This window comes from Muntiacus reevesi, chromosome 19 (genome assembly GCF_963930625.1).
Source record: "Muntiacus reevesi chromosome 19, mMunRee1.1, whole genome shotgun sequence".
Lineage (NCBI taxonomy): Eukaryota > Metazoa > Chordata > Mammalia > Artiodactyla > Cervidae > Muntiacus > Muntiacus reevesi.
In genome coordinates, this window is record NC_089267.1 from 222,006 (window position 1) to 282,953 (window position 60,948).

At 41.1% G+C, this 60,948-nt stretch overlaps 1 protein-coding gene and 1 non-coding gene across 2 annotated transcripts; both read right to left on the bottom strand.

Moving 5' to 3' along the window:
- Positions 1–11,126: 11,126 nt before the first annotated feature.
- Positions 11,127–60,239, bottom strand: LOC136150802 (exocyst complex component 1-like). The gene is given in 16 exon segments (XM_065911574.1): positions 11,127–12,385; positions 14,843–15,037; positions 17,451–17,534; positions 17,536–17,651; positions 19,885–20,068; positions 23,616–23,844; positions 24,363–24,439; positions 33,630–33,737; positions 34,307–34,470; positions 40,561–40,666; positions 47,225–47,374; positions 52,092–52,219; positions 52,802–52,934; positions 53,148–53,375; positions 55,433–55,470; positions 58,627–60,239. Coding segments are annotated over 14 exon segments (2,037 nt in total). The 5' UTR covers positions 53,358–53,375; positions 55,433–55,470; positions 58,627–60,239; the 3' UTR covers positions 11,127–12,232.
- Positions 19,626–19,698, bottom strand: TRNAG-CCC (transfer RNA glycine (anticodon CCC)). Its single transcript has one exon. It is a non-coding gene; the product is annotated as a tRNA-Gly (tRNA).
- Positions 60,240–60,948: the final 709 nt, after the last annotated feature.

Genomic DNA, 60,948 nt, shown 5'->3' on the forward strand with positions numbered 1-60,948 from the left:
CCGTGGGGTCCGCAGCACCTGAGCCCGCGCCTGGGAGCCTGGGAGCCTGGTGCCATCAGCTCCCGAGCAAACGCCCGGGAGCCCAGAGACTGGTTTACAGCAGCTCTCGTGTCTTCGCCTGGGAGCCTGGGAGCCTGGGGACCCAGCTCCCGAGCAAACGCACGGAGCCCGGAGACTGGTTTACAGCAGCTCTCGTGTCTTCGCCTGGGAGCCTGGGAGTCTGGGGCCCCAGCTCCCGAGCCCGCGCCTGGTAGCCTGTGAGCATGGGGACCCCAGCTTCCGAGCCCGCTCCAGGTAGCCTGTGAGCCTTGGGGTCCTAGCTCCCGAGCCCGCGCCTGGGAGCCTGGAAGCCTGGGAGTCTGGGGCCCACAGCACCCGAGCCCGCGCCTGGGAGCCTCTGAGCCTTAGGGTCCCAGCTCCCAAGCCCGCGCCTGATAACCTGTGAGCCTTGGGTCCCAGCTCACGAGCCCGCGCTTGGGAGCCTTGTGTCCGCATCACCCAAGCCGGCGCCTGTGTGCCTAGGAGACGGGGAGCCTGGAACCTGGTAGCCTGGGAGCCTGGGGCCCGCAGCTCCCGAGCCCGCGCCCGGGAGCCTGGAAGCATGGGGCCCCAGCTCCCGAGCCCGCGCCTGGGAGCCTGTGAGCCTGGGAGACCCAGCTCACGAGCCCGCGCCTGGGAGCCTGTGAGGCCCAGCTCCCGAGCCCGCGCCTGGTAGCCTGTGAGCCTTGGGGTCCCAGCTCACGAGCCCGCGCCTGGGAGCCTGGTGTGCGCAACACACGAGCACGCCCCTGGGAGCCTGTGAGCCTGGGGGCACAATCTCCCGAGAACGCACCTGTTACCCTATGAGCCTTGGGGTTCCCAGCTCACGAGCACGGGCTTGGGAGCCTGGGGCACGCATCTGCCGAGCAAACACCCAGGAGGCCGGATACTGGTTTTCAGCTGCTTTGTATCTTCGCCAAGGAGCCTGGGGCCCCCATCTCCCGAGGAAACGCACGGAGCCCGGAGACTGGTTTACAGCAGCTCTCGTGTCTTCGCCTGGGAGCCCGGGAGTCTGGGGCCCCAGCTCCCGAGCCCGCGCCTGGTAGCCTGTGAGCATGGGGACCCCAGCTTCCGAGCCCGCTCCAGGTAGCCTGTGAGCCTTGGGGTCCTAGCTCCCGAGCCCGCGCCTGGGAGCCTGGGAGCCTGGGGCCCTCAGCTCACGAGCCCGTGCCTGTGAGCCTGGGAGTCTGGGGCCCCAGCTCCCGGGCCCGCGACCGGGAGCCTGTGAGCCTGGGGGCCCCAGGTCCCGAGCCCGCGCCTGGAAGCCTCTGAGCCTTAGGGTCCCAGCTCCCAAGCCCGCGCCTGATAACCTGTGAGCCTTGGGTCCCAGCTCACGAGCCCACGCTTGGGAGCCTTGTGTCCGCATCACCCAAGCCCGCGCCTGTGTGCCTAGGAGACGGGGAGCCTGGAACCTGGTAGCCTGGGAGCCTGGGGCCCGCAGCTCCCGAGCCCGCGCCCGGGAGCCTGGAAGCATGGGGCCCCAGCTCCCGAGCAAACGCCCGGGAGCCCGGAGACTGGTTTACAGCAGCTCTCGTGTCTTCGCCTGGGAGCCCGGGAGTCTGGGGCCCCAGCTCCCGAGCCCGTGCTTGGTAGCCTGTGAGCATGGGGACCCCAGCTTCCGAGCCCGCTCCAGGTAGCCTGTGAGCCTTGGGATCCTAGCTCCCGAGCCCGCGCCTGGGAGCCTGGGGCCCCAGCTCCCGGGCCCGCGACCGGGAGCCTGTGAGCCTGGGGGCCCCAGGTCCCGAGCCCGCGCCTGGTCGCCTGTGGGCCTTCGGGTCCCAGCTTACGAGCCCACGCCTGGGAGCCTGCTGTCCGCAGCACCTGAGCCCGCGCCTGTGAACCTGGGAGCATGGGAGCCTGGGTCCCTCAGCTCCCGAGCAAACGCCCGGGAGCCTGGAGATGGTTTACAGCAGGTCTCGTGTCTGCGCCTGGGAGCCTGGGGGTCTGGGGTCCCAGCTCCCGAGCCCGCGCCTAGTAGCCAGTGATCCTGGTGGCCCCAGCTCCCGAACCCGCGCCTGGTTGCCTTTTAACCTGGGGGAGGCAGCTCCCGAGCCTGCCCCTTGGAGCCTGGGAGAAGCAGCTCACGAGGCCGTGCCTGGAGCCTGGGGTCCGCAGCACCCGAGCCCACGCCTGGGAGCCTGGGGCGTCAGCTCCCGAGAAAACGCCCGGGAGCCCGGAGACTGGTTTACAGCAGCTCTCGTGTCTTCGCCAGGGAGCCTGAGAGCCTGGGGCCCTGAACTCCCGAGCAAACGCCCGGGAGCCCGGAGACTGGTTTACAGCAGCTCTCGTGTCTTCGACTGGGAGCCTGGTAGCCTGGGAGTCTGGGGTCCGCAGCACCCGAGCCTGCGCCTAGAAGCTTGGGAGACTGGGAACTTGGGAGCCTGGGGCCCTCAGCTCCCGAGCAAACGCCCGGGAGCCCGGAGACTGGTTTACAGCAGCTCTCGTGTCTTTGCCTGGAAGCATGGGAGTCTGGGGCCCCAGCTCCCTAGCCCGCGCCTGGGAGCCTGTGAGCCTGGGGGCCCCAGCTCCCGAACCCGCGCCTGGTTGCCTTTGAACCTGGGGGTGGAAGCTCCCGAGCCTGCACCTCGGAGCCTGGGAGATGCAGCTCACGTGCCCGCGCCTTCGAGCCTGAGGTCCCCAGCACCCGAGCCCGCGCCTGGGAGCCTGGGAGCCTGGGAGCCTGGGGCCCGCAGCTCCCGAGCAAACGCCCGGGAGCCCGGAGACTGGTTTACAGCAGCTCTCGTGTCTTCGCCTGGGAGCCTGGGAGTCTGGGGCCCCAGCTCCCGAGCCCGCCCCTGGTAGCCTGTGATCCTGGTGGCCCCAGCTCCCGAACCCGCGCCTGGTTGCCTTTGAACCTGGGGAAGGCAGCTCCCGAGCCTGCCCCTCGGAGCCTGGGAGATGCCGCTCACGAGCCCGCACCTGGGAGCCTGGGAGCCTGGGAGCCTGGGAGCCTGGGGCCCTCAGCTCCCGAGCAAACGCCCGGGAGCCCGGAGACTGGTTTACAGCAGCTCTCGTGTCTTCGCCTGGGAGCCTGGGAGTCTGGGGCCCCAGCTCCCGAGCCCGCGCCCGGGAGCCTGGGAACCGCCACTCCCGAGCCTGCGCCCGGGAGCCCGGGGGTCGCAGCTCACGAGCCCGCGCCTGGGATCCTGGGGGCCGCAGCTCCCGAGCTCGCGCCGGGGAGCACGGAATGAGAAGTTTGGATGATAAGGCAATTCATCAAGGCTTTTGTGTTTTTACGTGACTATCTGATCTCATAGCAGTAACGCCCAGAATTTTCACGGCTTACTTTACTTTCGATATGTTATAAAGCATAGTCAATACATACTCTGCTATCTAATGTGCTCAAGTGAAATGAACTGCGCTGATTGGTCATTTGGATTTGTCAATGTTTTAAAAATTAGTAACATAATTCTAAATTAAAAAAGACATAACGTTGGCAGTCTGATTAAAATGAAGGATGAGACAAACCAACCTAGTGAATAGATTACTGGTGTTATGAGTAAGAAACAGGACCCAGTTCATATCTAGTTTTCAGGTTCAGTGAATGAGGTTCTTTCCCAGGTCATTTAGCAGAATTTGTTGAAGATGTCTAAGATATTAACCTTATTAACATTTCTCAGAAGGCTGGTTGAGGCTTGAAGCCTTCTTCTCTGCTTTGCCTCACAGGATTTGGAAAGGCTGATGAAACAACATTAGCAAGTTTCTAAGGACTTTGTGGGTAATGGCTTCGCACACAAAGGCCTGGAGAGACTTCCTCTGTCCTGGGAAGACGCAGGTGCGCCTGCCCGGTGGGTGACTGGGTCAGGGTGAGGAACGGACCCCAGTGAGGTGTTGTCATCTTTCGGCCCAAGGATGTTGCTCCATTTCATCCACTCACCCTGGAGAGCAGAGTCTGATTGCTCAACCGTTGCTCAGAAATGCGTCGTTGATCCATTTCTTCTTAAAATTGAATGCTTATTAGCACCGTGCTAAACATTTTACAAACACCATCTGATTTAATCCTTACAATGAACCTATGAGAGAAGCACTACTCTTTCCCTTTTACAAATTAGGATCCTGAGGCCCAGAACTAACTTACCTGCACAAGATCAGACAGCCCGAGAGAGGCAGGGTGTGAGGCCTGTGCTAACTTCAGAGTCTGAACTCTCAGCTCAGGTTACACTGTTAACTGATCTTCACGGGTGCTGCCCAGTGGGTGGGTGGCAGCAACTCAATGATGCATGTCTCAATTCCTTGACTTTATCAGACTACAGATACATCTAACTCCTCTGAGCTATTACAACACTGTCTGTATCATTCATTTGGCAAATACCATTTATTGTCTTATACAGTTTATTTGATTCTGTGTATAAACATATTTTAGTTTGCATTAATTGGGGATCTTCGGTTGCAAGCTACAGAAACTAACTTCAACTAACTTAAGGGCTCCCTACTACTCCCCGACTGCAATATGGGAAGAATATCGGGTGATTCACAAAATCAGTAGAAAAAAGAACCACTTCATCTTGGGAAGATCACAAACAAGGGCAACTTTGGAGATCTTTATAGAAGACATTTATGGGTGTTCTCTTTTGGTGTGAAACGGGGAGGATTTAACTCTAAGTACCTTCATTCAAGCAGTGTCGCCTGCCCAAGATTCACACTCCCGGCAGAGATGGAGAGCCTGATTGGCCCAGTTAGACCAATCATCTGCCTAGTCTTTGCAGAGCATGGGGACTGTGATGGATAATCTTTCAGGATCCAAATGATCCTACTGTGATATGGGAAGAGACACAATCCATGTCTAGATTATTGTGATTAATTTTATATCCCCTGATGCAATACTATAATTTTTCAGGCAGAAAAGACAATCTATGGTACAAAGACAAGGCTAAGAGGCAGGAAATTATTAAGACAAAGGACCCAGAGAATAAGCAGAGAAATCACAATTCTTAGAATGATGATGCCCTAGGAAGAGGCACATAATTTCAGCCTCCATCAGTAAAAGTTAAAGTATTCATCTATTATACTCTTAGCTGTACCTCTGCTCTCTTCTACTTTCAGAACTGTTCCCTGTGATAAATTTTATGGTTTGAGCAATCTTACAGGAGATTATTCCTCCTGAATAAACAAATATGGAAATGAATTTTTATGAACACAAGTTAGATGTAGTTCATTTCATTTATAGCTGTAGCTAAATAAACTTGGCTTTAAAAAAGCTAAGTAAAATTATAATGAGTGAATTTTAATACAAACCACTTCAAGATATTTTTTTTTTTTCAAATTTAAATTTTGGTTGGGCCTACAAACTGCCTTAGGAAAGCAGGTGGTGTTTTGGATTAAATTTTGTATTATTCCACTACGTAGAAATCCTTTTAGAAAGTTCTATTTTCCCTAAGTGCTACAGTATTGACTGGTCAACCTGACTTCAAAGTAGTTGCAGAGGATCAATGTTGGCTTAGCTACAGCTTGGCAAAGACTGGGAGGTAAGATAAGAGCTGTTGGTCCAGAAAAACAACCCATGATAAAGCGTTCTTTTAAACTATAGCAAATGCATATATTCTAACAAAACAATACAAAATTTCTTCCAAACAACTCTCAGATCTCTCTGCACGTATTTTAAAATCATCTGCAAAACCATAAGGATCATGGTTGTGTGATGAAAATTCAATAGAAACCTCTAAAGATTAATAGTAACATATGGATAATCATTAAAGAAATTACATTCAATACCCTAAATTTTCAAACACTTGCACCTACTCTGTTTATATACATATTTTTTTGACATGCTTGCATGTTTTAATACACATATATCATTGCATGCTTTACCTTTTTCTTTGATGGCTCTGGTAATCCTACTTCATGATCACAGCAGCCATGGCTCTCATCTCCTATCACAACATACCAAGAAGGAAGAAGATATAGAGGCTAAAGACCCTGTATGTCTTATGAACTTTCTTTTTTTTTCAGGATGGACAATCTCTTTCGAGATCTCTTAGCAGACTTCCTCCTAGATCTCACTGACTAGAGCTGGGTTTACACAAATATGTACTCCTCAATCAAACCTAGGCAAAGGAGAGCTGGACTGTCATGGCCTGCTGAGAACAGGCCAAGCATGCTGCCCATTATGGTTTGGGAGGCTTGTAAGAACCTGGGCCTCATCTTCAGAGATTCATATTTATTTGGCTAGAGTAGGGTGCAGATATCAGGAGTTTTAAACATTTCCACAACTCTAATATGCAGCAGGTCGGGATCCAAGAGTCTATGCCAGCTTTGGTGTTTCACTTTTGTCTGGCCTGTTCCTACTCTGTAAAAAGCAGAGCTCTGTTAGCAGGAGGAGCAGGCAGACCCCACAGCTCACAGTGTCTACCAGAGGAGCTGACAGTAGATCAGGTACACGGCCTCCCTAAGAGAGCATATCTGAAATCTACAGAAGACATTGTTCATTTAGGCCCTTCATGAATTTAATTCGTCAGTCTTTATAGAATGTATACCACTGTGGAGACCCTGTATATGTATAAGGTAAAAACTGGGAGTAGAGTATACTTTATCTTGTAAGTCCAATTTCCTTGTAACAACCTTCACTCAGCACCTAGAATGAGATCCACATTCTAGTTACATTAGGTGCTAGGTTCAAGCAGAGAACAGAGATTCTGCCCTAATGCAACTTACTTTCAAGAATACAGTTGTGCTCTAAACATTGAAGAGAATTGTAAAGAAATTCATGCAATGGTTTCCTCCTTCCATGAGTTAACAATTCAAGGCTGCCTGTTCACTTTCTACTGTTTAAACTCAATATTTAAGTACGTACATGTTCTAGACAGATACTGTTACACAAAATAATCCTAGTCATAAAGACTGCAGGCTTAGATATAGGGGAGATATACTAAAGACGTAGTATATTATAGTTAAGTGCCATGAAGGAAAAGAATAGGCTCTTATGAGAGAGTTACAGGGCAACATAATTGAAATGAAAGGAGATCCAGAAAGGCTAACTGTTTAAAGTGAGATGGAGACAAATTTAAATTCAGATTAAAGCACATTCCTTCCATTTCTTAATTTCTGTTTTACTACCTTCTCTTCTAGCTGACTACCTGGAACTTCTTGAAAGACTCACCATCTTGCCAGTGAAATTGATCGAGATGTTATCTCAGAGAAGCTGCTTTCTCAAGATTTTTTGGGCAAGACATGTGCTCATAGACTCATGTTTGTCTTGCTTGCTATATTCTCCATTGTTTCTTATCACCTGATTTCCCTTTTTTTCATATATTCCTCTCCCCCCTTTCATCCGCCCCACTGTCTTTTTTCTTCCTCTTTTCAAAATATGAATTGCTCCTAAATGCACTTAGTACTCGGAGAAGGCAATGGCACCCCACTCCAGTACTCTTGCCTGGAAAATCCCATGGACAGAGGAGCCTGGTAGGCTGCAGTCCATGGGGTCGCTGAGCCGGACACGACTGAGCAACTTCACTTTCACTTTTCACTTTCACGCACCGGAGAAGGAAATGGCAACCCACTCCAGTATTCTTGCCTGGAAAATCCCTTGGACAGAGAAGCCTGGTAGGCTACAGCCCATGGGGTTGCAAAGAGATGGACACAACTCAGGACCTATGCATACCAGCATACCATATCATGGTGCTGCCAAATATTAAAAGCTGAGAACTCTTAAAGCCACAAGCACACATGTGAGCTGTCTTCCAAAAGACAAAACAACAACAACAAGAAACCCCAAATTATGTTAATTTGTTCAGAGGTATGAATGATGTAGCCTACACCATTGTAATTGACTATGCCAAAGCCTTTGACTGTGTGGATAACAATAAACTGTGGAAAATTCTGAAAGAGATGGGAATACCAGACCACCTGACCTGCCTCTTGAAAAATCTGTATGCAGATCAGGAAGCGACAGTTAGAACTGCACATGGAACAACAGACTGGTTCCAAATAGGGAAAGGACTACGTCAAGGCTGTATTTTGTCACTGTGCTTATTAACTTATATGCAGAGTACATCATGAGAATTGCTGGGGTGGATGAAGCACAAGCTGGAATCAAGATTGCTGGGAGAAATATCAATAACCTCAGATATGCAGATGACACCACCCTTATGGCAGAAAGCAGGGAGGAACTAAAAGGCCTCTTGATATAGAAACGAATGAAAATGAAAACACAACAACCCAAAACTTATGGGACACTGTAAAAGCAGTGCTATGGGGAAGGTTCATAGCATTACAAGCTTACCTCAAGAAACAAGAAAAAAGTCAAATAACTAACCTAACTCTACACCTAAAGCAACTAGAGAAGGAAGAAATGAAGAACCCCAGGGTTAGTAGAAGGAAAGAAATCTTAAAACTTAGGGCAGAAATAAATGCAAAAGAAACAAAAGAGACCATAGAAAAAATCAACAAAGCTAAAAGCTGGTTTTTTGAAAAGGTAAACAAAATTGACAAACCGTTAGCCAGACTCATCAAGAAACAAAGGGAGAAGAATCAAATCAACAAAATTAGAAATGAAAATGGAGAGATAAAAAAAAAAAGAAAGAAAATGGAGAGATCACAACAGACAACACTGAAATACAAAGGATCATAAGAGACTAGTACCAGCAGCTCTATGCCAATAAAATGGACAACTTGGAAGAAATGGACAAATTCTTAGAAAAGTATAACTTTCCAAAACTGAACCAGGAAGAAAGAGAAGATCTTAACAGACCAATCACAAGCACGGAAATCGAAACTGTAATCAGAAATCTTCCAGCAAAGAAAAGCCCAGGACCAGATGGCTTCACAGCTGAATTCTACCAAAAATTTAGAGAAGAGCTAACACCCATCTTACTCAAACTCTTCCAGAAAATTGCAGAAGAAGGTAAACTTCCAAACTCATTCTATGAGGCCACCATTACCCTAATTCCAAAACCAGACAAAGATGCCACAAAAAAAGAAAACTACAGGCCAATATCACTGATGAACATAGATGCAAAATCCTTAACAAAATTCTAGCAAACAGAATCCAACAACATATTAAAAAAATCATACACCATGACCAAGTGGGTTTTATCCCAGGAATGCAAGGATTCTTTAATATCCACAAATCAATCAATGTAATACACCACATTAACAAATTGAAAGATAAAAACCATATGATTATCTCAATAGATGCAGAGAAAGCCTTTGACAAAATTCAACACTCATTTATGATTAAAACTCTCCAGAAAGCAGGAATAGAAGGAACATACCTCAACATAATAAAAGCTATATATGACAAACCCATAGCAAGCATCACCCTCAATGGTGAAAAATTGAAAGCATTTCCCCTAAAATCAGGAACAAGACAAGGGTGCCCACTCTCACCACTACTATTCAACATAGTGTTGGAAGTTTTGGTCACAGCAATCAGAGCAGAAAAGGAAGTAAAAGGGATCCAGATTGGAAAAGAAGAAGTGAAACTCTCACTGTTTGCAGATGACATGATCCTCTACACAGAAAACCCTGAAGACTCTTCCAGAAAAGTACTAGAGCTAATCAATGAATATAGTAAAGTTGCAGGATATACAATTAACAACAGAAATCCCTTGCATTCCTATATACTAACAATGAGAAAATACAAAGAGAAATTAAGGAAACAATACCATTCAAGATTGCAACAAAAAGAATAAAATACTTAGGAGTATATCTACCTAAAGAAACAAAAGAGATGGACAGGGAGGCCTGGTGTGCTGCAGTCCATGGGGTCGCAGAGTCAGACATGACTGAGCGACTGAATTGAACTGATACCACTGTAAAACTTTGCAATTTCAGCTGTGGGTTATAGGCCTGTAGCACTGATATTACCTGGGATCTTGCTAGAAATGCAGAGTCTTAGATCATACAAAACCTGCATTTCAACAAGATTCCTGGTTGTTTCATACGTACATTAAAACTGGGGACTTGCAGATGCAGAGGATCCTAGAACATAGAGTTATGAGAATTAATAATCTTACTTCCTAGACACCATTGTATATTTAACCTTCCTGGCATAGCCATTTTTGCTTTCTCAGCACTTTTTCATTTCTTTATATTCTCTAAGTTATCATATGTTGCTCTTCTCATTCCATCTGTAGCACAAAATATTACATATCTCTAAGATCTAGAAAATTGTAGCTGATCAGTCATCCACTGCCTTTTCTGTCTTCATTCAAAATATCTTATTTAATTTTGAAAAGCTGTATTAAACTTAGTTTCTAATTCCTTAGAATAAACAGATACTAACACAAATATAAACTGAGACATATTAATTAACCAATGTTTATCTTTAATAGGAATCATGTACATCTTACTTTCTCAAAATTTCTATCCAGTTATTTAGATAATTTTGTTATGTGACGTGCTTACTTTTCTAGATTCTTTTCTAAGAAGTATTTTGCTATCTGCCTTTTCTTTAAATAAGAGCCATAGCACCTCAGGTAAAATTAACCTTGGTCTGTTAACACAAACATTAGACAGTGTTTGGTCTTTAGATGTTTAAATATATTTATATCTGTAACATTCTGGAGAGGGAGGTCACTGTTGTGTGGAATATCAGCTCTGAACATACTTGGCTTGAACCTCGAGCAATCCAACCAACCTTGGATCTTCTTTGTCTCCAGATCATCTACAAATGTTAAGGTTTTTTCCTATGTCAATAAAGAATATACACACACATATGAGTTTGATTTTGTTTTTAAATTAAACGTGGAGCTAATATAAAATAAGATTTATAAGGTATGTGTAAGGTATCAAGTATCATAGTACAATGAAATCCATGTAGCCACTGCCCAGTTTAAGTAACATAACATACCTTTAAAATCCTGCCCCTGCTAGATACCATAATCTTCCCTTCCTGCTCCCTAATCACTCTAGAATTTTATGATCATTTCCTTGCTTTTTCTCAGTTATACAACACTTGTAACTCTAAATACTGTTTATTTTGAACTTTTATATTAATAGAATCATATGATATATATTCTGTGACTTTTTTTTTTTAAACCTGACATTATTTTCCTGGTATTCATCTGCAGTAATTTTTGTAGATAAAATTCACTTATTCTCACTACTCTATTGGCAAATATTGAATACACCTTAATTTATCCATCTACTACTAATGGAAAGTTGGATTATTTGCAATTTTTTGCTATTACAACTGTACTGAGGGACTTTCCCAGCAGCCTAGTGGCTAAGAATCCGCCTTCCAAGGCAGGGAATGCGGGTTGATCCCTAGCCCAGGAACTGGGATCCCATAGGCCATGGGACCTGAGCCTGAGCGCCACAACTAGAGAGAAGCCCACAGGCTGCAGTGAGGATCCTGACGTAACCAAAAGTAAAATAAATGTCAGAAAAGTGAAGCCGCTGCACTGACAGGGTCTTTGTGTTTATGCATTAAGGACACGAGTCTCTTTATGGCAGTGATTCAGTCCTCACTGAGTACCACTGACTGACTATGTTTTACGATAAATGACATGTAATAATTCTTCTGTATTGATTCTATAAGGACTTGCTTTCATACAAATGACAGCACATGATAAATTTAAGAATAATATTACCACATTTCAACTTTTTGGAAAATGTATTTCAGACTGTTACACAGAATCACATGATCCTCAAAATTCAAGTTTACAACTGATCTTCACAAGACCCTTATCCATATACACAATAGTTATTCAGAAGGAAAAATTCGATACAGTATTTTAGTAGTTACGTGATTTGCAACCAATACTGAATTACTGAAAGCCGAAGAACTCTCAATGAATTACATATAGGATAACCATTCTCAAATACAAGAAGCGAGACAATAAAGGAAAATTTTCTGTTCAGTCGTAGAAAAATGATAAAGGCATTTATGATGAGATAAATGCTTTAAGTTAGTACACAACCTACTGGGTGAATAAAACTGCCACACTGGTTGGTAGTTTTCCTCTTGAATATATGTGGTATGGCATCATCCATTTTGGAGAAGAAAACGGCAACCCACTCCAGTATTCTTGCGTGGAAAATTCCATGGACAGAGGAACCTGGTGGGCTACAGTCCATGGGGTTGCAAAGAGTCAGACACAACTGAGCATGCACACATTACCCAATTATCTGACATTAAGTAATACGTAAAATTTCAAGTCGGAGTTCTCAAAACGGTTGCTTGGTATTTTTGAATAGTGTCTGGTATACTCAGAGTGTTTCTTTTCATTTATCTTTTCTTCTTTTATAAGGTTTAGTGGGACTGTGCAATGCTGGAGCAATAGTCCAGAATGTCCTGAATAGTGAATTCCATTGTAACACCAGATCCAGGATAACAGCGAGCTATCAAACCTTCAAAATGCTTGTACTGGCGAATGAATTCATCCTGCATGGAGTGCCACACCACCTACAAAATGAAAATGAGAGTTGCTAAACTGCAAGAGGAAACAATACATAACAAGAATGTAGAAATACTGTCAAGACATATTCTAAGCATTTAGGATAGCATAATTCACTTTCACACATTGGAGAAGGCAATGGCAACCCACTCCAGTGTTCTTGCCTTGAGATCCCAGGGACGGGGGAGCCTGGTGGGCCGCCGTCTATGGGGTCGCACAGGGTCGGACAGGACTGAAGTGACTTAGCAGCAGGATAGCATAATAGTTAATCACTGTGGATGGTGACTGCAGCCATGAAATTAAAAGATGCTTGCTCCTTGGAAGAAAAGCTATGACAAACCTAGACAACATATTAAACAGCAAAAACTTCACTTTGCTGACAAAGGTCTGTAGAGTCAAAACTATGGTTTTTCCAGTAGTCATGTAGAGATGTGAGACTTGGACCATAAAGAGGGCTGAGTGCCAAAAAACTGATGCTTTCGAACTGTGCTGGGGAAGATTCTTGAGTCCCTTGGACTGCAAGGAGATCCAACCAGTCAGTCCTAAAGGAAATCAACCCTGAATATTCATTGGAAGGATTGATGCTGAAGTTAAAGCTCCAATATTTTGGACACCTGATGTGAAGAGCCGACTCACTGGAAAAGACCCTGATGCTGGGAAAGATTGAAGGTGGGAAGAGGAGAAGGTGGCAGAGGATGAGATGGTTAGGTAACATCATCGACTCAATGGACATGAATGTGAGCAAACTCTGGGCAGTCCATGGGGTCGCAAAGAGTCGGACACGACTGAGCGACGGAGCTGAACTGGGAGAGAGTGAAGGACAGGGAAGCCTGGCGTGCTGCAGTCCACAGGGTCACAGAGTCACGTCTGAACGACTGAACAACAACAGTTAAGAATGTACATCCTGAAGGAACATTCGTAACTCCTCGAGTGACCTTGAGTATGTTACACCACTCTTCTGTGCCTCAAGGCCCTCCTTATCTGTAAACTGGGTCGTGATAATAATACCTTCCCCACAGGTTCAAATGAGATTAAATGAGTGAATGTATGTAAAGTGCTCAGAACAGTGTTTGACACAGTAATGTTTATTACATTTCAGCTGTTATTGTATCTGTTCCAATAGCCAACACAGATGTGGCTATGCACTACTATGTATGAAATAAGACTAAGGATTAAATGAAACTTCACAGCAGATGAAAGTTTAATTTATCTAAAATTAAGGATGCAAAACACTTCTTGATGACATGGAGAACACCAAGATGAGTCAGACTAATCATGAGCAGTCAAAGGGATCTATAGTCTAGAAGTGGAAACTAAATTGCTGACAGATATAAGCAGAAATCAATACGACACTGTAAATCAACTGTACTTCAGTCAAGAAAAAGTAAACAAATGAACAGTCCCATCAGAAAATAAACCTTAGACAACTATCAAGGCAGAACCTGACACACACACACTGACACGGCAGCGCTGTCAATAGGCTACACTTACTCGACTTGTTTCACATCAGCACAGTGCAAAGGGCTTTATGCACGTATTATTCTATTTAAGTCTCATGACAACCTGGTGAGGGTGGGTACTATGAACGAACACCACTTCTATCTGCCAGTTCAAAGAGTGCCTTCTTCGAGGATTTTTCCTTGTAAATCCTAAATGTCACAAACCTTAAATTCCTAACAGTCAGCTTAAGACTATTTTACTAAACAGCTTTACTTACACTTTTTGCTTCTCATCTTTTAGCTCACAGTATTTCTTCCACTGGGAATGCCACTTCTATTTTATCTGTTAAGTTAGTATCTGACTTCCAGAGACTAACATAAATGCTTTCCTTCATGAAGCCTTCCATGATGCTAAAATCAAGAGTGATTCTTACTCATCTCTAACTGAGGTTTAAACCTGACTCTATCATACATTAGCTATGGGATCGTGGTCATATTACTCTACCTCTCCAAGCTCTGATTTTCACATGTATAAAATGGCAATGGCAATAATATTAGTGCCCACCTAGAGAGTACAGGTATTATTTCTGCTTTTCAAATAAGGAAACTGAGGCTCAGAGAGGTGAACTAACTTGCTCCAAACCAGGCAGTTTTACCTGGAGGCAGATTATGAACCCATATCCAGGCTCCCATGCTCACAATCACTCCACATTCCATTCCCTTACTACCTTCCAAACTAAAACAAAACACAGAAAGTCATGAAAAACCCGTCCCCAAACAAAAGCAAAACAACTTAATGTCTCAAAATGATACCACAGAAATATAAAATACACAGAGATAGCCATATAAACTTGTATAAATATTCCTTTTTTCCTCACAATTTACTAATCTTGTCTGCATTTTATATGGCGCTTTCCTCCTGCACTAAAATTAGAAAATGTATAGCATTTCTAGAGGAATATTTAGGGGAAAATAGATATATAAAAGGATGTGCAATCTAGGTAGGTTAAGAGAACTAAAGCATACCTGAAGTAAGTTCTCCTCTTCACATAAATGTTTATCAACCTTCTTGTAGAGGTTATCGAGACCTTTTTTCACTTCTTTTCCAGGAGACTCTTTAATAACTTTTCGGAGTTCTTGCTTGTTAAACGCAAGTTGATAGCTCACTTCCTCCTCTCTTATACCCTGTGCCACCCGAGCTTCCACACCTTCAAACAAATGCTTCAAGGAAATGAAAAGAAACAATGGCTAAGAACGGCTCTCACTACCACTTAAATTAAAAAAAAAAAAAAAATCTGATTATAAACTAGTATATATCCACTGTGTAAAAATCAGACGGTGTGTGAAAATATAAAGGATAAAATAATAATCAGCTATTATCACACTACTCAGAGATAAGTACTGTCAAAAGACTAGAATTCCCTCTAGTCTTTTGATGTGTGAGTATGAAAATGAGATTAATTTTGTATGCTATATTTTCCATTTAATATTTGATATGTTTTTCCCAAAGTATAAATTTTAATGGCTGCATCATGTTCCGTCCAATGACTATACTATGTTTATTCATTCCTTCAGTATTAAGTATTTAATATTTTTTACTTTTTCTCTTGAAGTTGGCAAAATCTACTCATCAAAAACAAAATCTATTATAAATACAGCTATAAATAACTTTCATACATAGGTATTTACCCACATTTTTTATGACTGTCCAGCATAAATTTCTAGGACTATAATTCCTCAGTTGAGGAGTGTAATTGTTAAGCATTCTGAAGACTCTTCATATACACAAATTGCTTCCCAGAAAAGTTCAGTTACTTTATATTTCTGTCAGCAGTATATGACACTATTTTATCTTATCATACTATCATCAGCATTATCATAATTAAAGAAAAATCTTTGTCATTTTGAAAAGTGAAAAAGGGGGACTTTCCTGGCACTCCAGTGGTTAAGACTCTGCCCTTCCAATGCAGACGGCATGGATTGGATCCCCGGTGGACGGACGGGGATGGGGAACTAAGATCCCACATGCCAAGTGGTGTAGCCAAAAAAAAAAGGTAAGAAAGGTTTATTTGTCATTTTATTTCAATATTCTTCAGCTAGCAATGAAGTTTATCTGCTTTTCATATGCTCAGTAAGTACATTCAGAACCCATACCCATTTATATATTGGGATCCTAGTGCTTTCCTGACTGATTTTAAAAAGATCTTTTATATTTAGCATCCTGACTCTTGTACTGTTATAAATATTCTTCTCAGGCTGCCTTTTAAGTGTAAGTGGTTTTTTAACATGTATATTGGCAAGTCTTTACTTGAGCACAACATGATTTAATACTGACAAGTCAAATCCCCTCTCTACTATTCTCTAAAATTTTCTTAGCAATTATTTATTTATTCTTCATTAAATTACTACATTTTTAATAATAATTTTCTAGACAAATCTGTTCCAGATATTTAAATTTTTTTTCTACACAGATTTTAATTAATGTATTTATTTTTCTACACAGATTTTTAATTGGTTATTATAACATATAGGAAACAAACTGTTTTTTGATATATATATATACCTTGACTAGGTTAAAAAACCTACTTTACTTTACAAGATGAAATAACTCCCACATGTCACACACAGGTGATTGTAAGCCCGAGGGCCTCCCAGGTGGCGCAGTCACAGACTCCGCCTGCCAGCAGGAGACACAAGAGGCCCAGATCTGACCCCTGGGTGGTAGGATTCCCTGGAGAAGGAAATGGCAGTCCATTCCAGTATGATTCTCTTTCCATATGTCTTTATGTTTCGGTCTTACTGCATTGGCTAGAGCTTCTCTAACAATGTTACATAATAAAGGATTTATCAATGTGTCTGCTCTAAATTTGATTTCAAAGGAAGTTCCTTTATGTTGCAGTTACGCATCATGCAGGCTTTAGGTCTGAGACAGACCCTTTACCCTAAAGGAATATCTGCCTGTTCTTCAGTTTACAAGGCACTGGTTCTGCATTTGAATTGCTGACAACAGACAGACAATTTTTATTTGACTCTAACTTCAAAACAAAGATGACGAATCACACTGTGGACCTAATTTGTTAGAAGGGTCCATTTAAGCTTCTACTATGTTGCAAAGTTCTCTAAAACTACCATTTCTCATGTTTAAAGATCAGATTTGCTCTGGGGAATGACAAGTCAAGAAAGGAAGGATAAAGAAAAGGCAATGAATAAAACAATTTTTTATTTTCTTTTTATCTTGATAGAATTTTCAAAATCTTCATCTGAGCTAGGGATAAAGGTTAGCCATTTACGAGGTAAGAAATGGAAGACTGGTATAATGGAAAAGGCTAAATCTATGGTTAATCCCCCTGCTTTGCTACCTGTCAATTACTATAACTTTTTATTTACTTCCAATTTCTTCATTTGTAAAACAAGGATAATGCTATCTTACCCCACATCATCGTTTACAAGAATTAAAAGAAATAATGTATATAAAACATCTAGCAGTGTCTGAGCAGCTTCAATATCTCAGTCCATCCTTCCTTATCCTCCTGCACCCACCAATGAATGAGCAAATTTAAATGTCTGTTGTGTTACTCACATCTAAACACAGGTTCAAAACCAAGAAAAAAATACTGAATGAAAATATGCTGACATTTAGCTTTTCAAGAGGTTGTCCTAAAGAGTATATGACATAAGACTGAAGGTGATCTGTGTTTTTTTGTTTGGCTTCTTTTTTTTTCAGCTTCTAGACATGAGATTTTCAAACGAGAAAGTGTTGCAAAAATATGGTGGAAGTTTTCCATCATGAGGACATCCCTGGGGGTCTTCTGGCTTTCGTTCGCTACTTTCTCCACTAAAACAAAAATGGAAAAAATGTAACGATGACCTGGTATGACTATGACCACATTTAGCTATGGAAAAATTACATGATTTTTTTCATTTATAACTTTAAGAAGTAAGCACATTTCTGGACTTAATCAAATAAAACATACTGTATTGAAGGATCGACCTAAACCTAAATAAAAAATCATTCTAAAACAGTTATATATATATATATATATATATATATATATATATATATATGGCTAAATTTGGATTCCTATTTCACATCTTTTAGCCAACCAAATTCTAAATTGTTCAAGTGCTTAAAATGTCAAAGGCAAATAAATGAATGCAATTGTAAGTACTAAGAAAAATAAACCTAATTAAAGAAATAATTCTGTGGTAGTACGAACTTTCTAAGAATGGCCCAAAACTGAGAAGTCATAAAGAGAAAGATGAATAAACTTAACATATAATTTGGAAGCTCTTACACAGTAAAACATACCATAAGCAAAACTGAATTATATCCTTCTAGGTTAACAAAGGATAACAAGACTGATAATACCGAGAAATACTGGGTCTTGAGGCAGATGTGACAGAAACTTTCACCAAACACTCAAAGGACCAAACTGGTATAATCTTTCTATGTGGTTATTTGGCAGAAACTCAACAGACACAAAACTTCTGACCCAGGAATTATTTCTAATAACTGATCCTAGGGAAATCATTGGACAATATACAGAAATATACAGAAAACTGGAAACAAACCAAATGCCTGTTAACAGAAGATCTGCTAAGTAAACAATGACAGATGGAACTCTATGTAATCATCAGAAGTGACTACGGTTATCTGTATCAGGAGACAAGGACAGACACTAGAATCACAGAGTCTAGCAGGTTCCAAACAGGGTGTAAGGTGTGAGAAACATTTCAAATTACAGAACACACAATATGTGCATGTCTGTCAGGGAGAGAGATATACTGAAAAGTTCACACAGGTAAAAATTAAATGTTAACCTTTGTATGATGAGATTACAAATTACCTTTAGTTTCTTCTTGATTTTTAAAGTCAGTGTGCTGATTTTGGGGGGTATGTAATGAGCATATACTACTTTACAATCAGACAAAGCAAAGCTACTTTGAATTTTAAAAGAAATATCAACCATATAAACATTCAATCATGTAATTTATCATCTTTCCCCTAAACCTGTTTCCACCAAAAATGTATTATCTCTAACTGTTGAGATAATTCTACTTTGGTCATTTTTTTTAGTTTTAAAAATTCCTGAATTGATGCAGTCAGATCATTTATTTCAAATTAAACACATCCACACTGTTTCTGTAACTTAACTGTGTGATCTGACATAGCTAGATGATGAATTACACTATTTTAGCATTAATTTGGGCTTCCCTGGTAGCTCAGCTGGTAAAGAATCGGCCTGCAATGCAGGAGACCCAGATTCAGTAACTGGCTCGGGAAGATCCCCTGGAGAAGGGATAGGCTACCCACTGCAGTATTCTTGACCTTCCCCGGTGGCTCAGATGGTAAAGAAACCACCTGCAATGTGGGAGGCCTGGGTTTGATCCCGGGGTTGGGAAGATCCCCTGGCTGATTGCACGGCAACCCGTGCCAGTATTCTTGCCTGGAGAATCCCATGGACAGAGGAGCCTGGTGGGCTACAGTCCATGGTGTTGCAAAGAGTCGGACATGACTGACTGACTAAGCACACACACATACAGACATCACTGTTGATCAGCTCAAGAAGACTCCTGCTAAAATGCGAATGTAATCCACAAGGTCATTTTTGTGTTTAAAAAATGAATTTCAACTTTGCATACTGATAGCCCATATGAACCCTAAAATATAAGTAGTTCCTGGTAAATACAAAAGGGTTTTACACACTGTTTTTCAAATTTAAGAAATCTTTATTATTATTATTATTTTTAATATATATATATTTTTATTTACTTGTGCCAGGACTTCATCGCTGCATGTGGGATCTGGTTCCCTGACCAGGGATTGAACCCAGGTTCTCCACATTGGGAGTGTGGAGTCTTAGCCACTGGACCACCAGAGAAGTCCCAAATTTAAGAAATCTTTAATTTCAGAAAACTTAAAAAAGACTAGAGACTATGGAAAATAATGAACACATCTGTCTCCCAACTTCTAACTTAATCAGAAATAATGAAAACAACTGACCAAAAACACCAGAAATAAGGAAAACCACCACCAAAAACTTCTTCATAATGTAACAAAAGTTTACCATTAACAAATACTCCTCTGATAAGTTTAGTATATGCTTTATCTAGATCTCCACGACACTCAGCATTTTTAAAGATTGATTCTGCGAGTCCAGCAAATTCTTCAAATTCAGCAACAAACGGGAGAATTCCTACTTTACTCTTCTTTGAGATCTTTACTTCTTCCATTTGCCTTATTTGGTTACTCTAAAGTTAGGCAGAAAGCAAGGGAGAAAAATAGCTAAGCAACTTAGAAACAACGTACAATTAAAAGTAAATATATATACCACAAAGGCATGATGTAATTTAATACCTAGAACATTTCGGACATTTACTAATCAAAGATTAACACAATATGGATAACTATGAAAAACTATTTCTAGAGATTAAAAAGTACATAGATATCATTGAAGGAACTAAAATCAAGGGAAAAAATCCAAATTATTCAAAACAAAATGCACTCAAAGCTTGTGAACCTCAGGTCTTTGTTTCAAGTAAAAACAACCAATGAACACTTCTATCATTTATAAAAGGTAAGTATATAATGATTGCCCACTTTGGGGCAGAGCAGATACCAGAGCACACACAGGATCTCTCAAGATTATTTCTGGTTGGTGTCTATATAGTCAAGTTGAGAACCACAACCATTTCCAAATCTCATCAGCCTAAAATTTGTTTGGATAGAGAAGTTCTATGTTTTGGGGGTATGAGCACAGAGGAGAACAGGTACTTCTACTGTGGATTTGCATTATATAGTTTTCCATGTACCTATTAGTCATTCACTCTAAATCAGTATAGCAAAGTACTTGTGTAAGATGGATACAAAGTAACAAATAGACATATAGACAGAACATAGACACTTTGGTTCAAAATAATCAATTATGATTCTGTGTACTTCCAGGGGATCTAGTTCTATTCCCAGTAAGAAGTACACTGCCCAAGTGTTGAGTCATTTTCAACTCCTACCTAAAATTTCATTGTGCTGAGATTCTGGGGGTATAACCTGAAAACCATATGACATGTAGAGATTAGAAAAGTAACCGTTCTTTTGTTCAATATGGTATTGGAAGTCCTAGACATAGCAATCAGACAGGAAAAATAAATAAAAGGAATCCAAATTGGACAAATCATTCTAAAACCTGTATGGAAACACAAAAGATCGTAATGCCAAGGCAAGCTCAAGAAAGAAGAACAAAATCAGAGGTATTATGCTCCCTGATTTCAAACTATACTACAAAGTTACAGTCATCAAACAATATGGTACTGGTACAAAAACAGACATGTACATTAACAGAACAGAGCGCCCAGGAATAAACCCATCCTTATACGGTTAATTAATCTATGACAAAGAAGGCAAGACTATACAATGAGGCAGAGACACCCAGATCATACCATTTTCAAAGGTTAAAGGGTACAAGACCACATCACTGTAGTGTGAGGAATCCTGAAAAGCAAAGTAAATGCAGGTAAGAAATGTACTGGAGTGCAGTGTCCAGCTTGGTAGTACTTGCTATGTTTCTAATTTTATCCCTAGTTCTTGGCAGGCTAATCTTTTTAGCCCCGTTCCTTGAAGAACACTTTGGGCTTGGCCACCAGATGAAAGTACTAAACTCAGATACCATCTATTCCACTTTCTGCAGTTGTCTGACATTCATTCTTTGGCTCAATACACAGAGAACCATTCACTACTCTTTCGAGGTATGCTTTAGGTCCAGATCTTGTCCCAAGTACCAAAAACATGTAACACTTACTGAGCACACACAACTGACGACACTGTGAAAAGACTTGATTTAAATTAAGAAACAGATTGATGATAACCAACAGAAGGAACCATCCTCTTCCCTTTAGTGACAAGGTCCATCTTTTAGAAATACATGCAATTTAGGGAAAAAACACGACTTTATACCTTTGTCTAGGTTAATTTAACTAAATTTCTTCACTTCCCAGTTTTGAGAGGAACACGAACATTCTTCAGCAAACTATTACTAATTACCACTATTGTTCCCTGGTGACTCAGATGGTAAAGCATCTGCCTACAATGTGGGAAACCTGGGTTCGATCCCTGGGTCGGGATGATCCCCTGGAGAAGGAAATGGCAACCCACTCCAGTACTCTGGCCTGGAAAATCCCATGGACGGAGGAGCATGGTAGGCTACAGTCCATGGGGTCGCAGAGAGTCGGTCACGACTAAGCGACTTTACTTTCACTTTCATTACTGTCATCATCATCATCATCATCATCACCATTACAAGCAATTAGTTACAAGCTCTTATTCTGTACCAGGCAATGTGCTAAGCACTTCATTTGAACCCATGTCTACATCTCCCTGACACTATTATATCTTACACTTCTAACAATTACATTCAACTGGATTGAGAGGTATTATATTAAAGTTTTATATACTAGCTTTATTCACTGATAAGAGCAAGAAAATCTTCATATTCTAAAAATGTACAGTGTTCTCATGGTTAATGTTCTAGCTATTCTTATTCTATGTCACATAGGACTCATTATCTTAGACTTTAGTAATTCTTTATTTTCTTTTTGGCAATCAGCTTACAATCAGACCTTACAGGTTTATCATCACTTCTGAAGAAAGCTGGGCAGGGAAGAGGATAAGTGGCCAAATTTCATAATATTTCAAATGCCAGTGCAATCATTTGGTGGGGAAGGAGGGTTAACAAGTCTGTTGAGGTGACATTTACGTTTCTACGGATGGCTTTTAAACTTTCAGAAATCAGTAAGCATTATTTTTAAAAAGTATAAAAGATGAAGTGGATTTTAATCACCCTTAATATTTTTATTATTCTCTCATTATTCTATGGGCTTCCCTGGTGGCTCAGCCGGTAAAGAATCTGCCTGCAAAGCGAGAGACCTGGGTTCGATCCCTGGGTTGGGAAGATCCCCTGGAGGGAATGGCTACCCACTCCAGTATTCTTGTCTGGATAATTCCATGGACAGAGGAGTCTGGCAAACTACAGACCATGGGGTCACAAAGACTCAAACATGACTGAGTGACTTTCACTCACTCATTATTCTATGGCTATTCAAGCACTGGATTTAACTTAGAGGTTACATAGTAGAATAATTCAGATGATAAATACCTATTTTTACATATTAATACTAAATATATTCATAAAATGAAACTCTTTTTAGAACCTGGCCCAATCCTCTTCATATCTATAAGCTTACCAAAACCTAACAGAAAAAATAAAGTTAATGATTTTTTTCCCTATTAGGAGAAAAATGATAACTACCAAAAGTTGTCATAAGAACAATTTATTCTTAAAGCAATATGATTAAAGCTATTGAACTGAAAAAAATACTTTAATCAATTAAAATAACCCAAATATTAATTACCCTATTGTGATATATTAAAAGAAGAAAAACAATAAATTCAAGTTTCAGTTGCTTCATTAAATCTATGGTCACTAATTGGTCACCTGGGATTTCAGTTACTTAGTGGATCTCGGGTGTAATCGCTGCTGCCTCTGTGTCAGTCACTCCAGGAACTGGCCATGGTTCACAGTGTAGACGGGACACAACTTGGCACTAGCCTGCTCCTGGACACTTCAGCCAATACCCTGCTGCAAGGCGTGGGGACAGGAACAGTAGGTCCCCTGGTGGGAAGCCAGAAGTCTTTGAAACACACACACACACACACACACACAGAGACACACACACACACACACACACAGATACTCTGCAATGGTTAAGAGTTCTAAGTTACTGAAAAAAAAAATACCCAACTTACAATACATTTGTCAAAGTTCCTTTTGACAGTCACCAAAACATTTCCCAGTGTAGTGCTCAGAAAAGAAGCGGGGTCCACGTTCTGTGCAGTCCACACATGGCGACTCATTTTGACTAGCATGTCAAGGGAGTTAAAGCTATCGATTTTGTCTCCTAATGCAATCAAGTTGTTCAGTTCTGGCTCAATGCAGCGAAATATTTTAATCATCATCTGGCGGATCATATCTTTCCTGTTCAGAAATACAAAACAGAATAGTTAGTACAAGCTTCAGGTGCATTTACCTTTAACTTTAATCCACTCGGTATACACAAATGACTAAAATTTGATATATCAACTAACACTGTCCAAATAGTTAATTATTCTAGAGTGGTTTCCAACATAAACATATTTTTTTGAGGTTGCATTTTTATCACTCAAAATAACGTCCTTTGTAGAACTGGGTCCTGAAATGTGCTTTGTGATTTCTGAGAAATACACTACAATTCAAATGCAACTTCCTACCAGCAAACATCAAAATTGACTGCATTTGTGTGATTACAAGAGCAAAGAAAAGCCAAAGAGCCATAAAGGGGACCAAGTTTACTTCATTGAGAAGCTCTGTAACACACTGGGCACACAGATCGGTGCTCTGAGTGTTGTCAGCTATGGACAGTAATCTGGACTCCTCACTGGGCAGCATTCCTTCCTGCTCAATTGAAAGTTTACTTTTTTTTTCACAATAAACAACAGATAGTAACAAACACATACTCAGATGAAACAGGCAGCGGTGGGCCAGCATTATGTTGCTGTGACAAAGTTCCTCCATCTGTGTCCTCTGCTTCAGTCTGCAAAAATTATTCAGATACTTCACATAATAAAAGGCTAACAAATTGAAGAGTTTAGTTTATATAGCAATAGCCTGCTCAGTCTCCAAATTCTTAGGAGAGAATGTATGATGAGAAATAATGATTTTTAAAGGTAGTATTATCAATGAAATTATATAATTTAACATGTTGCTTCAGAATGTTCAGGAGAAGCTTTGTTTTCAGATTTTATCTGAGAATGAGAAGCTGTGTTTGCTTCTGAGCACATTTAGGGGGGGTGGGGCGGGAGAGAAAGGTAGAGGAGACTCAGAGGGAGTGCAGGAACGAGGGGACAATTTAATAAAAAGCTGAAAATATCTAGGGACATGTTCAAGGGAGAATTTTGAAAATTAAAATCATTCTAATAAAACTAATCATCCTAATAAAACTTGAGCATAAAAAATGCTGTCAGAAGTTCTTACAGAAACTAACAAATTTACTAGCAATTACCATCTACAAGAACAAACCCCCTAACCATCTGAAAGACTTAATTTTGAGCACTGTTTTTATATGCTAGTTCTTTTAAAGATCATCTTAATTTTAAAAAAATCACTCGATTTGCATTGTGTTTTTAAGTTCTTTAAAATACTCTAGCAAATGGCTCATTTTATTTTCTTACATTTATGCCACCAGAGAGCCATGTTCAATAGGCATTATTATACCCATTACATAGATGAGGAAAAGTAGGGATTAAATAATTAGTTTATGGTCTTGAAAGGTTGTTGCTGAACGATAAGACGCGGGATTCTTGGCCTCCGGAGGAGACGAATTCAATTCGGGGCCAGAGACGAGGCTGGATCGCTCAGAGCTTTTGTGTAATAAAGTTTTATTAAAGTATAAAGGAGATAGAGAAAGCTTCTGACATAGGCATCAGAAGGGGGCAAAAGAGTACCCCCCTCCTAGTCTTTAGCTGTATGGTATATAGTCACTCACAGTCCGTTAATGAAAAGAAAGGAATGTCATAAAATCTAGAATGGCACCAGATAATTCATCCCAGGCCATAAAACTATTGACTTGCACCTTGTACCAACAAATAGTTTCGTTTACATAGATTAGGGGAACAATACCTGAACAAGTAAGTTAGGCCCTTTGGCGGAACCAACTTGAAGATGGAGTCTGGGGTTCATTAACATAGCTTAAGACAACATTTCCATACGAAAAAGAAATGTATTGGTTAACTCAAGGTTTGGGAGTAGTTAGCTTTAGGTGAGACCAGGTGTCATGGCCACACAGAATGTTAGGAGAAACCTCCTTTTAATTTTGTATAGAGAAGGAAAAACAGATCGCTGGTTTGTTCTTTTCTGCCGGTTAAGAGAGATAAAAATGTCTGGCACTTACAGTCTCATACCTCCATTTGGAGACCCCTGGCCTTCCTGCCTGTTACTCTCTCATTCCCCCCTTTTCTTTTAGGAGAATTATGTTGCCTAGGGAAAAGGGGCGTCGTTTTCATTCCATAACTGCTTCTGAGCTGACAAGGGGCGTTGTCCCTAAATTGGTGAGGCAACATATTCTCCTAATCCTCATAGTGAGGATGTCTGATCCAGGGGCCCCAAATAGTAATCGGAAGAAGCTGCAGTGATAGCAGGAGTTTGAGCAACCATTTGTAACTTAAAAGCTTTCATGCGACTAGAAACAAATCCAGTTACACAGTTACAGATGCAGGGAGCAAAGAGCAAAAACAAAACAATCAGAATTATTGTAATTAAGATAGTTTTCCACCATGGGGAACTAGTTAATGTCTCCCAAAGTGAGGCGATTGAGGCTTCAGGAGTATCCATGGCCCCAATCATCTTGTTCATGTGTTTAGTAAAATGAGTAACATTAGTGCTCATATCAGGTATATATGTACAGCATTGAGTATGAATGATGGCACAAGTTCCTCCTTGTGCAGCAAAATAGTGATTAAACTGAGACAGTGTATAATCAAAATTAAAAGTCACATTATGTCCATAGTTAAGGTACAGAGTATTACACCAGTTCATTCTAGGGTTGTTAGATGTCATCAGACGAAGAAGAGGCATCACATGTGATTGTTGTCGAAGGTATTCGCAGACTTGGAGAAAGTCTTTTCCTTGAAGTGGAGATGTCCACCATGGGAAGCCTTCCACTGATGAAGAGGGGAGTGCTCCGCAGACCCAACAGTTAGACCGATTGTGGAATGCAGCATAGGAGTGAGCCCAGGACAGGAAGGCACTGTCTTGAGGATCAAAGGGCAGACTCAGGATTTCTGGAGTCAGCAGAAGTAGGCTCACATAGATTATCAGGCCCATCTGAAACATACAAAGTCAGAGCATAGAAAGTAAAAACAAAAAATGACATCACTTAGTTCTGGTCAGGGTGCCACCTCTTGACTCGAGTGTGATGTACCCAAGAATCAATTCCTGGCACTTTGACAGCTGTGGGAGAAGAAAGAATAACCTGGTAAGGGCCTTCCCAGAGGGGCTCGAGGGATGAGCCCCCAGATCCCAATGTTTTTGTGAGGACCTCGGTTCCTGGCTCAAATAGAGGCTTGCTGGATTCAGAGGCTGGGTCAGGAGTCGTCTCCCGGAGTTCTGTTAATGCCTGTTGAAAAGCTGAGAGCTGAGTTACATAATTAGTTAGCTCTAAGGCTTCAGGATCTATAACAATGTCTGTGCGTAAGAAAGGCCTTCCATAAATACATTCAAAGGGGGACAGTCCCTCCTTTTTGGGGGCAGTTCCAGCCCTCATTAAAGCTATGGGTTTCTTGAGTTAATTTGCGCAGATGTCTTTTGATAATGTCATTAGCTTTTTCAACCTTTCCTGAGGATTGGGGTCTCCAGGAACAGTGTGAGTGATACTCTATTCCTAGAGCTTTAGACACCCCCTGAGTTACAGCAGCTTTAAAGGCGGAGCCATTGTCACTCTGAAGGCTCCGTGGCAGCCCAAACCTGGGGATGATTTCATGGATTAAAATCTTTATAACTTCCTTAGCTTGTTCACTACGACAGGGGAACGCCTCAATCCATCCAGTAAAAGTATCCACCCAAACTTGTAAGCAAGAATATCCATTAGGTTTTGGCATATGAGTAAAATCAATTTCCCAGTCCTCTCCAGGATACTTTCCCTTTCGTTGTAATCCAGATTTTGCTAGCCTTTCCGTCTTTGGGTTATTTTTCTGACAAACCTCACACCGTTTGATAATGTTTTTAAAAGTTTTCATTATATTTTTACCTTCAAACAAACGAGAAGTCATCTGGCAAGTACTTTCTACACCCAAATGAAAACTCTGATGTAAACCCTTAAGAATTTTCCACTGAGCATTTTCAGGAATTATTAATCGTCCATCCTCGGACTGTAACCATCCTTTATCAGTAATCTTTGCTCCTCTTTTCTCATATCTTTTTAATTCTTCCTCAGTATATTGTGGTTTTTCTTGTTCTACAGGACCTGTCCATATCAAAGGCGTCTGTAGGGAGGGGGTTTCATAAAGTGCCGCTTTTTTGGCTTGAGAGTCTGCTAACAGGTTACCGGTGGCTACTTTACTCCCATCCCTGCTGTGCCCTTTGCAATGCATAACCGCTACTTCTTTAGGACAATAGATAGCAGTTAAAAGTCTCTGGATCTCTCTGAAATGCTTAATAGGTTCCCCTGTTGCTGTTTGAAACTGTCTTTCTTTCCATACTGCAGCATGAGCATGCAAAGTCAAATAAGCATACTTAGAATCAGTGTAGACATTTACTCGCTGCCCTTTGCTTAACTCTAGAGCTCGGGTCAGAGCCACAAGCTCCGCTAACTGGGCGCTGGTTTCCTGGGGGAGAGATTTTGCTTCTAAAACCTGTTCAGCCGTCACCACAGCATAACCTGCTTTACGCTTTCCATCCCGAACAAAAGAACTGCCATCTGTAAATATTTCCATGTCAGGATTGTCTAATGGGGTATCCATTAGATCTTCCCGAGCTGCATAGTTTAAAGTTAGAAATTGGGAACAATCGTGATCAGGTGTTTCATCTTCCTTCTCAGGAAGGAAAGTAGCAGGATTTAAATTTCTACAAACTTAAAGCTTAGTTACTGGTCCTTCTAACAACAGTGACTGATATTTAAGAAGCCTACTGTCTGTCATCCAAATGTTAACCTTAGAATTTAAGATTCCACTCACATCATGAGAAGTCAGTACAGTAAGGTTTCGTCCAGTAATTATTTTTAAAGCTTCAGGTGCTAATAAAGCAGCTGCCCCAATTACTCTTAGGCAGTGGGGCCACCCACGTGCAATTACATCTAATTCTTTGCTTAGATAAGCAATAGGTAGCTGGTGAGGCCCCCGGGGTTGTGTCAAAACTCCCAAGGCCATACCTTTCCTTTCAGTGACAAACAAGTTAAATTCTGACCCTGTGGGCAAACTCAAAGCTGGAGCTTGCAGGAGAGCAGTCTGAAGAACCTTAAAAGCCTTTTGAGTATCTGGAGACCAAACCAGTTTGTCAGTTTGGGCCTGCTGAGTTTCAGCTATAAGTTTATATAAAGGCCGGGCAAGTTCTCCATAACCCGGAATCCAAATACGACAGTAGCCTGTGATTCCCAAAAATCCTCTCAATTGCCTTAAAGTCATAGGTAGGGGATGGTTTAGTATAGGTTTAATTCTCTCGGGGCCTATGGCCCTAGTCCCTTCTGATATGATTAGGCCCAGATATCTAACAGATTGTTGACAAAGCTGAGCCTTTTCTCTTGATGCCTTGTAACCGCAGCCTGCCAGAAAGTTTAAGAAATCTTCTGAGGCTCGTGAACAAGCTTCCTCTGTCTCAGCACAGAGCAAAATATCATCTACATATTGTAACACTACTGCTTTAGAGCTATTAAAGTTTTGTAGATCCCGTGACAAACTTTGTCCAAATAAGTGGGGACTGTCACGAAATCCCTGGGGCAAAACTGTCCAGGTTAACTGAGAAGCTGGCTGAGTAGGGTCTTCAAAGGCAAATAGAAATTGACTTTCCTCTGCCAAAGGCACTGAAGAGAAGGCATCTTTTAAATCAATTACTGAAAAATATTTGGCTCGTTCAGGAATTTCAGACAGTAGCGTATAAGGATTAGGCACCACGGGGTGTAAAGGAACCACAGCCTCATTTATTATTCGTAAATCTTGAACTAATCTCCACTTATCATTTGATTTTTTTACACCCAAAATAGGAGTGTTGCATGGACTGTTACAGGGAACTAATAGTCCCTGCTCCTTTAAATTTTCAATGATGGGTTTTAACCCTTCCTTAACTTCAGGTTTCAGTGGATACTGCTTCTTATGTGGGAATAAGTGTGGGTCTTTGGAGCTTGACAACTACAGGAATAGCATTTTGTGCTCGACCCACAGATTTTCCATCAGCCCATACTCTAGGATTCACATTTTCTTCAACTAAAGGGAGAGAAAGGGAGGGCTCCATATTCATGAAAACAGAGGCATGGACCTTGCTCAGTATATCTCTCCCCAAAAGGGGTGAGGGTGATTCTGGCACGATAAGAAACTCGTGTGAAAATAGCACAGAATCCCAGTTGCACGATAGAGAATAACTGAAGTAATACCTTTTGGCTCGTCCAGACAGTCCCATTACGGAAGCGGATCGGGAAGAAAGTGGGCCACGGGCTTCAGTAAGCACGGAGTAAGTTGCCCCAGTATCTAAAAGGAAATTGACGGATTGGCCTCCCACCGTTATCAATACCCGGGGTTCCTCAGGTGTAATTAGGACGGGAGCTTGTGTGGGGACCCCCGGGCACCTTCAGTCCTGATTGTCTTGAGAGTCAGACCCCTGAGACCTACACCTCTGGGGGCAGTCTCTCCTCCAGTGTGGTCCCTTGCAGACCGGACATGGAGCCGGGGGCGGCTCAGACGCCTGAGGGCAATCCCGCTTGAGATGCCCCTCCTTTCCACAGCCATAGCAAGCCCATCCCTTTTCACCTGGGTCCCTCTGGGCATTTTTCTCAGGCTGTTTAAGAACGGTTTTCATAGCCATTGCGAGGGCTTCCGCCTTTTCCTTCGTCTTTCTCTGCCTTTCTTTCTTTTCCTCATATTCCCTACCATAATAGACTGTCTGAGCCAGTTGTAACAGATTATCTACAGACTGATTTGGTCCATACGCCCGTTTTGATAACTTACGGCGAATATCTGGAGCCGACTGAGTGAGAAATCTATCCTTTAAGATCACTTTCCCCTCTTCACTTTCGGGATCAATCTCAGTGAATCTGCGAAGGGCTTCTCTCAGTCTGTCTAGGAATTTACCAGGAGCTTCCTTCTCTTCTTGTTCTATGTCTGCCAGTTTGCCATAGTTTAAAGGCTTAGAACGCGCCTGCCTGAGTCCTTCAAGAATACATCTGACAAAATGACTCTGATCCCATCTTCCTTTAGCAGTGTTAGAGTCCCAGTCTGGTTCTGTAGCTGGGACCGCCTGACTCCCAGTGGGGAGGGCAGTCATCTCGTCCTCCCTCTTTCCCACTGATTCATTACCAAGCCATTCATCTCCATAAGCAACCGCTTTACCCAAAACTCGAGGCTTTGAGTCGGCAGTCAACGTTTGTCCCAAGATATACATCACATCCTTCCAAGTAAGGTCATAATGCAGAGTAACACCTTTAAAAGCTCTAATACACTCTAATATACACTACTTCTACCCAATTCCCTTGCTTTTTACAGAACTGTTTTAATTGTAAAACAGTATTATACTTAAGAGACCCTCCAACTGGCCACCGTTCGCCATCCTCCAGTGGGTACCGCGGCCATGCAGTATCACATAGGAAGACCAGGTGTGTCTTCTTTAAGCCCTGGGGATCACATCTATCCCAGTTTTGCAGGATACAGTTCAAAGGAGTGAGGCTGGAATTGTTAGCTCCCATCTGTAAGAGAGAAAAAAAGCGACCAGCGCCATTTTTCTACCGGAGGCGTCCCTCCCTGCTCTAGATGGGGGTGTAGACAGACATTACACCAAAAGCTTTTCCTTCCTGGTCGGACTTAGTCTGTCCCTTACCGACGCAGGCGTCACACTCGTCCCTCCCGGTTCTACCACCGAGACGGGGTGGGGATGCACCCAGGGTAGACCTGATGGCATCCCTGACTGACGTCCAGCTCTTCACCTCACTTGCCTCTGATGCCACCCAGGGTGCAATCAGAGTAACCTTCCGGAATGCCTCCCAAGCCAAGACCTCTGGGGGACACATTCGTCACCTGAGTGCCTGTGCACGACCCGGAGTATATTCCTGACCACAATAAGACTGATACAAACATGAAACTGAGATGTTCCTTCCAAGAGTCACCACACCGGTATAAGAGCCTCCTCTGCTCCAGTAAGAGCCAGTGTTACCAAAAGAAAAAAACCATTGCAGTTCCAATCCAAGTAACCTTTAACATCAGAGATGCTCTGGGAGTTAGAGCTCCATCTAGCTTCCAAACTTTCCATGCCTAGCGAGGCTAGGCGCTTCCTAACTACCAATCCAAGTTTGAGACCTAGACCACAGTAGAGTAGCAACATAGGTTACAAGTCTCTTGAAAGCCTAAGATCCGAGAGATAAGGTTAGTACTTTTAATTCCCAAGGAGTTATGAAATGGTCAGAGACCGAAAAGTTTGACCGAGAAAAAAGAGTTCGGTCCACATGCTTTGCCCGTTTCTGGTCGGCTCCCAAAGGGGACACTGGTTGCCTCTTGGCATTGGCAGGTCGGTATAAACCCCCGACAAGTTTCTGCCATAAGCCTTATGAGGTCGCCGAGGAAGCGCAGAGCAGGGCCTTTCATTCATTCACACAAGCACACCTTAGAGTTAGTAAAGAACAGCGGAAAACGTGTTCGCTAGGAGAACAAAGAAGTAGAGCTCCAAGCATCCTTACCTTGTCCTGAAGGATCCCGGACGAGCCCTCAAGATGAAAGGTTGTTGCTGAACGATAAGACGCGGGATTCTTGGCCTCCGGAGGAGACGAATTCAATCCGGGGCCAGAGACGAGGCTGGATCGCTCAGAGCTTTTGTGTAATAAAGTTTTATTAAAGTATAAAGGAGATAGAGAAAGCTTCTGACATAGGCATCAGAAGGGGGCAAAAGAGTACCCCCCTCCTAGTCTTTAGCTGTATGGTATATAGTCACTCACAGTCTGTTAATGAAAAGAAAGGAATGTCATAAAATCTAGAATGGCACCAGATAATTCATCCCAGGCCATAAAACTATTGACTTGCACCTTGTACCAACAAATAGTTTCGTTTACATAGATTAGGGGAACAACACCTGAACAAGTAAGTTAGGCCCTTTGGCGGAACCAACTTGAAGATGGAGTCTGGGGTTCATTAACATAGCTTAAGACAACATTTCCATACGAAAAAGAAATGTATTGGTTAACTCAAGGTTTGGGAGTAGTTAGCTTTAGGTGAGACCAGGTGTCATGGCCACACAGAATGTTAGGAGAAACCTCCTTTTAATTTTGTATAGAGAAGGAAAAACAGATCGCTGGTTTGTTCTTTTCTGCCGGTTAGGAGAGATAAAAATGTCTGGCACTTACAGCCTCATTCCTCCATTTGGAGACCCCTGGCCTTCCCGCCTGTTACTCTCTCAGTCTCATAGTAAGAAAGCCATAAGAAAGATTCTGATTTGAGGCTCTCCATTTTTCTCTTGCTTGCTTTCATTTATTTTTTAAGACCATGGGGGCTTCCCTGGTGGCTCAGCAGGAAAGAAATCTGCCTGCCAATGCAGGAGCCACGGGTTCAATCCCTGGGTTGGGAAGATCCCCTGGTGAAGGAACTGGCAATCCACTCCAGTATTCTTGCCTGGGGAATCCCATGGAGAGAGAAACCTGGTGGGCTACAGTCCACGGGGTTGCAAAGAGTCAGACACGACTTAGTGACTAAATAACAACAAATATACATTAAAACATCATTGTAATTTTTTAATTCTATTTACTTTTTCTTGATCACTAAAACAATAAATTTGCTTTTTAAAAATATTTTTTGCCAAGTAAACTCAGACATTTCCCCCACTCATCAATTTGGAGAATGTTTAGGCCTAAGATAGTCTAGAATATTAGATTAGATGCCCAAACACTATCCTTTTTTTTATTATCTTATATGATAAAAATTACTTAAAAAATCCTTACAATGTAAATTCTTTCTGTTCTGATATTGAAATTATGACAACATAATGATTAGGCTAATTATGATATAGATCACAAATATGAGCTAGTAAATAAATGTCACCCATACCACAGTTCCAGGCATACTCTGATGTCGCTGTAGTTTGAAAAATTTACTTATGAAGTCTTGTTCTGCCAGACACAGGGGCTCCAGTTCACTCAGTACCTGTTCAAAGATCTGAAGAAAACCAAAATGATTCTACAAAGAACTGAACAAAACGCTTAAAATAACATTCCACATTTAATCACTTTTCTGCAGCAACCAGGGAAGCTTTATCTATAATCTTAATAGAATCCCCCAAACAAATACTTCCAAGATTGACAAGACAATGCAGTATTGATGAGGCATAACAGGGTCAGAACATACCTAAAACAAAACTGACAACAATTACTCACTTGGAATCTGGAAAGAGGAACAGAGTGATAAAACTTTATTTAAACAATTTAGCTTCATAAAAGTTGTTTCCTCTTTGTAGTCACTCAAATAACTGGATTGACAATGCAAGCTCTTTATGATTTATAACAAATTTTAATAAAGCTGTTATGTCATTTAATTGATGAATCACATTTCAGTTGCCATTTGACCAGTTATTATTATTTTTTTTTTAGATTCAGAAATGGAAAGTAAGACACGGTTAATTAAAAGAGTCAATAGAGCCCAAATCTTTGAACACAATTAAAGCAGTAACAAACTGGTGCTAGAAAACTGACAGTAATGTTTAAGAAACATGCGTCATTTTATCTTACCTTATCAAACCTGGCTCTGTCGGCGACATCGAGATCAGAGGCCGACATGTTTCCCATGTCCAGCAAGGAAGATGACTGAGACCGGTGGTTCCCGGAGCTCTGAACACTGAGCTTATTTAGACTGGAAGTAGACCCGGTTAATTTCCCGGAACTCCCGTGAAGACCTGGGAAATGATAAACCTTTAAAAGCTGTGACCTTCACGAATGAAAGGTTCATGGCATCCATCAGGGCTCCCTTCTGCTGTCCTGCTCTTCTGGGGCTCATATGGGTTAGGGCACAACTCTGCCACATGAAGAGGATGTAGAGTGTCTTCCTCTTTCATTAAGATTTGTGTTCTACTTCTGAGCCTATGTAAAGACAGGTGAAATCATACAGAATCACAGAATAAGACTGAAAGGGATCTTAGAGATCACACTGTGCCCTGCCCAGTCTCATCACAGTTGTCTGATGATTTTTCAAAAGTAGATGAGGAGTTCTTTTCCACTCAGAAGACATGACTATGGATGAAAGTCACTGACCCCCTAGAATACTAGCTAACATAATGATTGTATTTCTAGAAAAAAACTGCCATATTCCAATATTATTTGCCTCTACATTGAATCAACATATTAGGCTGAACCAAATGAAACTACCAACACTCAATTAATCTTGTCCTACTAAAAACGTCAATTACACATGACTCAACTTAATACATTCCTGAACTCAGACATTCCTGTTTTTTCAGCAAGTGAATTGATTAAAGTTCTTTTAAAAACTAAACAAAACGAAAAGAGAAAAACTAACAACAAAAACAAAACCCTGAATATTTGTTGTATTTAAAATACAACTAACATAACACATACATAGTTAACTATATTAATATGGGACATCTGAGTTTAGGTATAAACATAGGTATCTATCATAGCTATGAGGAAAAATGAGAACAATATGTCTGCACAATATCCTACATACACCAAACTATTAAAGGATTCTATTTTTACAAGAAAATGTGATGTTTCTATTCAGAATTAAATTTAAACAGTAAAACATTTTTATTCTTCTTGACTATTTCTCAGCTAAACCTGTATTATTCACTGATGGTCAGAAGGGACAAATAATAAAATAAGTGATAAAAAATATGATATACAAATCATATTTGTATATGTAAAGTAAAAAATAACAACAACAAATATGATGTACAGTTAGTTAGAGACAAACTTTGGTTTCATTATGCAAAATCTGACCATACGTACAAGAAATTTTATAGTTTCTAAACACAGCCTGAAAACAAAAGTATAACGGTTAAGACTTTTTATAAGTTTCTGACTACCCACCATACATGTTTAACCATGCCACACATTTCTTGGATGCAGCCATCCCACTTCCTTTCTGTTGGTTTTCTTTCTGGCCAAGCCCTGGCAACCCAGAGCAAGCAGTGTTTCTGGCGCAGCTTCTCCAGGATGAACGACTGGCTCCTAGACACACACACGCACTGAGAGCACCTGCTGACACGCTGAGCACGCCCACTCTCGGCTTCCCGTCTGACAGCACTGCCTTTCCAGGCAGTGTGGCTGCGACGGGTTAGGCTGCAAGCGTCACAGACAAAGACAAGTTAGCAAGCTGCAATCTGCACAAACCGCGCACAAGAGGAAGTTAAAGCTCTAGTTGAAAAGACACATGCAAAGAACCAGGAGCACCAAGCAACGAGAGAGGCAACATATGTTTAGTTGGTCAGCTACTGCTTGAGAAATTACATGACAGAAAAACCTTTACTAGTCTTTTAATGTACTATTTGATGCAAATATTCAGGTAAAAATATCTACATGTGTAAACCTCCCCCACACTTTTAAGTCTCCTAAGCTGATGTACTTAAATTTAAAGACTACACTTCCAAGTTCTGATTTCTGAAGAAAACAGAGTTCAAGTAAATAATTTAATACAGTGAAAATTTAATAGAAAGAACTTGCACATTTATACATTAAATGCATTAACAATCCTGTATTCACTGAAAGCTCTTGGAAGGAATCTCCACTGTACTAAATAATTTTATACTCCCTCTGATAAAAAAAATTATGAGTGGAGTTTTAAAACCATTTTAGAAATAATAAGCTAAACTGTTTAGTAACTTAGCTGGCTCTGTGAACACTGAGAATAAAACACATGTATCAAAACACTAATTATTGGGAGATGGGTAGGTAGAAGGGTAAAGCTGAGAGACAGGTCTAATGTGGGAATTGGAGTTCTTTCAGGGTCATTTGGCATTTCCTTTATCTAAAACCTCTCTTTAGTATTTGTTCGATCAATTGTAGAGATCGTTTTGTGAAACATTCTAAACCCAAATGAGAATCTAACTTGAATGGCAAAGAAAGAAATTATAGAATAAAACAGAAAATTAATGAATATAACTCTAGAAATATTTAAGAAACGGAAAACAAGGTGTCAACTCCTGCCAAACAGGGATAGTGATAGTTGCTATTGCTAGGCAAAAGCTCGAGTATAAACTAGTAATTTGCCACACCAAAAACATGTCAATCTTCCTAGCCTTGTCTGCCTGAAGTTTAAAGGAATATGAAATGATAAGGCTGGACACACAGCAACCAGGAGCGGGGGATGCACTGGAGCCACTAGCTTGTCAATCTGAACAGTACCTGCTGGCGATCTTAAGGTGTCACTCTACTAAGTTCACCAGTTTCAGAGCAAAGCCTGATTCTGCATATAGTTTTCTTTTTTTAAAGTAGTTAATAAATACTACTAGTGCCCTATTTGGGCTCATAAAAAACTCTATATTATTTATCAGCAAGAAGTAACAATATTCTGGTAAATTTTAAATATCCTTAAACAATTTCTGCTAGAGTACAAGCACCAAGAGGGTAGGGTCTTTGCTCATTGCTGCATTCTCAGTATCGAGCAGCGATTATCATGTAATAGGTAATTAATAAACATTTACTGAATGAATCATCCACTCAGGACTGAATGTAGTCTTGTGTTCAAGACTCCCTTTGGAGTCAACAAGATTTCTTAATTTCAGTGGAGAAACACTGGAAAAAATGTGCTTGGCATATCATTTTTTAAGTTCTGGATTACTAAAGATAAGGAAGTTATTATGTAAATGGACTCAACTAATACTTGTGTGTCTTATCTTAGTAGTAAAAAGAAAAAAAATGGGCAATTTAAAAAATTATTACTAGATATCCTTTGCCTGTCTTTTCATTCAGTACATCTGAGGAATACAGAAGAAAAACAAAACACCAAAGTATCAATCTCGGGAGGACAATCCCACACCTCTGAGAGTATCAGGGTAACCTTCTGACCTTAGAAAGGCAAAGGTTTTATAAAAACCTTACCACAAAGAAAAAGTGCTTTACTGGCATTTTAACGTTGTTTTAAATTATCTAAACTAAGTAGATGTTAAAGACTTGAGTAAAGAATGGTTCAAAAAGAGAGAATTCCCCTGAATCTCTATGACTATACACAATTTCCTTTTGTAAAATACATTCAATCTGACTTTCTATTCTTTTTTTTTTTAACCGCCCGCCGCTGACTTTCTATTTTTATTAGTATCTCGGATGCAGCATTTTCAGAGCAAGGAAAAAACAAAACAAATTTAAAATTTTATTCATAATTCCTTAATTTTGATCCATTGAAAATTTACCTTCCCCAAATTTTAGGTTTCTCTTTTAACTGTAATTACTATTAAGAACTGATTTAAACATAATTCGAATCCTTGAAAAGGTATCTTTAAAAAGTTTACATTCTATCTATTTAGAACTTCTGAAGTCATTTGTATTTAACTTGAAATTTATTTTTAAATGTTGACCAACAAGCTACATTTTCAAAGATGAACAAAATAGTTTTTATCCTCTGAATTCTGTTTATTATTTAGTTTTTCCTTTCTTGTAACTGATAACATCAAAGTAATAGAAACTATAATTTTTTGGTTACTCTCCTATTTCTTACTACTTAATGGATACATACGAGAGATGTAATTTTAACCCTGTTTTAAAAGTATCTTCTAAACTTGTCTTAGGTTAATTAAAAATTTTTTAACAAGATAATTTAAGAACTTCAAAAAATAAGAAAAAAAATTAAGGTTTTAGGTTAATGCAATGATACCATTAAGATAGTATTGTATTTGATTTAAATTATATTCCAATTATGTCATTTATCTCAATGAGAATCTTAAGCTTGATAAATTAATATTATGACAGGGGCATTAATAACCTCCCAAGGAGGTAGTTTTAGAAAGATTTCCCTTTTACTGCAGTAGCAAGTGATGACAAATATACTAAATGAAAACATTAAACATGTAACTGTATTAATATGTTGTTTACTAAAAAGAAAAACTGATTTTGTTATAGCCACGCTTTCCGGGAAACAGACTCACTCAGAAGGACAATGCAGATAGTGGAGTGCAGTTTATTACACCGGCGGGCCCAAGGCAGAGTCTCCTCTTAGCCAAGGACCCCGTCCAGCATTTGTGAAAATCTTTTATACCCCATGTGTACGTGTCCAAATCCACCACCTACCCCATGTGTACGTGTCCAAACCCCACCACCTACCCCATGTGTACGTGTCCAAACCCACCACCTCAATTCCGTTGAGACTTACATAAACAAAGGTAGGGTAAATACAACTACAATAACCCCATCATTCAAGTGTTGTGTGTTCAAACAGTCAATAGTCAATAAGCCCGGAGTTACATTCCAACCAGTTAATAATCGATAAGCCTGTGATTACATCCTGATAGATACAGGAAAAGTTTATGACCTGTCCGGAGACAGGGGTGATTACGGTATGCTTCCTCTTAGGCAATGAGCAACCTGGATGTGATCTTCAAGATTCCCCTGTCTGGAGGGGGTCTTATCCTTCCATTGTCGTTCCCACAGGCACTAAGCAGAGAGTTCAGAGTCCACTGGAGAGGCAGCCGAGCACGATCAGCACGGACAGGCCTGAGATGGAGTCCAGGCCCTAGGAATTCCTTCTTCAATTTAACATATCCATGGTGAAACATTAACAAGGATATAAACACACCGTTTAAGAACAAGTAACCTTTAGGATGAGTTAGCATTTCTGTTTCCAAAAGCCTATTGTCCCAATATTTTTATCAGTATCTTTACCAAAGTGCAATACACAGATTCAAACCATTTAAAAAATCGGAACTAGTATCACCAATATATTAGTGTTGTATTAAAAACAAAAACAAACCACAAACCAGTGAATCACAAAATAATTACCCACTACTAAAGATAGTCTTCTTTGTCCTAAAGAAAAGAATGGAAAGACGAGCTATCAATTTCAATCAGGGCACAGGCTCCTTTCAACAAGCAAATGCTACACTCATGGTTCTAAAGGGGAGCTATGCAGACACAGAGGACACACTGTAGCCATTTAAGGCCAGGTTCTGACTCCGACAGGCACAGAACTCCATCCAAAAAGCCCAGAGATGGGTACATGCAAGAGCAGAACGTGGCCTCGGCAAATCATTTCCTTGCAACTTGATACTTTCACTGGTTATCCTTTTAAATCAAGTTTTTTGTTTATTTAACATATTTAGAAGCAACAAAAACCCCTCTTGTTTCAAAAATAACTCTTTGGAAAAATAAAGTATAATTACAGGAGAAATTTTGGTGACATTTTTACAGCCCCTTCACAGGGGAGAAAACACTTAGCCACTTTCTTTTTGATTCAAAATAGCCAGTGACAAGTAAGAAGCCAGGCATCACTTCACTTCCCTGTGGAGTGCAATGACTTAAGAGATCACAGACTTGCCTCCAACTGGTACAAAAGGTCTTTTAGGAAATCAGAAACTGAACTTCCAACATCTGTCTCTTAATCTAGTACTTTCTCTCCAGACTGCACTTCATTCTCTGGCCAACTGCTGCTGCTGTGACTATACACAGCTGTCCCTGGTATCTGTGCAGGGTTGGTTCCAGCACCAGTGGTGGACACCAAAATCCATGGATGCTCAAGTCCCATGGTTGGTCCTCCGTATTCACGGGTTCCGCGTCTGCGCTGTACTTTTATTAGACACGGCATGTATATACAATTGCTGTCAAGTTCACATACTGCAGAATTTTAATTAGTAAAAATAAGGCTTTAGAGACATACTTGTTCCATGAAAAACCTATAAATCAAACCAATGCATTAGATTTATTCTTTTACTAATTCTATTGTATCTCCTTCCACCTTGCCTAAAAAGTCTTAAAATTATGTGTCACAGATAAATAATTTTTAGTAGAAGAGAAAACAAGGGGACTGAGGTGCCTAAGCTTACCAAGCTTCTTGCTTTCTTTAGTTGTGCCAGTCATCTTGATCTTTGCAACTTCAAAGACATCTTTAATTTCTCTCTCACAGAGTCATGATAAATAATCCATGCAATTCTTAAAAGTGAAAACAACACATACTCATTAATAAAACAAGTATAACAATTTCCATTTCTCAATCCCCCCATATCCTTTGTGCTTGTTTTCAATTTTGTGGTCTGAAAATATTTGATGCATTTCATAGGACACAAGAAGGCTATTTTCCATCTTTTAAAAAAACTGAACTGGCATCATAATATTAACAGTTTGTAAAAATATGAAGTTGAATAATCACACTCACATTTTCACTTTTATACTTTCAGTTCAGTTCAGTTGCTCAGTCAAGTACGACTCTTTGCAACCCCATGGACTGCAGCATGCCAGGCCTCCCTGTCCATCACCAACTCCCGAAGCCTGCTCAAACTCATGTCCATTGAGTCGGTGATGCCATCCAGCCGTCTCATCTTCTGTTGTCCCCTTCTCCTCCAGTCTTCAATCTTTCCCAGCATCAGGGTCTTTTCAAATGAGTCACTTCTACGCATCAGGTGGCCAAAGTATTGGAGTTTCAGCTTCAATATCAGTTGTTTCAATGAATATTCAGGACTGATTTCCTTTAGGATTGACTGGTTGTATCTCCTTGCTGTACGAGGGACTCTCAAGAATCCTCTCCAACACCACAGTTCAAAGGCATCAATTCTTCGGTGCTCAGCTTTCTTTACAGTCCAACTCTCACACCCATACATAACTACTGGAAAAGTCATAGCCTTGACTAAATGGACCTTTGTTGGCAAAGTAATGTCTCAGTTTTTTAATATGCTGTCTAGGTTGGTCATAGCTTTTCTCCCAAGGAGCAAGCCTCTTTTAATTTCATGGCTGTAATCACCACCTGCAGTGATTTTGGAGCCCCCCAAAATAAAGTCTCTCACTGCTTCCATTGTCTCCCCATTTATTTGCCATGAAGTGATGGGACCAGATGCCATGATCTTAGTTTTCTGAATGTTGAGTTTTAAGCCAACTTTTTCACTCTCCTCTTTCACTTTCATCAAGAGGCTCTTTAGTTCTTCACTTTCTGCCATAAGGCTGGTGTCATCTGCTTATCTGAGGATTTTGATATTTCTCCTGGCAATCCTGATGCCAGTTTGTGCTTCACGAAGCCCAGCATTTCAAACGATGTACTCTGCATATAAGTTAAATAAGCAGGGTGACAGTATACAACCTTGATATACTCCTTTCCTGATTTGGAACCAGTCTGTTGTTCCATGTTCAGTTCTAACCGTTGCTTCCTGACCTGCATACAGATTTCTTGAGAGGCAAATAACGTGGTCTGCTACTCCTATCTTTTGAAGAATTTTTCACAGTTTGGTAATCCACACAGTCAAAGGCTTTGGCGTAGTCAGTAAAGCAGCAGTAGATGTTTTTCTGGAACTCTCTTGCTTTTTCAATGATCCGATGGTAATTTACACATTACCTTTCATGTATTTTAAACATAGCTGCATTCATACGATACTGGGTGTTTGGGGCAGCACAATCACGCTTTTCCAGGTCATATGCTAATGACTGCACAGTATTATGCTCTGCTGATGTTCAGTTTAGTAAACCAACCTCCTAACACAGACTACATAATTGGTTTTGATGTTTTCCTGTGATAGACAATGTTACAACAAGCTTTTCATCTCTAATGAACTGCTTTCTTGGAATAATTTCCTAAGGGTAAAATTACAGTGCTAAAGAATAAGGGAATCTTTTAACTCTTCTTCCATAATGCCATGCTGTTTCAAAAATTATTATACCAAAAAAAAAAAAAAAAAAAAAAAAAAAAAAAAAAAAAAATTATTATACCAACAGACAGGATCAATGACACTGAAGCAGGACACTGAGTTTTACCATACCTTGCCAGCATGGGGTAGTAAATTAGCCCCAAATAGGTTACTCTCATAAGAATTTAATTACCACATCTTACAGTTTTCATAATCAAATGATTTCTTTTTAAAAAACAAAATTTATTCTAGTTCAAATGAAAACATCTATTATTTAACATGCAAACTCATTCCCTCATCATCTATGCTTATTATCATACAAAAATATTTTATACCCTGACGAAAGAGTCAACAGTGGGAGGCCATGTATTTTTCCAAATCCTATGTTAAATGCCTTATGTAGAGTTTCACTAAATTTAAATAAATCCGCAGCAGAAAAACTCCTATGCCTAGTTATTCTTTTAAATTTATCATGAAATCTACACTTCAATTTCAAACACATCCAGTTTTAGAACAGTTTACTTTGCTTTAAACATCAGATGTAACTTTCAAAGGTATATCACTTAAATTATTTGTATACTGACTCATAGTTCATTATTGATTTTTTTAAGTTATTTTATAAGTATATAAAAATATATTAGATATATTTATATATATTTAGATATTTTATTGATAGATACGTCCTTATAAAAAATTTTTGGATGAAACATAATATAGAGCCTTCTTTTTTCCAATTTGCATGCCACATACATTTCCCACAGATTCTCCGTAAGGAAAGTTAAATAGGAAATTTTTTCCTGTGATCTTTGTGTGTAGCTTTAAAAGCAAATCTAAAGCTAAACAGACACTAAAATTATTCCTATTTCGTTCAGCTATTTCACTTTTCAGCATCTCATTCGTTGAATTTTAAATTATCACAAAAACACTGATCACTGGAAATCAATGTAAATGGCTGACCAACTTATAATTCATAAAATCTTCATTAGATTTCTACTCAACTCACTCAATATAACAGACTGCATTCCAATACCCAAACTAAGTGCACACTACTACCCAAGCAATTTAAACAGTCGCTATTTCTAAAACAGTGATTTGAGCAGACTACTGAAAATCACCTTCTTTTTCAATACAATTGAAATGACTGAACACCTTCCCCCAGGTGCTCAACAGAACCCACAGGTGGGGAAGCCCACAGACAGGCGTGACTCCCAGCTCATTCACTTACTGAATTCAGAGAGAAGCTTCTCACTGGGAGTATTTCTCTTAGCATCCTGTATACAGCACCTAACTTAAAATCCAACTATCTTGAGCTTAAATACTGTTATCTCAGGCAGTATTTCCAACTTTTTCTTGTGCTCACTTTAGAGTCTTACAGATAACACCATGTTTTATTTTCTATATTTACAAATATAGGACTGAGGCTGAGACAATGTGTGAGCAGTCTTAAAGACTGTCGGCCTCAAGGGGCTATTGGGAGAGGAAAGATTGTTCCTACCTAAACAAGGATAAACCATCTCCCTGCTCAACTGCTCTACATGCTCTACTGCCCCAGCTAGGCAGAAGGGATTCTGGGCAGCCGAGCTTATTACATGCCCAACGCACCTCTATTTTCCTTAGGCTCTAAATTACATACACCCCCAAATCAGGGGTTTGCTTAGATTCAGCCGTAAGTAGAGTTGGGGCAGGGCCTAGTTATTCTTTTCCCTAAAGAAATGAAGACAAGCTTTTCCTGGTCCTGCCAAAAAGTGTGAGCTGGGTACAAATAACCAAGTACAAAGGTGAGTGCTACGTCACTTCAATCAGGTTCAACTCTTTGCAGCCCTATGGACTAGAGCTCACCAGGCTCCTCTGTCCATGGAATTCTCCAGGCAAGAATACTGGAGTGGGTTGCCATTTCCTTCTCCAGGGGACCTTCCTGAGCCAGACACTGAAGCTGAATCTCCTGTCTCCTGCATTGGCAGGCGGGTTCTTTACCACTAGCACACACTACATGGAAAGGATCAAGTACAAATAGCATCTGGATTTAATTATTATTTCTTACCAAAGAAACACTGATTTGTCAGGTTCCTTTTTTCATTCCTTTCCTTCCATTTCCTTTCATTCCTTTCTTGGTCATATTAATAAGATTCCTATTTTTGAAAACACTTGAGCAACCAAATTAGATTATCAGGCATAAAACTGCATGGTCTGTCACAAGTTCAAACACAAGATAAAGCAAGATTCTTTGGAAATAAGATAATTTCATTTAAAAAAGCACATCAATACTGTCAATTGAAAATATACCATGAGCAGAGAATGATTCCATACTTCAGCACTAGACTGGCTACTGGCTTGCTTCTTCACTTTAAATTACATTCATGACGCTACATATATATAAAGATACGGCAATAATACTCACTGAGAACACAATCAGGCAAAAAGCTTATTGATTATTTTACTCATTTGAATATTCACTAGGGGACAAAGCACTTGTTGGCACAAAACTCTTAAGATGTAACGATATTTAATCATTCAAAATACAGTATTAATCCTCTTAAAACTTCAGAAGGCAAAGATTCCAGTCATGCAAATATTCTTCTGTAAACTATCTCCAAATCAGAATTCTGCTGACTCAAAACTAATCAGAATACAACACAACAGTAGAGTCCTGAGCCCAAGGGTTCCTGCTACAATGGCCGTTTACTAAATGAGAGCATGTCATTCTGCTACTCAAAGCCCATCAACACCCCTCCCTCATCTCTCTGCAAGTAAAAACCAAATTCCAACACCGGTGCCCAGTCCCTTCCAGATCTGCCCTGCCCCGCCCCCCGCCCCCCACCGCACCTCTCACGCCCGCCCTCCCATCCTGAACCTGACTCGCCGTGCTCCCACCACCACGGCCTGGTTGCTCCTCCAGTGCTCCAGGTTGCTCTTGCCTTGGGGCACTTGTGCTGTGCTGGGAAAGCTTTCCTCGGAAATTCCCACTGCGCACCCCTGCTTATCTGTAAAATTTGTGCTCAAATGTTGCCTTCTCGGACCACCCTTTTTGAAACCGCAACCTTTCTGATGTCCTAGCATTCCCTGCTTTATTTTCTCTAGAGCTCTCAGCAGTACCTTCCAGCAGACTATGAAGTTGACTTTTATGTTGGTCCTTCTCCACTGGAATATGTACTCTGAACAGGCAAGTGTTCGCCTGTCTCCTTCAGCGCCGTTCTCTTTCGTGCATACAACAGTGTCAGCACACAGCAGATGCTCAGCGCGTTTGCTAAGGGAACGTGTGAATGGCTCTTTCTTGTCCAGCTGTGGCCATCCGTGTGTGTGTGTGCTCAGCCACTCAGTCGTGTCCCACTCTGCGACCCCACGGACTGTGGCCACCAGGCTCCTCTCTCCACGGGATTCTCCAGGCAATGGTACTGCAGTCGGTTGCCATTTCCTTCTCCAGGGGATCTTTCCAACCCAGGGATCAAGCCTGCATTTTCTACATTGACAGGTGGATTTTTTTTTTATCATTGCGCCACCTGGGAAGCCCAAGTGGTATTTATCACTGTTGTAATCTCTGCGTCTCACAAGTCTGGCACCATCCTGTCCCTTGTTTTGGGATTCTCTCTTGTGACTTATAATCTCTATTCCTACTATCATCCTCTTCGTCCAAGATTTCATTTCAGTTCATTATTGTATTAGGTTCTTAGTTTCCCCTATCAAGTCTCTTCCTATGTCTAAAGAATGCTGCTAGGACTCACGACTCAGATTTTTCAACCTAACTTCTCACTCTTCTAGAATATGGAATTTCAGCTTCAGTCAGGCTGGTCTTCTTAAAGTCCCGGGAAAAGAGTCAAGTCCAATGTTTTCTATGAAGTTTTCTCCTGTGGCTACAGGTCATGAATTTCCTTTCTCTAACATGCTATACATTTAAACTCATATCCAGTTCAGCACTTAACTCTGGCCGGCTGCTAAGGATAGTTGCTCTTCCCGGGCAGACCTGACGCTCTCTGGAAGTAGGAGCATGTGTGGGAGCCACTTCTTATTCTTACATATGGATTAGTGAGTACAAAAGAGGCACACAGTGAAAATCTGGTGAGTGACAAAGAAATGTACCATAATATGATAATCCAATTTTTCCAGCTAGTGTGTCCCACAATCAGGAACAGAAATACCCATGTTCCTCTGTGCCTGGAACAGTGGAATGTCTGCTTAATAAAGAGGCACACTGCATGTGCTTAAAAGAACAGATTACAGGTTCTTATAAAGCAAATGCCTCATTGAAAATATAACTTCATACTCTCTAGTTTTTATATTGCACATAAAGCAACTCAGGAAATAATTATTTAACTAACTAAACTAAATGATGCTTCAAGCTACAGTATGGCCTAATACTATACTGAAGTTCAAATTTTAGCTGTTCTCCATCTAAGTACATAAAATAAATGTTCTCCAGAATTTTAGACTCTGTGGGAGAAGGCGAGGGTGGGATGTTCAGAGAGAACAGCATTGAAACAAGTATACTATCAAGGGTGAAAGAGATCACCAGCCCAGGCTGGATGCATGAGACGGGTGCTCAGGGCTGGTGCACTGGGAAGACCCAGAGGGATGGGATGGAGAGGGAGACGGGAGGGGGGGATCAGGATGGGGAACACATGTAAATCCATGGCTGATTCATGTCAGTGTATGGCAAAAGCCACTACAATATTGTAAAGTAATTAGCCTCCAACGAATAAAAATAAATGAAAAAGAAAAAAAATGTTCTCCATAGCTAATGAGCACTAAGAAATTCAACTACTTGCTGCTTTTTTAAGAACATACAACAGTGCTTCAAATGTCACTTGCGGAACTGAACACACGACCTCTCGATTCTAAAAGATAATGCTCTATACTCAGTGAGTAACTGACGTCAAATCCATACCTTTGTTAGTCCCTCATATTTTCGATAATCCGTACTCTCTAGCCACTCCATCAGCTTGGCATATCGGAGTAAGTCTCTATGAAATGCATGATGATTAGGTAAAGTCAGTTCAATAGAGCGCTGAGCAAGAGTTGAACTCTGATCACGACCCTAGAGTGAATAAATAAGGACATAACTATCACTGACAGTATAAAGAAACACTGTTGTAACTAAATATCCTTAATAATGATCAAGCATGGCCAAGCAAAAACAACAGAACATAGAAATATAAGAACTGAGTACTTACTTGTCTTTTTTTAATCATCCTGTGTATACAAACTGAACACCACCACCATAAAATAGTCATAAACACACAAGAATGACTCTCTGATAAATCGACTCATTTTATCTTTTAGAGTAGTTGAGAATGAATAGTTTAATCAACTTTACCTCTCCCATAACATTTTACAATTGACTAAGCAAATAAATATCATGATATAAACTGTTACTAAGAAACACACACCGAACAGGGGAAGTCATTCAAAACAAATTGTCTCCATCTATGATATCTCCATTAGAGTCTACGATATTTAAACAGCAGGTGAAAATGCACAGGACACAGAATGTCAGAACTAGGAAGGACTGCAGATGACTGCTTCCTGGGCTTTCCAGGACAGCGCTCAGTGCTCAGTTGCTGGATCATATCCTATTCTTGGCCAACCCAATAGATTGTCTGTAGCCTGCCGGGCTCCTCTGTCCATGGGAGTTCCCAGCAAGAGTACTGGTGTAGGTTGCCATTTCCTCCTCCAGGGGATCTTCCCCACCCAGGGACTGAACCTATGTCTTCTGCACTGCAGGCGGATTCTTTACCACTGAGCCACCTGGGAAGCCCTTTCCAGGATAACCCCTAATAATAATGTAATTTTAATTTTTCCATTAATTTTCTACAGAAGCAACTATATAATTTTGTTTTTAATCCTTGACATGACTTATATAAATGAGCACGTTTTCAATCAGCCTGAGGCAGACGATGCATCCTGACTTTTGTTCTAGAGTATATGGATCCAGTAGATCAGCTGACCCAACGGAACAAACTGAAATTCAAAGGGCTAAGTGATCCACACAGGCCACACAGGCGGAAGGCTAGAATCTGAACCTCAGCCATGTGAGTCTCACTTCTGTTTTCTTTTAAAAACATGCCAAACAAAACCATTCTAACCAGACTCAAAAACTGCTGAAGGTCATTACAAACATTACATTTCAGAAATGTTTACCACATCAGAAGGATGACTGAGATTCCACTGACTCACAGATATTAGATACTGTACACAGAGAGAGATTAGTTTTAAGTCTGCTAATGTCTCCAAATTGTGCCTTAATTAAGTTACACTAACTAAAAGGAAGGAGTATTTGACAAACTTGTTATTGCTGATAAATGTTTTCCAAATATTTTACCCTTATTAATAATAATATTAGATATATTTCCATTATCCTTCCTCATTAATTTTTTCAATAATTCAAGACTCAAAATCATGGTTTATGTTCTTCTATAGCTGTTTACTCAGGTCACTGCATGTTAAGTTGTACTATTTAATTTAATGTCAGGAAAACTCTTCAATTAAAAACCTTCATCTCTCCTGCAAAATGGAAGAACCAACATTTATAGAGAATTTTACGGTTTACAAAGCTCTTCTACATATATTACTATTCAAAACTTTCTACTGTAAGTAGCATTTCCAGATCATCATCATGTGAAAATTCACTGATATAAAAACATTATTACCTTCAGACTATTAGGATATATTAAATATTGTTAGTGTTAACAGAAAGATTTTAAGAGAAACTGGTTTCAAAATATATAGGAAGGAGAAAAAATACTTAAATTGCTTAATTCAATCAATAATATAGATAACTATCATATCTAGAATTCAATCGTGCTAAGAATTTTACTCTTTATATACTTTAAAAATTAAGACATTGTTTAAAGTTTCTTATTAGAGATAAATAAATTAGTAATGATGACTGAAAACCTTTTGAAAAGGACTGGCCATTCTAGATGCCTTTAAGAACACCATGATTCATGAGAAGAGGTCAAAATATCAACATTAACAGGAGTTTTGGAAGAAGCGGATTCCAACCCTCATGAATGACTTTGAGGGGTATGACTTCAGTACAGGAAGTAACTATAGATGTGGTAGAAAGCAGAACTAGAATTAGAAGTGGAGTCTAAAGATGTGACTGAACTGTTATAATCTCATTTAACAGATATTTAATGGATGAGAAGTTGCTTCTTACGGATGAACAAAGAAACTGGTCTCTTGAAAGAGAATCTACTCCTGATGAAGATGCTGTGAAGGCTACTGAAATGACAACAAAGGATTTAGACTATAATTAATACATAAACTAAGTTGATAAAACAAGTAGCAGGATTTGAGAAGACTGACTCCAATTTTGGAAGAAGTTCTACTGTGGGTAAAATGCTATCAAACAGCATTGCATGCCACAGAGAAATTGTCTGAGAAAGGAAAAGTTGATCATTACAGCAAACTTCACTCTTGTCTTATTTTTAAAAATTGCCATAGCTACCCCAATCTTCAGCAATCACTGCCTTGGTCCTCCAGCACCTTCAACATTGAGGAAAGACCCTCCACCAGCAAAAAGATGATGACTCAGATGGTAGGCTCAGAGGGTGCTTAGCAATTTTTAGCAATGAAGTATTTTTAAAATAAATGTGTACATTCTTCTGTTAGACATAATGCTATTGCACACAATAGGCTACAATACTGTGTAAACATAGCTTTTTTACGCACTGGGAAACCAAAAAATTTGTGTGACTTGCTTTACTGACACATTCACTTCATTGTGGTGTCCCTAAGGTAGCCCCTATACACTGCTGTAGAGTTTTAAGTACATTACCTTTACCACATCCTCACAAGCATCTTGAGGGTAGCAGCCATTTCTTACTCTTACATATGGAGGACAGTGAGTCCTGTCACACAATGTAACACACAAATCAGACACACAATCAAAATTTGATGGTGAACAAAGACATGTAACCCAGTGCAGTAATCGAATCTTCCCAGTGTGTCCCACAACCAGGAACAGAAATCCCCTTGTTTCCCAACTCTTTGCTAGGTGACACGAAGTATTCAATTTAACACACAGAAAATCTCTTTTCTGCACTTGGGACACTGTCTTTCATCTTCATCAGCACATTCCAGGTTGTTGCAACATTCTGGTTTTTAACATGCATTACTCACATGTAACAATGCATATTAGATTTTCAGAACTGGGATGCATTCATTTTAAACAAAGCCATTAGTTTATAAGGCAAGGAAGCAAAAATCACAAATAATAGCATGTTATAACAAACAATTAAGGGTGGAGAAAGGATTATCATTTACTGACTGGTATTTTCCATACCATTTACAAATGTGGACTATAGCCTGTCAACAGGATAATTTAAAAAAACTAGGGAATTGTGTAAAAATAGATATTATTGAAATAATAGTGTAAGAAAAATGTGCATTAGTATTTCCTATGTGATTCCTAGGTTTACTTTTTTCCTGAAGCTTTTCAAGTCAAGTGGAATGTTAAGAGAGTCTTCCCCTGGTTCCCCCTTGCGCGGTTAGTTAGCTGATCTTCCTTTACTCCCATGGTACCACCATAACATACACCCTCCCTCAGTCTGTTTGTCGCCCTTCTCTAGATCGTGAGCAACTAGAGCAAAGAATCAGCCTCTCATCTATTCCAATGAAACGTCTGGAATGCATCTTTAATCACTTGGCAAATGACTTCCAAATAAAGGAGTGAGTGAGTGAATGAAAGAATGACAGAAAGAAAGGCAAGCAGAATGAGATTAAATGCCTTTGGATCTAAATAAACTTTCTGTTATGGGACATTAAAAAAACTGCCATAAATATGGTTAACAGGTAGCTCAAATCAGTAAATTATAACTATAAAGATTCTGCTGCTATTAAGCTTAGTAAACCTTACAGGGGAAAAAAAAGAATCGGAGAAGCTGGAGCCAAAGTTGATGTACTCACAGGCACGGAAAGAAAGTAGGACCTGTTATAGAGTTGAAGGAGGGCCTGAGTAAACTAATCAGAAATAAAATAGAGTAAATACAATTGTTTCAGAATACTACAAAGTGAAAACAAAATAAGAACCTGGAATATCAGTCAGCATTTCTTGATGAACAAAATTTCACTCAACTTTTTTTTGGCCCCAAATCCCTATTAAAGAGATCATAAATACACAAAATCTAATTTATGACACCTAATTTATTCAAGAAATATTAAGTCTAATTTATTATTTATTAAAAAAAGCACCTTCTAGTCAAATCCCTCTAAGGTATACTTAACAGTAACATTTATATCATTGCCACAACCTTAATTATAACACCCTTTCCACATAGAAATAGAGATAAAGGTTTTCTATAAGATTAAATCAACTAGAATTTACAATTGAGTTAGTCATTTTTCTCATATTTATAAGTATATGGAGCCAATGAAATACTGAAAACATGGAATCAAGTCCCTGTTCTCACTTGAAAATACTGAAAAATAAAACAGGCCAAACATTAAAAACGTAACAAGTTTGGACTTATTTTTAGAAACAAGATTGTCTAAATGGGGTATATGTAACATGCAAGCACAATTATTTAAAACTTAGGGAATTTTGGCTAAAAGGAACTGTCTTCATAGGAGACCACTGAGGCCCCCAAAACATCTATGAGCAAATACATACATATCTAAAAATATTAAAATCAAATAAATATAGAAAGGAACATATTGTGCTCCCAATTAAATACATTAAATTTTTTTTTCTGTGACCATTTCATTTCAAGCTACAGGAACATGCCAGTACTATAATAAGATAAAATTACCTGTCGAACAAAAACATTGTTGAGGTGACTGGCCAGTCTCCGGGCAAAATTCTCTCGCAAATCACTGAAACGCTGCTGCTGCTGCTGCTGCTGCTGCTGCTGCTCAACTGCCAGAAGCACGTCATGGCCTGAAATCGTGACAGCTTATTCAACGGGTTAGAGAGCTCCCGGATGTCTAAGGAGTGCATTCATAACAGAAGCCGTATTTCAGTTCTGAAGAACTCAACCTTTTGCTGGTTTATGCGTGTGTTTATAAAAGAAAGGTAAGGGGGAAAAACAGTGTAACTCAGCGATCCTCACGCTGCGGTCTTGCCTCAGCCTCACCTGGGAACGGTCAGAAACATGGATTCTAAGGCCTCAGAGCGGACCTACTGCTTCTGCGCTGGCCCCTAGCCGTGATCCCGATGCAAGCTCAAGTTTAGGAACCGCTGGTCTAGCAAAGCCTTACGGCATCTACTTTGTGCTAGGTCCTGTGAACAGCGCTGAAGAAAAATGCTGGTGTTAACGCAGAGTCACTGATGGTCAATCAGAAGGTACTGAAATGAACAAGTTCTTCGTGCCAATATAAATTATGTTTGAGAGTAAGTGAAACTTGTTTCAATAGCTAATAATCTAACCCTAAACCACCTGCCTCATGGACTTCTTGTCAAAAGCTTTACACTAAGTCAGAAGCTTAGTCCCAGGTTCTTGGGCAGATTTTATGGTCATACCTGGTCGAAGAGCTACATTCACGCACTGCAGCAGGGCATCTGCAGCATTGGTGCAGGCCTCAATGCCCCTGGAAGAAGAAAGATCTCCTTCCTGAAGTGCCTTTATATGACCTTTGGCCAGGTCCATGTGGCTCTGGAAAGTAAACAAACACACCATTTGTCTGTGTACTCTTAGGAAGTTTACAGGTAAGATGCTACGCAATCCTATTACTGGGTGTTTGAAACTTCAGTATTTTTAAATCTTGCTCTCCTAAGGAAACTAGAAAATACTTGCAAATGGGCTTTAGAGATCATTAGTTTTGTTTTTTTTTTTTAATTGTTGCTAGTAGTTTATAACCATGCTTACCACAAGAAACTCTATCTCAGACAGGAGTTTTACGTTATTAGTGTTACTGAGATGAATGAGGTGGTTGCTTTCGGAGATCTGATCCATCTGTTCTTTTACACTTTGGAGCATTTCCTCATAACTGCTCAGTTTCAATTCAATCTGATCCACCTCCTTGAGAGGCTCATCCAGTAACTTCATTAGGATGTTGACTTGCTTTTCAGAGGCCATGATAGACTGGATGTTGGCCTACACAGTTAAAAAGAGAAGTAATACTTCATATTCTTCAAATGAAATATCCATAAATCTTTGACAGCAGCGTGACTCAGCAGCAGCGGCAACAAAGGCTGACACACACATCTACACGTCTACTTTAATTGGCTGCTTTGTGTTTACACTCCACTTTTTCACACAGTATTTCAGGGAAGCACACGTCCCCTTATGTGGAGGTTAGGGACCAGATCTCAATACCGCATATTTAGGGCATGCGCCATGATGTATCATCAGCAATGGTGGACTCTCATTAGTGCCGTTAGGTTATACCATCTCTGACGCTGCTTCCAGCTCTATCAACTATAGACATTTTCTATAATCTGCAACATTTATGTAAAACCCTAAACAAAAGCATAATAATCACCTATGCTAATACCTTAGTTAAGAGGGTAGCAGTAGCATGCCAGTCTTTAACAGATACATGGAACTAATTTATAACTGTAGCATGATTGGTACTAATAGGATGTGGAAGAGTCTATTGCCATAAGATAGCTCCTTCTACAATATTCTTTCTTTTCTCTTTCATTTGCAACTACTTTTTTTTTCCAGACAAAGTAGCAACAAACCACCGACCCCTTATTAATATTTTCTAAAGACTCTATTGATTCTCAATTCCCTGAAATATGGAAGCTTTCAAACCCAAAATTAAGCTGCAAAGTAATATGATGACTTGAAACACAGAGGCAACATTAACTAGAAAATACAAACCACAAAGCCACATTAAGAAGGCAGATAACATGATATGAGGAAAAAATTTGGATAAAGAGTTAAAATAATATCATTGTATGGGTGATGCTAAAATTTCACATGTTATTTTATATACTATTCATAATAACTCCCATGGAGGTGCAGCCCAACTGTAAAGCAGCAGAGCTCTGACCCACTGAATCTTAAGCAGCAGAGCTGTGACTTGAACTGATCCAGGACAATTTTCACTTCAACATCTTGAAGTCTCTTCTAGGCTTTACTTCCAGAGAGTTCTACAAATTTGTAAGCTTGGGCTATTGGTGTAATCTCTGGACCTCAGTTCAACCTTACAACTTCTGTACCTTTCATGTATAAAATGCCAACACTCTTTTAAGTCTTAAAAACATTCCTTATTCTCAGAGTTTTTCTTAAATTCATACTTTGCCTAACAAAACGACACCCCCCTCACAAAACACTCTCATTTTAGATTTTTCTCATAAGACAGGTGCTACTTGTAGCTTTTTACTTCCTAAAGATGTACATGTAGGTACAAGCTCAGATATGTGCATACAAATAAACAGCATCTATTCCACAGCAGTTCAGAGGAGTCGTCAAACATCCTTTTGCCCTGGCTCTCCTGTTTTCACTACACTATTTTGCTCTCTTTGGGTAAAGGATTCGCTTCTTTCAGCTCACTCTCTCTCCTTCTAACTTGTACCTATTTTTTTCCCCCCAAACCACAAAAATGTTATTCTCTTGCCTTGAACTATTCTGAAGTGTTCCAGAGGCTGGGGGAATCAACCCCCAGGGTGGTTTCAGGTTGGCTACTTTCTACTTCCATCACTTCATATCAAGAACCTCCCCAAATCCAGAACCTCAGCCAACTGCCTTCACTGGCCTAATAGGAATGGTTCTGTCTCTGGACCAAGAACAGTGAAAGACAGAGGGAGGCAGCTGGTGATGCGCTTCTAGGGAAAGACAGCAACGATCCCACCGTCTAGGCTCAAAGGCAGCGGCAGCAGAATATGAACATCACCAGTCTCCTCAGCTTACCACACATCACTAGCCACACGTTACAAGAAAGGCTGACCCCATCTAACACCTGCAGCTCTCTGGACAACCTTTCTGCAAAGGCCTCGGCGCTAGAAATTGCATATTCACAGCCTTCCATCATTATCTCAATATCCCGCTCTTCTCTTGCATTTAACTCTTGGCATTCATCCACTGCCTCTTCCTCACCTCCTGTCACACTCTGATTTTCTCCACTTGGAACAGATTCTTAAAAGAGGGTAAAAATTAAAAATAAAGTAGTAAAAAACTAGGAAGGACAACAGCATTGTACTTACAGGTAAGGTCAGTTATAAGCACAGGTCACATTTAGAGGCTGAAAAATAGGAAAAAAATGATTCAAAATATATGAAAAAAAACTTATTTTATGAAGAACCGCATATGTTAACATGTCTATTATAACAAAAGCATGCAGTCTAATTTATTGACTTGTGTTAAAACAGGCCTTAGTCACACTTTCCCAAAACATAATTAAACTATAAAACAAATATACAACCGGAAACGAAACACGTGTACAAGCCTAACCTTTTTTTTTCTCTACCTGAGATAACTGTTGCTCTAATACAATAATGCTTATAATTCAGGACACATGAGGAACAATTTGCTTTCCTTTTTTTTCCAGGTAACACCTTCTTCTGTTATTTTTGTTCTTTCTATCTTTGTTATGTTTTGTGTTTTCCTCCAAATAACTTTCAATTGAAATTTTAAAAATGCATCTACAATTCATAATTTATTTTGGGCAAGGAAAATATTAACTGAACTTTCCATTTCTCTCTGTAAAAATTTTTCACATGTGTTTATAAAATTTCTAAGGATCAGCTAATAGAAACTTTCTCAATATCTGTATAGTAAGAACAACATCATGGCTGTGTAAAACTACAAAAATTTCAGCTGTCTTCCTGCTTCAAAACAAAAGACCAGGAGGTCAGAACTGAGATGCTTTCTAGATAAATGTTTCAGTTCACTTTCTGGAAAGAACAGACTCAGCATATGGGATTTTACATAAATCTTGAGATCGAGAGATAAAATGAAAAAAATAATTTTACCCTTAAATAAACCTCGAAACAAAGTTACTGATTTTCAACAATTCACAGGACACGCTTTAAAACACAAATTCCAAGTGTTTTAGATATTCATTATTTTGTATGAAAATGAGAATCTACATTCAGCATGACTTGACATATGTTAACTTGTCCTTGAACAAAACACACCTAATTCAAAGTAACAAATGATCTACTCTTAAGAATGCTAATTAGCCAGCTTTAGATAACATGCCAGAAAAAAAAGAGGGGCTAAAACTTTCGGCACAGGCAATTACAGACTGCAGTACACAAACGCAAGTCCCTTAGAGCGGCGTCTCCCAGCTCTCAGCCCTTTCCAAGTCACTCTGGAAATGTTAAAAGTGTTTTGTGTGCAGCTTTTTAGCCACTAGGGGGCAGGGGATGCCCAGTTCATTCTGCACAGCTCCTTACACAAGTAAACATTTAAAATAAACAAATATTTTAAATGATCATAATTGTTTCAGAAGGCATCTTCTCACATAAGCAAGGTCATGAATCACTGTCAAGTAAAACTGAAGTAGCACCAAATCAATAACAAGAAACATTTTTATGGACTTTGAAACTTTAGAAAGCATTTGTATGTTCATTATCTAATGTAATCCTCAAATAAATTCCATGAAATAGTTATTATTTTCCCATTAGAAATTACCACATACTATGTCCTTAGTGACTGCCCAAGAAAAGCTGAAATCTTGAGTGTTACACCTATTAATGCCAAGGTCCCCGCCCCACCCCATGGGAATGCTGGATGCTAAAACTGACAGGGATTTTCAGCTCAAGATGGCAGACTAGGACACATTTACTTTCTGTTCCTTCTGAAACCATACTTAAATAAAAGTGTAGAAATACCAAAATTAATAAGCCAGTAAAAGCCAAGAGGTTGTGGAAGTCATCAACTACAGAAAGATTTCAACATATTTCGAGAAGGCAAAAAATGAAACCGAGTGATGAATAAAATAACTAAGGAAAGACTGTCCTAAGGAGGGTCTGCACAAAGCCAGTTAGCTTTCAGTGAGTTCTGGTTATAGCAAAGGGCAAGGAAAGAAGAGGAGCTGAAAAACAAGGAAATTAAAGTTATTTTAGGGAAAAAAGTTAATTGTATGAGCTCCAGAGACCACTCAGCCTGCTGCCATATCAATCCATGGATTACAATGGATTGTTGGTAAGCAAGACAAGAAAATAAGGAAGAAACAAAAATGAAGAGATTGTTCCTTACTGAACTCTTCTCAAATGAGATCAAGGAATTATGGTTAAATGCCACAGCTGTAAATCATTTCTGCTCCTAGAGAGGTCAGATAGGGCTTATGATATTTCTCGCTTTTTTCAGACATAATTTAGGTCTGAGAAAAACCTTTTGTGTCCTCCAATCTCAAATCTTCTTGGGGATGGAAGTCCAAATTTACTCTGACATACTATAAAAAGAATCTCAAGAGCAGAGGGCAAACTAATTTATAATATATGAATTATGTCCAGTGTTATTTTAAATAGATTTTAAACTAAAATATATAAATAAAGTTTCACTGATCAATACAATTCTGGGTTCTGAAACCTCTACATGTCACATGCCTGCTGTGTAACACACAATGTCAGCCCAGGAGAAAGAAAACACTCCAATGAAGTAAGCCAAAGAAACAAGATTCAAACTCGATAAAGCCATGTTAGACTAGGAGTTTTCAGTCCTATCCTATTCTTTTGAAGCTTCTACCTTGTGAATAATAACATGTCTCCCTTGTCCTAGACACCCAAGAGTGTGACTTCTCTCCTGGGCATAAGAATCTTTAGAATTATATATGGTAGTAAAGAGTGGACCCAGCTGACATGCTCACAGTGACCAAACTGTACTGACTGACTGAAGCTGACACAGGGCTCCACTATGAAGCTGCAATAAGTGATGTGTTTGCTTTCTCAACATGAATGAGCTGCCTTACTGAACACACTCCAGGAAGGCCACAGAAACAGGCTTCTAATCCATACAGAATAATGCACTGGTAAATTTCTTTCAGGAAAGCCCATGATTTATCTAGACTATCATCTTTACATATCTGGATCCTTCAAACTATCCCAAAGGGAAAACCTCCGCTGGTGCTATGCTGACAACTGGTGGTCCTTAACCTGCCTCTTCTGAGATCAGAACCCAACGCAGCAGGTGATCAATTCATGAATTGAGCAAAAGAAAACCTACAGGGTAGGATATAGACTCATTATAGGTATGACACTTAGGGCTAAGTGCCATAAGGAGGACAAGAAAAGAACAGTAACACGTGAAGCATGTATGGCGGGGAGGCACCACAGCCCAGAGCAGGTTTGGGTCACATCCTGGCTAAGCCATTACCATCTGCACACCCTGAAGAACAGTCTAAGATTTAACTGTTGTACCAAATTTCTAAAAAGAAGTGAAGAAAGAGGCTTACCCGCCAGAAAAGGACGTGGTGGGGTGCAGCACCTGGCCAGGTGAGGGCTCTGCATTCCGGCTGGTGATGATGGCAGAGGAGCCGCGGCGGAGAAGGTGCTCCTGGCTCCTGGCCTCGCAGAGAAGCTGGAGAGGTCCCCACAGGTGCTGGACCACCCCCGGGAGGGTGGGTGGCTCCTGCAGTCAGCTTTGCACAGGTCTCTGAGACCCAGGCAGGGAAGGGCCGGCAGATACACACGCAGGCACCAAGGGGGCTGCATGATGAGGAGCTAGATGGGATGAGCTCTGGAGAAGGAGGCCCCCACGGTCCTGAAGAGTCTCTGCACGGTGGCCCATCTGGTGCCAAACACCTGCCACCCACAGTGGGAGGTCTCAGCGGCTAGAGAGCCCGGGAGGGGTCGTGCACTGGGGCCCGCCCTTTGCCCCGGAATTTGCAGTTTCTCTGTGACACGTATACCATGGACGCGTCACAATTGCCAGGCTGAGTCCTCCTCCCTCCAGGGCGTGTTTGACCGCGAGAGGAGTAAGAAGCTAGGGAGACGCTCTCGCAGTTTCACATTCTATTCTCGGGTTATTTGGCGCACAATACGGGCAATTTACTGTGTAAACTTCTTTCTGGGCTCCGCCGCCGGCGCCCGCTGGGCCGGCGCTCGCTGGTTTTGCGCCCTCGGGGTGCCACCACATCTGGCCGGGGTCACCCCGCCGCCCCAGCTCCTGCTTTACAACCTGGTCGCAGGCTGCTCAACCAGGATCCAGTGCCCTCATCGTCCGGGTTTTACAGCATGCCGAAAAGGTGGTACCCAATCCAGCAGGCTGGGTACTCCCGTGTGGGCGGGCTACCCCTGGCGAACTTGAGGGAGCGGCCGAAGCAGCAGCCCGTCCTGTCCACTCGTAATTCCATGATGTTCGGACCTTCGAGAACCGTCAGAATTCCTCCACCGGGGCGCAAAATTACTCTCCTGCGTTCACTCCCTGAGCTACCTGTTCAGGTAGCCAAGGCTGGGAAGCCGGTACCAACCAGTCACCGCCCACTTCCTCGCGCAAAGGAGAGTAAGGCCATGGTCCAGGAAGATCAAAGGGAAGGCGTGACAGAGGCCGAAGGAGAGGACAACGGAAAGATGAGTCCGGACCGCAGCGGGGCTATGACAATGACACCTAGGCCCCAGGAGACCGGCGGGCTCCTCCCGCCCCTCCACTGCCCTCCCGAGCCTCCAAACCTCCTTCCGGGGCACCCAGGAGGCAACTTCAGTGAGAAAGCCCAGGTGTCTCGGACGAAGCCTTCCTCCCAAAGCCCCGCCATCTGCTCAGACGGCACTGCTGGAGACGGCCGGCCTCCCTCGCAGCCTGGCCCCCTGGCCACGGTGCTCTCTGCCCCAAGTCCGCGCTGCAGCCTGCTGCCCGAGAGGCCAGGAGAAGTGGTGCTGGGTGAAGACCACCAACCCGGCTGCCCAGAGTCACCGATGTCCGGGAAGGCGCTGCAGCGTGAGCCACCTTCAGACACCCCGCGGAGAAGCTCTTCTCCCCTGGGAGCCGCCGGCAGTGGGCGCCCCCGCAAGAGGACGATGCCCCCGCCGCTTTTTCTGCCACTGCCGCCCCCGCCGCTTTTTCTGCCACTGCCGCCCCCGCCGCCGCCACTGCCGCCCCCGCTGCCGCTGCTCTGGGGTCGCAGTGACCTTCCCCCGCCTCCGAAGCTTCCAGCCATGACTCGCGCCAAAACCCGGGGCACCCTGAAACAAAACAGGGACCGTCAGAGGAACAGAATCCTGAGGGATCCAAGGCAGGCCATGCGACGCCGCAGCGCCGCCCCGCCTGCCCCAGGGACCACAGGCTCCCTGCCTCCGGTCAGTCACACGTTGCAGGTCCCTCCTACCACCACCAACTTGGCCGACCTGTCCTCCAGATTCCCCAATCTGGCTGGCCTTCCACCTTGCCTGACACCTTATGTGGATCGGGTGGCAAGACACACAGCCCCCGTGGACTCTCATTCTGCTAGTCCTGCAGATGCTCTGCCTCCAGTTTCCAATCCCACTGTGGGAACTGCCCTCAAGGAGGATGCGGGCACTGCGTGTGCAGTCAGAGCAACACCACCTTCTATTTCTGACCTCTCCACACCCCTGAGCACCCCAACCCTCCCCTTCCAGCCACCCTCCGACAAAAATGAATCCCCAACACCCATGTGTGTAGATTCTCCCCCTCCCTCATACTTACTCACCCCTCTTCCAGACCGCCCCATCGCTCCCCCTGCTACAACTTCTACTGGAGTCCCTTTCACCACCACAGTCACAGCATCTCCAAGTGTAACCTTCCTGTCTCCTTCAGATCA